General features: G+C 35.7%; 2 protein-coding genes across 2 annotated transcripts; both read left to right on the top strand.

Annotated features, from left to right (window-relative positions):
• The first annotated feature begins 24,426 nt into the window (after positions 1-24,426).
• LOC104649277 (uncharacterized) lies at positions 24,427-67,494 on the top strand. The gene is made up of 6 exons (XM_010328159.1): positions 24,427-24,675; positions 24,757-25,002; positions 35,560-35,660; positions 38,483-38,762; positions 38,912-39,020; positions 67,397-67,494. The coding sequence occupies exons 1-6, from the start codon at positions 24,427-24,429 to the stop codon at positions 67,492-67,494; spliced, it is 1,083 nt and encodes a 360-aa protein (XP_010326461.1).
• A 25-nt stretch (positions 67,495-67,519) lies between these two features.
• On the top strand, positions 67,520-68,896 carry LOC138338506 (uncharacterized). Its single transcript, XM_069289472.1, has 2 exons — positions 67,520-68,038; positions 68,474-68,896. The coding sequence occupies exons 1-2, from the start codon at positions 67,520-67,522 to the stop codon at positions 68,894-68,896; spliced, it is 942 nt and encodes a 313-aa protein (XP_069145573.1).
• The last annotated feature ends 3,193 nt before the right edge of the window (positions 68,897-72,089 follow it).

Here is a 72,089-nt window from a genome sequence, read left to right as displayed (position 1 = left end):
TTTTCAACTTTTAATTACCTCTTACTTGGCCGAGGGGTTGTGGAATCAAACCCCCACAACCTCTTTTATTTTTTATATCTATTTCTCCTTGTCTATTTTTATTTGACTATGAGGTTGTCGGATCAAACCCCCACAGCCTCGCTTTATTTTTGTTTTATTTTACTCCTTAAATTTCCCTCATAGTTTGTGGGTTCGATTCCCTCACACATCCACATTTATTTTTCTTTTATTCTCCTGCTTATATCTTCCTAAGAGGTCGTGGGTTCGATTCCCACATGCCTCCCCCTTTATTTTTCTTTTATTCACCTCCTTATTATGCCTAAGAGATCAAGGGTTCGAACGCCTCCCCCTTTAGTTTTCTTTTATTGTCCTCCTTAATCTGCCTAAGAGGTCGTGGGTTCGATTTCCACACGCCTCCCCCTTTATTTTTTTTATTCTCCTCCTTAAATTTTATTGAGAGGTGGTGTGTTCGAATCCCACTCCTATCATTTCTTTTTTTTCCTTTAATGTTACATATTCCATCAAATACCATGATTTATTTCCTTCACCACATTTCTTGTTACTTCTTTATTTTCATGTTTTTTAAAATGGTGAGGTCACGGGTTGAATGCTCCATGACCTCACTTGTTTTGATTCATTTTTTTGAACATTTTGAACCCTCTTTGCTGACCGAAATTCATCACTAGAAACTGGAAAATTTCTTTTAATTATTTAGCATCCTTTCATCAAGTTACACCTTAGATCTTAGGGAGTGCATTTAGAATGTTTTAGGTTTGTTTTTATGGATTCGTTTAGACAAGAGATTATCCCTGAAATCATCCAAATTTGAACTCATATGAACATCACATTTACATCAAAATGTGTACATCAAATATAAAGAATTATCATGCTATTTCAAGTCTTAAAACATGAACAATAGCCATGGGACCACACACATACACACATATTTACATTTTTCGGAAACATCAACATAAGTCACATAATTCCAAACATACATAAAAACACATTATCATCACGAAACAATGTTTCATCACTAGTTTTTTACAAGTAAACATAACAAACCTATGATTCAACGGAAGCTAGTGACAAGGACATGCAACGAGGAACAATACCAGTTTTTGGAATAGATTCGTCTGAACCGTAGGGGGTATCTTGGGATAGCGACCAAGAGAGAAGAGAACCCATACCTTTTTGACGTTCAAAACTCGACTTTCTACCCAAAGAAATCCTCCAAACACACGTCCAACACAAAAAGTTCAACACCAAACTCGAGGAAAAACCTTCTCTTTGCCTACGTGATTGATTAAAGTTTGTTTTTCTTATATTTTCACACATGAAGAACTGTTGTTTACCTAATTTTTTTGGTGTTATTTTGGCAGAGAAAACATGAGTGAGAGTGATAGAGACATGAGAGAGAGAGATGAGCATGGTAGAGAAGAGTTTTCTTAGGCTTAGGAGTCTAGTTTAGGACATAGTCAAATAAGGTTTTATTTAATTATTTAAAATATGATTTTATTTATAATCTAATAACTAATAAATATAAATTAGTTAAATTAATTTACAACATAAACTAAAAAAAACATAGTTCATTACTTCCTCCTAGGTTCAAACAGGGTGGAGCAAGACTTCACTTCAAGAGACTTATTTTGTCCCTCTCTCCCCAAAATTCCCCTCCACCTTATTAATTAATTAATTAATAATATATTTATAGTTAATACAGTACTACCCTTATCTTTGAAAAATACCATCTTACCCCTACACCGTCCAAACCTAACATTTCCTCTTTTTAAGTCCGGTAAAGACTCCTACGAGTAAATCTTCGTATTCGAGACCCATACATAGTTCTACCCAACCTTTCCTTTGCTCAACTAACTCCCCAAGTCAGTTTTATTTGATGTATAAATGGTTCTGAGGTCTGGTTCTACACGCATTAATATGTTTGAACTCGGTCTAATAGTTGGGATTCTAGACACAATAAGCTTTACTTAGCATATCCATTTGTAGGGTTGTTACAGTTTAGGATTTTTTTAGGTTTTAGGGTTTCTGGTTTAGTATATCATGTTTAAAATATATGGTTTAGTTATTAATGTCTGGGTTTTTATATTTTGGACTTAGTGTTTAAGGTTAGGTTGTAAGTTTTTCTTAATATGGTTAAGAATTTAGCATTTAAGGTTTAAAGTCTATTCTCTACTATTTAATGATTGGGTTTTTGTATTTGTGGCATTAGGTTTCCTATTTATGGTTTAGTGTTGGGATAAGGTTTAAGGTTAGGTTTAGAGTTTTGTCTTCTTTTTTAAATTTTTTGGATTTAGGGGTGTAAAATATTATGTTTAATATCAATGGTTTAGTGTTTATTTTTTGGGTTTTAATATTTTCTGTTTGGGGTCTAAGGTTTATGGTATGCTTAGGGTAAGGGATAATATTAGGGTTAGGGATAGGGTATAGGCTATTTTAGGTCTTAAGCTGTGGGGTTAAGGATTTGAGTTGTAATATCCATGGTTTATTGTTTAACATTTGGGTTTTTTATTTTTACCTTTGACTTTAGGATATAGGGTTTAGGGTTAGGGTTAAGGATAGGGTTAGGATTAGGGTTCGTATTAGGCATAGGGTTTCTGGAATCGATTTCAAAATATTTTCTTTAATTTAAGTGTTATTTCTGCAGTTTTTTCAAAGATGTGAATGTAAGTACATGAATTCTTGTTCAATAACTATGAATTGTATATTTATAAGCATGGTTAACTAAATATACAACTAGGGTTGTGAGAACCATGGGTAATTAACGAGGTAAAACTAGCTAAATGACAATTCTTGAATAGTTTCTAGCATTTATAGATAATTCTTTCATTTAGAAGTCTTTTTAACGAGTGGACACATTAGAACTTGCCCTATTTCAACTTGCTAGACCAAGAGTTTGTTAATAGGAATAGATTTATCAAGATAGATTTAGTATACAGTATCTAATAGGCTAGTTTCAATTGGTGCGAAGTACTAACTAAGCAATACATTGAATATGATTCTTAATATATGGTAAAAGGTAAGGGTAAGTAATTTATACACACATAGTTGGACCAAGGTACAGAGTGAAATTCTCTAATTGTTGGACCAAGGAATTAGAGATACATAACTTACCATTTTTCATGCAAGACACTAGGAAAGAATTGTTATAGCTAGGATTACCACGTTATGAACCTATGAGGAACATTTACATCTTAGTTTCTCTCATCACTCTATAAACACCAAGTTATAAACTTGCTAATTATCTTACTTAGAAATAATTAAACACTTTTGTTACACACAAAAAAGGCCCACTTTAGTTAACTGTTTCGGAAAGGACTTGACTAAATAGAAGTAATTGTAGAATAAATTAAAGTATAAACCATTTTCCACGTGGGATCGACCCCAACCTAACAATTGGGTTCTTTACTTGATACGATTGCTTATACTTCTTTAGGGAACTATAATTTGAGTGTATAAATGTTCAAAACAAGCCTAAGTTTAAGAAGAGGTTTTCATATAGAGTTCCTTCTAATTTCTCCAAGAATCACAACGATAGAGGTTCTAGTCCTAAAACTCAAAAGGGGATAAGTGTGGATCCACTAAAAGAGAGACCAACTTGTGGTAAGTGTGGTAAGAAACTTGCGGTTGAATGTCTTGTTAGGACTTATAGTTGCTATGGTTATGGCAAGGGTGGCAATATGGTGAAAGGTTGTCCGAATGTAAGAAGCCAAGGAAAGGGGAATGTTCAAGCTCAACCAAGTAGTCTTAGGTATGAAGCTCCGAATAGGAACCATTTCCACGCACTCAGGGCTAGGGGTGAACAAGAAAGCGCTACTGACGTTGTGACAGGTATGTTACTAGTTTTCTCTGTTAATATCTATGCAATGCTTGATCCAGGTGCTACTCATTATTTTGTTAAAACATTGGTAGCTAGGAAGTTTTATGCACTTGTTGATGTTTTGAGTGAACCCTTTTCAATTTGTACCCCAATAGAGATACTCTTGGTGATTTGGTAGAATTTTACTTGTTTGATTTGGATATCATCTTATGTAAGGATTGTCATCATGATTCTTTTGCTTCCATACATTTTAAAACAAGGGTAGTTTAATTTCAAATCCCTAATGAACCTATTCTAGAGTGGAAAGGGGAAATTCTATGTCAAGGGGTAAAATCATTGCTTGTTTGAAGGCTTGCAAGATTATAGCCAAGGGTTATTTATATCATGTGGTTGGAGTTAGGGACCTAAAATGTGAAATTCTTTCTATTGAGTCAGTCCCTGTAGTTAGAGAATTCCCAAAGGTTTTTCCTATTGACCTTTCAAGAGTTCCTCCCGAACGGGAAATTGACTTTTGTATTGATTTTTGTATAGGATACAAATCCCATTTAAATTCCTCTATATAGGATGGCTCTGGTGTAATTGAAAGAGTTGAAGCTGAAACTCAATGATTTACTTCACAAGGGTTTCATTCTCCGTAGGATAGATGATCTATTTTATCAACTCCAAGGTGCTAGTTACCTTTCAAACATTGACTTAATGTTGGGATATTACAAAACATAGGGTAAGAGGTGAAGATGTTTCCAAGACAGCTTTCCGAACTAGATATGGCCACTATGAATTCCTAGTTATGTATTTAGGGTTAATGAATGCCCTGGCGGTGTTCATGGACCTAATGAATAGAGTCTTCCAAGATTACCTTGACTCTTTTGAGATTGTATTCATTGATTATATTATGATATATACTTCAAGAATGAAGATGAGCATGATAGTCACTTGAGGTTTGCCTTGCAAGTCCTGAAAGAACAGAAACTTTATGCCAAATTTAGCAATTGTGAATTTTGTGTAAGTTTGGTTGATTTTCTTGGCCTTGTAATCTCTTGTAATGGTGTAGAGGTTTATCCAAAGAATATGGATGCGGTCCGAAATTTGCCTAGACCTTTTAATCCCACAGACATATTGAATTTCTTCGGTCTAGCCGGCTATTATAGAAGATTTGTTGATGGATTTTCTTCCATTGCTTCTCCTTTGAAAGCATTGACCCAAATGAAGTTGAAGTTTGAGTGGTAGGAAGCTTGTGAGAAGGATTTTCAAGCATTAAAATATAAGCTTACCTCCACAATTGGTTTTGACCTTACCGGAGGGCAATGAACGCTTTGTAGTGTATTGTGATGCTTCTCGAGTGAGCTTAAAATATGTCCTCATGCAACATGGTAAGGTCATTGTCTATGCTTCTAGGAAACTCACAGTTCATGAGAAGAATTACCCAACTCATGATTTTGAGGTAGCCGATGTAGTTTTTGCCTTGAAAATATGGAGACATTACTTGTATGGTGTGCCTGTTAATGTGCTTACAAACCATAAAAGTCTTCAATATGATAAATGGAGTTGAATCTCCAATAGAGAAGATGGTTAGACTTGTTGAAGGATTATGACAAGAGTGTCCTTTACCACCCTGACAAAGCCAATATGGTTGCGGATGGTTTGAGGCGTATAACTATAGGTAGTGTGTCTCAATTAGAGGAAGAGAAGAAAGAACTTGTGAAAGATGTTTATAGGTAGGCTTGCTTAGGTGTGCAGTTAGAAAATACTCCAAATGGTGGTTTAAATTGTCCATCATAACTCTGACTCATCATTAGTGGTGGAGGTGAAATATAAGTAACACCTTGATCCTCTATTGATGGAGTTGAAGGAATCAGTACTTGGTAAGATCAATGAGTCATTCTCCCAAGGGGGGATGGTCTTCTTAGGTACCAAGGGAGATTATGTATACCCGATGTTGAGGATTTGAGAAAACAAATTTTTTAAGAAGCCCACGGGTCTCCCTATTTTATACATCCAAGTGCCACATAAATGTATCATGATCTTAGGGAGGTCTATTGGTGGGATAGGTTAAAAAGGGATATAGCAGATTTTGCTCCTAAGTGTCCCAACTGCCAACAAGTTAAAGCTGAGCATCTCAAACCGGGTAGTTTAACCCTAATCATGAATGTTTCTACATGGAAGGGGGAAGCAATCAATATGGACTTTGTTGTTGGGTTGCCTCGAACCCAAAAGCAAAACAATTCCGTATGGGCTATTGTGGATAGGTTGACCAAATTTGCCCATTTTATTCCTGTTAAGTCTACATATACAGATGAAGATTATGCAATGATCTGTATTAATGAGATTGTTAGTATTCATGGGATTTCTTTGACCATCATTTTGGATAAATGTGCCCAATTCACTTGTCATTTTTGGAAGGCTTTTCAAAAGAGTTTAGGTAAGCAAGTGAAAATTAGTGCCGCTTTTCATCCTTAGACGGAAGGTTAATTGGAACGTACCATTAAGACCCTTGAGAACATGTTAAGATCCTGTTTCATTGATTTCAAGGGAAGTTGGGATGAACACTTTCCTTTGATCGAGTTCTCTTACAACAATAGCTATCATTCGAGCATCTCTATTGTACCTTTTTTGAAGCTCTTTATGGTAGAAGGTGTAGATCTCCGATTGGATGGTTTGAGGTTTGTGAGTCCTCACTCCTTGGACCAGAGATTATATATGAGGCTATAGAGAAGGTTGGAATCACAAGAGAGATATTGAAGACAACCTATAGTCGACAAAAGTCTTATGTCGATAATAGAAGAAGAGATCTTGAGTTTTAAATAGCTGATCATGTCTACCTGAAGATTTCACCTAACAAAGGGATTATGAGGTTTGGTAAGAAGGGGAAGTTAATTCCCCGGTATGTTGGTCCCTATTAGGTTTTGAAACGAATTAGAAAAGTTGCCTATGAGTTGAAACTCCCTAAGTTCATCCGGTGTTTCATATGTCTATGCTCAAGAAATGCATATGTTACCTAGTTTTTATTCTATCTGTTGAAGGTTTAAAGGTTTATTAGAATCTCTCATATGAAGAGGTTACGATTGAGATCCTGGATCGCCATGTAAAGAAGTTATGAAACATCGAGGTTGCCTCTGTGAAAATTATAAGGAGGAACCATCTTGTTGAGGGTGCAACATGGAAGGCTGAAGCCGACATGAATTCCCGATACCCTCATCTCCTTACTTTTTAAGGTAAGATATTCATCTCAATTGAGAAAGTAATACAGGATCATGAAATTAACTTGTTTCTAAATAGGTGCACGTTCGGTAAAAAGTTGTACAAACTAGAGTTTTAAGAGCATGTCTTCATACTCTATTCTTGAACTTATGTGAAACCTGTATGCATATGTTTTCTTTATATTTTGTTGTTTTGTTTCCATTTTGAGAAGAAAGATAGCATGACGACTGTTTGATTCATTTTGAGCTTATGATATGCTTGAGAAGGAAATTCCTCACTATGTGTTATGAATATGGAGCTTTTATATGTTGTGTATCAAGAATTGAGTGTTATTTGTAATGTTATGCTATGTGTTGTAAGGATTTCGGATATACTCCTATGGGTTGTGACTAGCTATGATTTTTATGTTGTTTATTGATTGTGTTGTTAGTATCGAGTCTATTCCTACCTCCAAAATATTTTAGTGTCATTCGGGGATGAATATTCCTAAGGGGAGATAATGTAAAACTCCGGAAATGCCATGACTTAGAGTAGAGATTAATCCATAAACTAATGTTTAAAATGATATTTCCAAACCTATATTAATGTAATAAACTCAATTGGAAAAGGTTAGATCCAAAACGACTAAGAAAGACCTTGACGTCCAGAAACTAGCTAATTTAAACTAGTTGACGTCCCTATGTTATGCGAATGTAAAAAGGTGTCAAATGAAGTCCAAATTTTGTAAAGTGACATTGATTAGGTAGTATGTAGTACAAAGATTCGAAACGTCTTGTAATGACACCCCAAGGACCACCCGAAGGGTCCTTTGGGAGGACCCAAACATGCGTGGGCAGCCTACCTGGTAGCCTACGAGCAGGCAAGATGTGGAGGTGTGGTGCGCGAAGCGAGCTGGACACGATGTGTTCTGCCTCAATATTTGAAAGGCAACCTCGTGATGCGAGAATTACACGCACCTCACTACCTCAACTCAAAATTCAATAAAAATGATGGGTTTTGGCCCCGCGACGCTCATCTACTTCCCAAAATCGTTAAAGTAGTATTTTTGGTAATTTAACTTATTAAAAAGAACCATTTAAGTGGAGGGTATTTTGGGTAATTCATAGGAAGACTATATATTTATATTAGGTAAGTTTTATACCACTTTTAGACGTCCAAAACAAGATCAAACTATATTTCTCTCATTCTCTCAAAAACACTCTCTTCTTCAAACTCCATTGAAAAACAAGATGAGCTTAACGAAAAAGACTATGACCACAAGTTTTTCATCCAATTTTCATTGATTCTTCAACCATAAGGTATGGGTGGTTCACTCTTGTAATTTCTTTCCCCAATACGTTCTTTCAAGATAAGTTTGCCAAAACTTCAATTCTAGGGTTTTTACTCTACAAAACAAATTCAACCTAACCCTAGATTGATGATTTTTACTGAAAAGTAAGTGTTTTCTATAGTCTATTTCAAACAATTTTCGATGTTTATATGCTTATTATGTTTTAATTTCTTGTGAAGTATGTTCTTATTTACATGATGGTTTTGTATGTTCTTATTTACATGATGGTTTTGTATGATTTTTTCTACTACTGGATAATATGAAAACGTAGGGATTGAAACTAAGAGTAGAATGAACTCTTAAATTACCCTTATCCTTTACCCTACATTATGAATTGATCTTGTATAGAATTTGAAAAGTTGTTCTTGATTATGATATTCGAATTATTTCACTATGTTATGGTTATAAATGTTGTAAATTGAACTAAGTTCTTGAAAAAAGGTCCGTGAAAGCAAAAGGTAAGTCTTCTAAAGTTGTGATTACTCTTCCAAGTTTATAGTAGCCTACAAATCTTGATATTTATTAATAAATTATGTATAATGTTTTTATGTGTAAATGTTGGGCTACAAACATGTTATTTGTGAGATCATAAAAGGAACACGATAAAAGCAAGTTATGATATTTTGTTTTGTGCTTTACACAAGATGATTATGTTATGTTAATCTCACATACGAAGGGTTATAATTAGAGGAAATCTCAGCTAATCACAAAGATCTCATGATCATGTTTATACAAGGAGTTAATCTCCTATTACTTATGATAATTTTATGATAAAAGACAACTGAAAGGTTATTTCAAGAAAGGGATTTAAGCTAAAAATCAATAAACTAGATATGAGTGGTGTCCCTTCACTAGTGGAAAGGTAGGTTCACAATGACCCTCATGAGATTGAGGTTTCAATATAATGTGGAACTATGGGTCTCTAATACATCTCCTAGTTCTTGATTTATTTTTCCAGCAAGGATACTATCTAGTGGATCCACCTAGAAATCTATGTCATGTTAGGTTCTCCTTTTGCCGGTAGACCACCTTTTTTCGGTGTGGGGTTTTATGACATGGAATTTCACGTTTAGCTCACCTGGTCTATGTCGGTTAAGGAGTATGTCATGTCATGTAAAATGAAAGACAAGTAAATGAACGTTGACTTGGGTGACTTGAGGAGTCTACTTAGTAGAGGTAGGGGTATGGGACCCTACCTAGATATTGCTCAAGTTTCTTCTAAGTGTAGTCCTAGGAGATTGTTCGTATGAAATATGACAACATGAAAAGTATATGTTTATTATACATGATGATAATCGTATATGCTATTGGTCATTATGATGAATATGTTATTGGGTTATATTGCTATATAAAGTGATGACTAATTATGGTACATATTATATGCAGTAATGCTTTACCTATGGTCTTCTATCTTATCTACTTGGTTTTATGGGGTTATGGGGCTTCACATGACCATTGCACTTGTAGGTTGGGGATGAGATCATTGGTAAGTGTCTTTGTATTCTATGTTATACAATCCATGAATATGAGAAGTAACATGACTCTATGATAATATGTCATTAATTATAATCATGATTTATGTTGATGGAATCCTTGACTTGCATATGTTCTATGGTATATGCATTGAAGACGTTCACAAGAATTTGCATGTTTTCTAATGAAACGATAAGTGATCCTTTTTTATGCATATCCTTATATGTTATGTGCATATACCCATACTTAGTACATGTGGCGTACTAACCCCATTACTTTATATTACTTCAGCTATAGGTTCCGCCCATTTAAATTAAGGAGGTCGATTTGAAAAAGCTTGGAACTCTTTCTCAAAGTGTTGGTAGTTCCTCATGTTCGGGACGCTATCATTTAATTACCGGTTTATGATGACTTTAGTAGATATTAGGAATATCCTATGTCCATTATGTTTCTTTGGATTCTTTTGTATTAAGGCATGTATGGCATATTGTATATGTATTTGCTAAGTCCATATTTGCAATCTTCAAATGGTTTTATATATGTGAGACTATTTCAAAAAATATCCTATGGTCTATGAATAATAAGTATGAAGTGTAGTATACTTCAGTAGAATGTAAAAACTTTAAATTTTTGCAAATTTTAACTGATGACATGTTATGAAGAATGCAAAGAGGCTTGTCTGAGTCCTCCGAGCAGGCGACGACGCCGGGTGTAAAAACTATTTTGTGGATGGTACGGAGTGGCCTTATTGTTGCGAACCCCATATTTATCCAATATCCCTTTGAACAAATTATTGCAAAATTTACATCCCCCGTAACTATAATGGCCCTAGGTGTGCCAAATCTGGAGAAAATGTTCTTTTTCAAGAACGCGGTGACACTCTTTTTTTCATTGTTTGAAAGATTTATGGATTACACTCATTTGGACACGTTGTCCACTACCAAAAGTATAGATTTCATCCAAGAGATCTCACAAACGGGCCCATAAAATCAATGCCAAATATATCAAACAACTCAATTACTAGAATGGGATTCAAAAGGGATCTCTTTCATCATCGAAATTCGTCCATCTCTTTTGCACCTATCACATGACCTGGAAAATTCGTGAGCATCTTCGTGAATGGTTGTCCACAAGTACCCACACTTCAAACTCTGGCGGGCAGTCTGGATATCTGTATATCAATGTGATGTCGACCCATAAGTGAGGAGTTTCATGCCTCAACTACACATAACATATCCATTTCCAGAACATAACGATGAATAATCCCATCAGCACAACTTCAGAATAAGTAAGGATCATTCCAAAAGAACTTTTTCAGATCATGCATTAACTTATTCCTCTGATGGAAGGAAAAGTACGACGGAACTATATCCCTACCTTGATAATTTGCAAAGTTGTCGAACCATGGAATTAAATCAAGAGAAGCGGATAATGCATGATCATCAAGGAAAGTATCGTCAATTTAAGACTTTTCACCCAACTCTCGCATAACATTTATCCTCTAATCTGGACAAGTTATTGGCAACTTGATTGTCAATTCTTCTATCTTTCACCTCAAAATTAAATACTTGCAATAGTAGCATCCATCTAATTAACCTTGGTTTTGCATCCTTCTTTTCTATCAAATACCTCAAAGCGGAGTTGTCACTCTACACTTTGACTCTCTTGCAAAGCAAAAAGGACCGAATTTTTTTGAAAGCAAATACCACCGTAAGGATCTATTGTTCAGTAACAGTGTAGTTCTTTTGTGCTTCATTTATGGACATACTTGCATAATAGAAGGGTTGAAGGATTTTATCCCTTGTTTGTCCCAATACACAAACATCACCTCAAATGGCTTATTCAAATCTAGGAAAATAATTATGGGTGCAAACACAAACTTCTCCTTCAACTCGCCAAACTCCTTCAGATAGGATTATCAACATAGAGTTTACATTCCTTCTCGAATAATTTGCACAAAGGATGTGAAATTTTTGAGAAATCATTAACAAAACTCTTGTAGAAGCCCGTATGTCACAAAAAATTCTCACAACTTTTAAAAAGATTGGGGGAGGAAGTCTCTCAATAACATGAACTTTTTCTCGAGAAACGTCTATCCCCTTCTCTGATATGCGATGGCCTAATACTATACCTTCTTTAACCATAAAATGACATTTTCCCCAATTTAGAACAAGATTGCAATCTTCACATCTTTTGACAACCACGGCAAGTTACTCAAACACCGATCAAAGGAGTCGCCAACCACTAAAAAGTCACCCATAAACACTTCAATAATTTCCTCGACCATATCGGAGAATATCAACATAACACATCTCTGAGAGGGGCTGGTGCATTACTTAATCCAAAAGGCATCCTGTTGAATTTGAACGTCCCATAAGGGCAAGAATGGTGGTATTATCTTGATCCTCCGAGGAACTAAAATTTAATTATAACCTGAATAGGCATCAAGAAAATAATACCATCCTTTTCCTGCGAGTCTATCTAACATATGGTCCATGAAGGGCATCGGGAGATGGTCCTTCTCACGTCCATGTATTCAATTTCTAGTAATCCATACAAAATCTTTATCGAGTCACTGGCCTTATTAATACAAGCTCGTTTCTCTCATTGGGAACTACTATCATTTCGCCCATTTTGGGCACACACTAATCAGGGCACACCCAACTACTATATGCAATAAGATATATTACTCTGACAACAAACCACTTAATGATCCCCTTCTTCACTAATTGTTGCATAGGTGGATTCAACCGTCTCAGGTGCTCAATACTTGGCTTGTGATCGGGCATGATTTTGATATTGTTCGAACAAATACCGGGAGAATTCCCAATAATGTCTACAACAGTCAAACCAATGGCTCGTTTGAACCTCTTTAACACTTCTACCAAACACTCTACATGTTGCAGACTGAAATCTGGTGCAACGATTACCGTCAAAGTGTCGTCTCTTTCCATGAACACATACACTAGATGAGGTGGTAGAGCATTAAGATCTAATTTTGGAGCATCATCAATAGATGGTATCGCGGGTTGAGACTTTCGATGCTTCATATCTAACTTTGATTTCGTTGGTTTTTACCGATATTCACCTTGTTCAATCGCAGCAACCAAAGACCTATTCTTTTCAATACCATAACTCTCAAAATTCTTGATCACTGCCGCTAGTGCCTCAACACTAAGGCGCTCTTCGATTTGTACCTTAGACGTACTATCAACCCCATAGGATATAGCAGATACCGTTTGGAGCTTACCACTCTTCTTGGGGACCTCTAAATGTTGAAAGTTTCTTCTTTATTATTCACCCTAAACTTCATATTCCCTTTTTCCATATCAACCGAGCGCGACCAGTTGCAAGGAACAGCCTCCCACGAATAATCGGAACCTAAAACTGCACCTCACAATGAAGAACCACAAAATCAGCTAGAAGAAATCACTCATCCTTCACGAGCACGTCATAGAGTATTCCAATGGGCATTTTCACTGTTTGATCGGCCATCAGTAAACCGTATTGCAGTGGGTATTGGGTAACCCAAACCCTAATTCTTATAAATCGACAGAGGCATGAGAATTATGCTTGCACCTAGATCACATAGTTCTTTATAAATGTGTAATAAGATGATGGTATATGGAATAGTTAAAGCTCTTGGATCTTCTTTCTTCTACATAAGAGACCTTTTATTAATAGCACTCCAATGTTGAAATCGGTCATAATCCTCAAAACTTACTGATCTTTTCTTTTGTAACCATATCCTTCATGAACATGGCATAACCGAGTATTTGCTCCAAAGCTTCTATCAAAGTGATATTTATGGAAAGTTATTTCAACATAGTAATAAAATGTTGGTATTTACCATCCTCAGTCTTCTTCACCAATCTCTGAAGGAATGGTGGTTGTGGTTTTGGAACAGGGATCACTTTTTGGGGTACCTCTGCTTCTTTCACTGTTTTCTCCACCATTCACCACTAGTTCAACTATTTTTTCATCTTTTCTCATCTCATATTCTACCACAGACGTATAGGTGGATCATTACTTTTCTTACATCATCGATTAGTGACTTCCATGCAATGTCCATCATTTTAGGATTTTGAATTGTATTGCTAGGAACAGTGCCCGGTTGTTGTGGGTTCACAGTAATGGTTAATTGGGACATTTCTAACTGAAGATGCTTAATGGAGATCGCTTGTGCATCAATAATTTTCAAAATATTAGCAAAATCACCTCTTAATTCCTTGGCATGCGCATCACTAATATCAAACCTTGACATCATTATCTACAACAATTCTTCAACTCGCACCATACTACCTCCACCACCCCTAGGAGCAACTTCCCAGTTTTGAGGTGGAACATAGGGTCCACTTCGATCAGTTATGTTACCATATTTACCATGATTGAGGTTGTTGTCACGGTTGTAGTTTCCATCTCGAACATAATGGCCCTCTCTTTTGTAATTCATATAGTTTTTACCTAGATTTCCTTGATCTTAACGCGAATTCTCCTGATCAGATCCTTGGGCGTTCGGTCGAAACCCCCCATATGATCATTCACTAAATAAGTATCCTCTTTATAATAGAAGTCATCCGTTGGCTCTAGTTGTTCAATTATGTAATTTACCGCATTTACCTTTTATGAACCTCTACTGACATTTTTCAATACAAACCCAAGCTCAGTTCTCATTTGAGCCATCTCTCCTTGAATCTCATCTGTGACTGGATTGTGAGTAGCACTAAAAAGGTGTTTCTCCAGGTATCCGACTTTCTAGTACTCCATGCCTTATTGTTACAAATATTTTTTCCAACTTCTCTACAATCTCTACATATGTGCACTCATTATAAAAACAACTCAAAATAATATCAAGAACTACCTTATTATTATCATCTTGTCTCTGATTGAAATAAGGTTTCAATGATTCATCATCAAGTGGTGGTTTCGGAAACCTTTCACGTAAGCACTAAAATTTCGCCCAAGAGCTACATACCGACTCCCCAGGTAGTGCCACAAAGTTTTTCACTCTATCTTTATGGTTGAGCTTTTTGGAAACCATGTAGTACTATGCTAGGAACACATCCCTCAACTGATCCAATGTATAGATAGAATTTTAGGACAAATCCGTAAATCATATTGAAGTCTCTCCCATCGATGAAAGAGGGAATACTTTCAACCCGATGACGTTTATATCTTAATGTGGCCTCCCCACACAACTCTTTCACACCGACCTCAGTTTAACTATGTGAGCATGGGGATCCTCAGATAGTAGCCCTAAAAACAAACTGCTCGGTGGGAGCAACTGCATCAGACTCCTAGATACCACACACGTGTGCCCCTGTAGTAGAGGAGGTAGGAAAATAGGCCCATCAAAATCAGTCATATTGACATTGCCCCTATAGAACTATTGAGGGTGTTGGATGGGAGGTTTATTTCTCAAAGCATCATCATTCAAATTTTCTGCAACCATTTCATTCTAAGCATCAATTGGTGGTGGGAGCTGGAGATTGATCCCATCACTTAGATTAGCAATGTTCAGCGGATTATTCATTCTTCAAAGTGTATGGTCCAGTTCTGGATCGAACAAAATTATTGGTTCTTCGGATACGTAAATTTGACATACACTAGAGCTAGACCTGAGAGAAACAAAAACAAAACAAAAGAGTAAAATTAGGAAATTCTTGACTAATATTCAGTAATGCTATTAAAGTTAATCTAAAATCCACTTTCCCTGGCAGCTACCCCAAAATTTGATAAGCTCAAATTATACATCCCTAAAGAAGTACAAGTGGTCGTATCATATAATGAACCCAACTATTAGGTTGGTGTAGATCCCACAAGGAAAATGGCTTCGACTTAACTTCAATGTACGATAACTTCTAATTTGCTAAGTCCTTTCTGAAAAAAGGAAAATTAAAAGGGGGGATCTTGTGAAACAAAAGTCTTTTAATATTGATATGTAAAATAAGTAACATGATTAATTCTTTGGTGTTTATCAAGTCGTGTGATAAGCTAGGGTGCAAGTGTTCCCCATAGGTTCATAATTTCCTATCCTTAACAATAACAATTCTTCCCTAGTGTTTTGTATGCAAAGTGATAAGTTACGTACCTCTAAATCCTTTGTCAGGCATTTAGAGAATTTCATTCCGTACATTCGTCTAGCTACGTGTGTCTAAGTTACTAACCCTTACCTTTAGTTCATATTAAAGTTCGTATTTGATGTATCGCTAAGTTATTTATTCGCAACAATCAAGACTATCCTATTAGATAGTTTCCTAATATATCTATGTTAATAATTCTTTTCCTATTAAGTACCTCCTTGGTGTGTCAAGTAGCAATAAGGTGAATTCTAATGTGTGCACTCGTTAAAGAGAATTCTAAGATAAAGAATTATGAATGCATGCAATAACCTATTTGAGAATTTTTAGTAAGCTAGGTTTACTTTGTTAATCACCCATGGTTCCCACAATCCTAGTTGTAGATTTTGTTGCCTATGGGTAGAAGAACACAATTCATATTGGACAAACAATAAATCATGAACTTACTATGACAAATTTGAAGAAAATTAATAAATTGAACTTGAAACAATAAGAATTTACTTGAAAACCAAATATCGAAATTTGAATTAATTTTAAAGTTGCAAAAACCCAATATCCGAAAAAAAACTATGAAAAGTGGTAATAGAACCCAACCAAAGAAATGAGGTTTTTACACCCTATTTGTAACAAATATTGTCCTAAATTAAAAAAATTCAAATAAGTAATGTTGTAAAAAAATGCTTCTTTAATCGACGACCCTGACAAACGGTCCATCGATTCCCTCTGTAAGTGCAGACTTAGTATCTTTTTTTATCCATTCCACTAGCATCTTCTTTGATCCAATCGATGGACAAACAAAACTGTAAAAACCCTAAAAAGTGATATACTAAGTAATGCTTAATGTGTCTAGAATGCCTACGATTAGACCAGGTTCACACGAATTGAGGCGTGTAGAACCAGAACTCTGAACCCATGGGACATCCAAGCCAACTAACTTGGGGAGTTAGTTGATCTAAGAAAGGTTGTGTCCATCCATGTAGGGCTCCCGAATATGAAGAAAATCTAAAGTTTGGAGGGTTTAGGGGTAAAATGGTCTTTTTCAAGGTTAAGGTTAGTATCGTAATTATCGTAAATATGTAATTTATTATTTAATTAATAAGTTAGAGGGGCAATTTTGGGAGAGAGGGCTGAAATTTGGCTTTTTTAGTGAAGTCTTGCTCCACCCTGGTTTGAACCTAGGTGGAAGCAATGATTTAAATTTATTTTATTCAAATTGGTAAATTAACTTAATTAATTAAAATTATTAGCTGATTTATTAAAAAGGAAAATCAGATTTTTTTTAAAAGTTAAGGAGAGTCCTAGTTTGAATAAGCCATACCTAAGCCTAAACTACTTTCATGTTTCACTCACTCAACTCTATCTCACTTCATGATCATTCTCTCTTCACTCAATTATGTTTTCTCTACCAAAATAACTACAAGAACAGAAAATTTAACCAATATTCTTCACACTTGATGAACTCACAACGAAGGTTAAAAAAAAACTAATCAATAGCGTTAGGCAAAGAGAGGGTTGTCCGTCGAATTGGTGTTGATATTTTCGGTGTTTAATGTGAATTTGGAGAAGAAACTTTGGGCAGCAGGTCAAGGTTAGAACGTCAAAAAAGTATGAGTTCTCTTCTCTCTTTTTCCGTTTCCCAAGAGACCCATTAAGGTTTCAGTATATTCAAATCTGAAAACAAGGGTTATTCCCCTTTACATGTTCCCTATCACTAGCTCCCATAAATTTGGAGGTTGGTTATGTTTGCTGGTAGAAATTAGGGGTGTAATATGTTTTCGCGTTGATTATGTTCATCTTTGTATGTTTAGAGTTATGTGAATGGTATCCATGCTGTCCGAAATTATGTGTTTATGTGTGTGCAATGTGTAGCCGAGACATATACTCTTGGTTTGAATTTCGAAAATGACATGTTATGGTTGTATTCGTATATGCACAACCTTGTATAAATCCTTATGTTCATATGAAGAATATTGTGGAAGAGTTGAACGGAAATTATTAGATAAATGAATCCATGAATTACCCTCAAAACTAACATGTAAACGTTATTGCAAATGAGCTAAAAACATATAATATTTCAAGAATCTTCTTGATGAGTTCAGAAAAAATAGGTGATGTAAAAATATTGATTTGAGTTCAAACACTTTATAGAATGTGATCTTGAAAATGCACCTAAATAACTCACTAAAAACTACTCCAAACATATATACATTTTAATATGAAAGAGGTGCGAAAATAGGCTGCAAAAATGTGGTCAAAATTCCAGCACATTGATGTTAGTTTCGGTCAAGTTAAGTTAATTAACATATTATGGAAAAATGAATAAAAATAAGTGAGGTCACTAAGGATTGAATACGTGACCTCACCTTGTTAAAAGTCATAGAATAATGTAAGTTAAAAGAATGTGGTAAGGGGGATTCGAACCTGGACCTTGACTCGAAAATGGATATATAAAAATAAAAATGAGATGAGTTGGATTCGAACCCACAACCTCTTGTTTAGACTTTAGGAATTAAAAGAAAATAAAGGTTGAGGCGTGTGGGAATCTAACTTAGACCTATATTCTGATCAAGGGAATTAAAGAGAAAAATAAAGTGAGGCTATGTTTATTCAATACTATACCCAAAAGGTCAACTAGGAAAAGTCAAGGAAAAAGAAAATAAAAGAAATGATGTTGTGGGGGATCGATCGCACTACCCCTCAGTCCCAGGACAAGCGAATAAGAAAGAAAGAATAATATGGAAAAAAATGAAACGAAGGCGTTGGGGCTCCTTCTCATGTCCCCAAAACGTATGGATTAAAATAGACTAAATAAAAAAAAGGTAGTAAATGTTAACCAAGGGTTCTGAAATTGGGTTCCCTTAACCAAACTCCATGTTGATACATAAGTCATACGTGAATAAATGTTCAAAGTAATGCTTCACACATAGATCAAAAATGAGATATTGGCATACATATAAGATGCATAAGTCTTGTACCATATAATCTTAGGAAGTTATGAATCACCTAAATGAACTATGAATGAAGTCTCATGGCTTGTATGTATAGTCCGATAAATCTAGCATAGGTTTAAAAGTAAGTGAACCTAAGATGTATGCAATGAAATGACGAAACCCTACAAGAGTTAAGTAAGAGTGTGAAATACACTAAATGTCCAAGTGCATTGGCATATGATGAAATGAACATTCACGTAATTAGGGGTAAGTAATTATGAAGAGTAAATGTGCTAAAGTTAATGAATGTGGTTGCAATATAATAAGAGGATAATGTAAAAGATGAGAGAAATCTCAAATGGGACTAAGTAAATGTTACCAAAACGTACTCACCTATGAGAGTGTAAAGTTAATGAAGAGACAAGTCTCTATGGACACTCTAATGAAAGTATTGAAGTTAGTGCATAGTTAATACTAATGATGAGATGAGAAATCATCTATTGAGCTGTGATATTCTCATACTAGAAGCCAACTTCCGTGACGCATGAGTATCATGCAATGGAACTTTATACTATGCACTGATAGACTAGCTATCAGCGGTGATGCCTTCATTCAGGAAGGGTGGAGGTTCACGTAACTCTCATGAGATGAGACTGTGTGGAATGCCAGGCATGGGTCTCCTTATATCTCCTGGTTTTCGAACCTATATTGCCAATAAAGGGATCTGGCACGGTTCAATTCCCATGTACAGTAGCATGTTTTGGGTCACTTTGGCCAGTGATTCCACCTCTTTTAAGTGTGGGGGAGACAATGGATTTTATGATGCTCACATGATCTATGTCGGCTACAGTTAAAGTTCCCAATAAATGAATGCGGCCAGCCTCAAATAATTCACATACTGAAATGATTGATACCAAAAGTGGTAGGAAAGCATGATAAAGAGGTAAGGTAGACTTATGTAATGACACTAGGTCATTCTTGATCATTGCACAATGAACCCGATGAAAGTCTTAAAATGTATCCTAGTTATAGCTGGTGTTGTCACTAGCCTATGATCGAAATTAAATGAGGTACATATGAATGAATGAAGAAGACTCTGTCTTTGCTAATGAAGGCTCCCTAGTTGACGCCCATATGTTGAGCCATCATTTTGGGATGTCTTAATGCCATCTTCATGATTCCAAGGTCTCATGGTATATGAATAAATGCTATGAAAGTTGTTATATCGTATATGCAAAATGATATGTGCCATGTGTAAGATGTTATGTGTTGTGTGCAATATGATAATTATGATGATGCATGTTATTTTCATGGAATTACTTTCCTTATCCAAATTTAGAAAGCTCATTAACTTTCCTGATCAAATTTATGCAAGCCCACTAACTTGACTTTCCATAATCATGTTGTCAGGAAAGAGCTATTCTTACTCATGCCTCTCCTTGGTGTGTGGTTGCATATACCCATACTTAGTACAAGTGTGTACTAATCCCACGTAATTCGACAATTTAAGGTGCAGGCATAGGTGGACGCTAGAGCTTACATGTTGATGTTGTAGCTATCCAGACGTGGATCTTTCATTCGGAATAGGTAGGTCCTCATGCTTTAAAGGATGTTTATCGTTATTATCTAGATTAGATGTAGGCTATAGTTAGTTCCACTAGTGTGTATTTAAACTTTTGTTCAGACATTGTACTAGTGCCATTTTGGCAAAAATACGTTTAGTAAAATTATGAACTGATTATTTCATTTCATCATCTCTTTATTAGATGCTTGATTTGTGAACACCTATGATGTTATGTATATTCCATTTCAGATGAAATAAGAAAATAAAATTTTCAAATTTTCCTCTAAAATTAACTCAGATGACATAAGTATGACGCATGTAGGCTTGTTTTCAACCTCTGAGAGGTCAACGACGCCGGTCTCATCTGAGGTCTATATTTCGGTCGTGATAAAGGTAGTGTCAGAGCACTAAGTTAAATTCCAAATATAATAAGTTCACATCAACCACATTGAGTAGTTTCAAAGTCATGGTAGTAAAGTGCACCACAATCCTGAATTAGAGACAACACAATGCTTAAGAAATTTTCCCTTCTTCTGATCATATCGTGCCTTTCCTAATGTCTGATTTTCATGGTATTATGAACGTGTCTAACATTAATCCTTTTTGTTTTCATAGAACGAATACTGGGAGAATAATTGGTCAAAGATGAGGAGGAGCAGCTGCTAGGGCCAATCCAGTTCAACCCCAGGTTCCAGCTGAAGTAGTGGCTATGCCGGTTAACCCTGGTGGGTTTATTGATGCTGAGGTGTGGGAATATCTTGCCCAGATGGCACAGGACATCACAATGTAGGCCGAGTCCATGACCGACCAGGTCAACCGGCAAAATGTTTAGAGGGAGAACCTACCGGTTCGCAGTATGGCTGATAGTCGAAGAGACTTTACGAGTATGAATCCTCCTATGTTAATATTGTCTAAGACTTTGGAGGATCCTCAGGAGTTTGTGGATGAGGTGCATAAGATTATGATGTCTATATTGGCCACAAATATTAAGAAAGAAGAGTTGGCTTCCTATCAACTCAAGGATGTTTAACAGACTTGATGCAAGATGTGGCAGGATAGCCGAGTTTCGGCGAAGTTCTGATCACTTAGGATCTATTTAAGACAACCTTCCTGGAGACATTCTTTCCAAGGGAGATGATAGAGGTCAAGGTAGAGGATTTCATCAACCTTAAACAGGGATCCATGACAGTTAGGGAGTATTTCTTGAAGTTTGTTAAGCTGTTGAGGTATGCTACTTCCCTTGTCACTAACAACAGGTATAAGATTAGTAGGTTCCTCAAAGGAATAAACGGATATCTAGAGGAGGAGTGTCGATCTACGATGCTCCATGAAAACATGGACCTCTCCAGGTTTATGGTGCATGTCCAGCAAATAGAGAACATCCGAAAGAATAGAGGCGTTTGTTATGCTAAGAGGCCTAGGCCTCAAGATCACGCTGGTCAAAGTAATGGAGGCAACAAAAACTATTTTGGCATCCGTGAACAGCTCAGATTAAAAAAAGGGCAGCAGAGTTCTGGAACTCTAACTTTTAGAGGAGGAAAAAACCTAGAGAGGGCAGACCTGAGCCCAAGAAGGGAAATGGAGGTGAGATGCAGCGTCCTTGAAAGGACTGCACTAACAGGGCAGTAATGCCTGCTTTGTTGGTGGGAAAAGAGGGCACATGGTTAAGGACTGCCCACAGAAAAAAGGTCAAGCTTGAGGGAATGTTCATCCTAGGCCTAATCCACACGATGCAGCAGCAGCTGAGCCTCCTAAGAGGAACAGGTTTTACGCCCTTAAGGTCAGGGAGGAGAAGGAGAAGTCCAATGATTTGGTCAGAGTTATGCTGCAAGTATTCTCAATTTCTACTTATGCCTTAATTGATCCAGGGTCTATGTTTTCCTTTGTTACTCCTTTGCTTTCTCTCACTTTTATGATATTTTCTAATGTTTTGCATGATCCTATAGTGGTTAATACACATTTAGGATAAAATATAATACCCGATAGAGTATACAAGGATGACCTAATAGTTGTGTGTGGTAAGACTATGTGTGCATACTTGGTTGAGTTATCCATGCATGATTTGATGTTATTCTGTGCATGGACTTGCTTCATAATTATTATGCTTGTATGGATTATCATAGTAGGGTTGTAAGATTTAGTTTCCTAATGAAGAAGAGTTAGTTTGGGAGAGGTACAACTTGAGTCGTCCTAATCAATTAATTTCGAAACTTAAGGCCAATAAAATGATGTCCAAGGGGTTATTGTGTTATCTAGTGAGTATTCATGATTAAGGTCATGACGTTCCTTCCATAGACTCAGTGCCTATCGTGAATGAGTTCAAAGATGTATTTCCTACTGATTTTCCTTGTGTTGCTCCCCCTTGAGAGATTGACTTTGGTATCAACTTAGAATAGGATACTAAACCAATTTCATTCTTGCTTACAGAATGGCTCCACCTGAACTCAAAGAGTTGAAGTTGCAGCTAGAAGATCTCACTGATAAGGGTTTTATTCAGCCGAGCATATCCCCTTGTGTCGCTCCAGTGTTGTTTGTGAAAAAGAGACATAGAACCCTTAGAATATGTATCAATTATTGGAAGCTCAACAAAGTCATTATCAAGAATAGGTATCCACTTCCCAGAATATATTACTTGTTCGACCAACTCCAAGGGTCTAGCTTCTTCGTTCAGGGTAACATCAGGTCAGGGTTGGGGATGGAGATATTTCAAAGACAGCCTTTCGTACTCGTTATGCTCATTATGAGTTCCTAGTTATGTCATTTAGTGTAACAATTTCACCTGCTGCATTTATGGATCTCATGAACATGGTCTTCCGTGAATACCTTGACTCCTTCATCATAGTATTCATTGATGACATACTCATCTACTCTAAGACCAAGGAAAAGAATCAACAACATTTGAGACTTACCTGGCAGGTACTTAGACAACATCTGTTGTATGCCAAATTCAGCAAGTGTGAATTATCCCTTTGATTAGTGACCTTCTTGGGTCATGTTGTGTCCGACAAAGGTGTAGAGGTAGATCCCAAGAAGACTAAATCTATTAAGAACTTGACAAAACCTATTACTCCCACTTATATTTGTATCTTCTTGGGACTGACTAGTAACTGATGAAGGTTCATGGATTGTTTTCCTGCCATTGCTCCCTCACTGACATCTTTGAATAAGAAGAAGGCCAAGATTGAATGGACAGAGGCTTGTGAGAAGAGTTTTCATGAGATCAAGGATAGAGTCACTTAGCCCCGGTGCTTACTTTACCTAAGTGTGGTGAGAACTACGCTGTGTATTGTGATGCATCTAGGGTTGGTTTGGGTTGTGTTCTTATGCAGGGTGGTACGGTGATAGATTATGTATCCAGACAAATCAAGGTCCATGAAAAGAATTATCCCACTCATAACTGGAGTTGGCAGCTGTGTTGTCTGCATTTAAGCTGTGGAGGCACTACTTTTATGGGGTGCACGTTGATGTGTTCACAGACCATAAGAGTCTTTAGTACGTGTTCACATAGAAAGAGTTGAATCTACGTCATCGGAGATGTTTGGATCTATTAAAAGACTACGACATGAATGTCCACTACAATCCAGGTAAGGATAATGTTGTAGTTGATGCTTTGAATATGATGATCATGGTAAGTACAACCCACGTTGCGGATGAGAAGGAGTTGGTGAAAGATATACATAGACATTCCAGACAGGATGTGCGGTTAGTTCACTCTACTAGTGCGGGCGTTTCAAATCATCCTAGTTCTGAATCATCCTTAGTAGTTGAAGTCAAGGAGGGTCAGCATCTTAATCCGGTGTTGAAGGAGATGAAGGACTTAGTGTTGGTTAAGATGAATGAGTCTTTTGCTTTGGGAGATGACGACATACTTCGGTACCAGGACAGGCAGTGTGTTACCAGATGTGGATGCTTTGTGGACCAAGATCATTGAAGAGGCTCATGGTTCCACATATTCCATACATCCAAGTTCAACCAAGATGTATCATGATATTAAACAGATCTATTGGTAGGATGGCATGAAGAAAGATACTGCGGAATATGTGGCAGAACAACATAAATGTGGCGGTCTTACTCAAATTATTAAGGTTACAACTTGGAACCGAGAGGCCATTAATATGGACTTTGTGGTTTGTCTTACGAAGACTAGGAGACAGCATGACTCCATATGGGTAATTGTGGAAAAGATGACAAAGTCTGCCCACTTTATGTCAGGGATGTGTACTTACAGAGCCAAGGATTATGTGAGATTCTACATTGATGAGATTGTGAGATGGCATAGGATTCCATTGTCTATCATTTTAGATAGATGAGCTCAATTCACTTAAAATTTCTTGATATCCTTCCAGAAGAGCTTAGGCACCCAAGTAAAGCTTAGTACTGCCTTTCATCCTCAGACTGATGGGAAGGAAAAGCGCACAATTCAGACATTCAAGGATATTTTGAGAGCGTGTGTGATTGACTTCAGAGGTAGATGGGACGACCATCTCCCTTTGATAGAGTCATATAATAATAGCTATTACCCTAGCATTGGGATGGCACCGTTTGAGGCGTTGTATGGTAGAAGGTGTCGGTCTCTAGTTTGGTGGTTTGAGGTTGGGGATTCATCTATTTTTGAACTAGAGATCATTCATAAAGAATTGTAGAAGGTTAGTGTTAGACATGTTGGTCACTGCCTACAGTTGGCAGAAGTATTATGTAAACAACAGAAAACGACCCTTAGAGTTTTATGTGTGTGACAAGGAATATTTAAAGATATCACCTGTGAAGGGGGTGATAAGGTTCGGCAGGAAAGGGAAGTTGAGTTAGAGCTATGTTGGTCCATATGAGATCCCACAGCGTGTGGGTGAGGTGGCGTATGAATTGGTTTTCCCTATGGTAGCTTATTTCCATCCAGTCTTTTATGTCTCTATGTTAAAGAATTGCCTTGGGGATCCACCATCGATTCTACCTGTTGAAGGCTTGGGGGTCGAGAAAGACTTTTCCTATGAGGAAGTACCTGTTGAGATTTTAGATCGACAGATCAAACGGCTAAGAAACTAGGAGTTTGACACAGTAAAGGTATTGTGGAGGAATCATATTGTAGGGGGTGCTAAGTGGGAGGCCGAGGCTGATATGAGATTCGGATACCCTCATCTTTTCAGCCCTTGAGGTTAGACTTTCTACTCTTAAGTCTATGTTTTCTTATCTCTCCATTCTTTAATGTTATTGCTTTATTGTGTATAGTAACTATGTTATGATAGTTAGTTGTGTCATTCGGGGATGAATGTTCTTAAGGGGGGATAATGTAACAACCCTAATATTGATATGTTAAGTAATGGTTAATATCTCTAGAATGCATTCATATAGACAGGGCTCACACGGATTGATGCGCGAAGAACCAGACCTCTGAACCCTTGAGACAGCCATGCCAACTAACTTGGGGAGTTATTTGATATAAAAAAGTTTGGCTCCAGCCATGTAGGGAACCCAAATATGAAGATTTACCCGGATGAGTCTTTACCGGAATTAAAAAGGGGAAATCATAAGTTTTGAGGATTTAGGAGTAAAATAGTATTTTTCCAGGATAAGGGTAGTATAATAATTACCCTAAATATGTAATTAATTTTTTAATTAATAAGGTGGAGGGGCAATTTGGGGAGAGAGGGCAAAAAATCAGCTTCTTGAGTGATGTTTTGCTCCACCCGTGTTCGAACCTAGGTGGAAGCAATTATTTAAATTATTTTTATTTAAACTGGTAAATCAAGTTAATTATTTAATATTTATTATCTGATTTAATAAAAAGGAAAATCAGATATTTTTAAAAGTTAAGGAGAGTCCTAGTTTGACTAAGTCCTTACCTAAGCCTAAACTACTTTCACGTTTCAGTCTCTCACGTCTATCTCACTTCAGAATCATTTTCTCTTCACTCATTCACATTCTCTTTTCTAAAATAACTTCAAGAAAGTAAAAAATGACAAAAGTACTTCTCACTTGTAGAACTCACAATGACAGATAAAAACAAACAACTAATCAATCACGTTAGGCAAAGAGAGGGATGTCCGTCGAATCGGGGTTGATGTTTCGGTGTTGGAAGTGAATTTGGAGGAGAAACATTGGGCATCAGTTAAAGATTTGAACGTAAAAAACCTATTGGTTCTCTTCTCTCTTGGTCCCTTTCCAAAGAGACCCCTTAAAGTTCAGTATATTCAAATCCGAAAACTAGGGTTGTTCCCCTTTACATTTCCCTATTGCTAGCTCCCATCGATTTTTAGGTAGGGTATGTTTGATTTTAGAAATTAGGGGTGTAATGTGTTTTTGTGTTGATTATGTTCATGTATGTACGTTTGTATTTATGTGAATGTTAAGTATGATTTACGAAATTATGTGTTTATGTGTGTACAATTTGTAGCAGGGACATATAGTCATGGTTTGAAGTTCGAAAATGACATGTTATGGTTGTATTATTACATGCACAAACTTGTATAAATTGTGATGTTCATATAAAGTATAATTTGGCTGATATAATTGGAAATTATTAGCAAAATAAATCCATTAATTATCCTCAAAACTAAAATGTAAACGTTCATGAAAATGAACTTAAAATGTATTAAATTTCCAGCATCTTATTGATGAGTTTCGGCCTAGATAAGTGATATAAAATACTGATTTGAGTACAAATTTTTTATAGAATGTGATCTTGAAAATGCACCTGAAGAATTCACTAAAAACTACTCCAAACGCATATATATTTAACGTCAAAGGTATGAGAAAATAGTCTGCAAAAATGTAATCAAAATTCAAGCACTTTGATGTTAGTTTCGGTCAAGTTATATCAATTAACATGTTATGAAAAAATGATGAAAAATAAGTGAGGTCACTTAGGATCGAACATGTGACCTCACCTTGTTAAAACTCATAAAATAATGTAAAATAAAAGAATGTGGTAAGGGGGATCTGAACATGGACTTTGACTGGAAAATGAATCTGTGAAAATATAAATGAGAGGAGTGGGATTCGAACCCACAACCTCTTGGTCAAACATAAGGAATTAAAAGAAAATAAAGGTTGAGGCGTGTGGGAATCGAACCTACGACCTCTAGGTTGATCAAGGGAATTAAAGAGAAAAATAAAGTGAGGCTGTGGGGATTTGATCCCATACACTCAAGGTCAACTCGGAAAAGTCAAGGAGAAAGAAAATAAAAGAAATGAGGATTTGTCGGATCGATCCCACAACCCCTCGGTCCCAAGATAAGCGAATAAAAAAGAAAAAAAATAAAGAAAAAAATTAAACGAAGGTGTTGGGGCTCGATCTCGGGTCCCCAAGCCATATGGATCAAAATAGAATAAATAAAAAAAGAGATGTAAGTGTTAACCAAGGAATTCGAAACCGGGTTCCCTTGACCAAACTCCGTATTGATACATAAGTCATCATGAAGAAATGTTTAGAGTAATGCTGCCCACATAGATCGAAATCGAGATCTTGGCATACATATAAGATGCATAAGTCTTGTACCATATAATCTTAGGAAGTTATGAATAACCTAAACGAACTATGAATGAAGCCTCATGGCTTGTATATATAGACCCATAAGTCTAGCATACATTTAAAAGTAAGTGACCTATGATGTATTAAATGAAATTATGATGAAATGAACATTTACATAATAAGAGGGAGTAATTACGAAGAGAAAATGCGCTAATGCTAATGAATGTGGTGGCTACATGAAAAGAGGCTTATGCAAAAGATCATACCAATTTCAAATGAGACTAAATAAATGTTACTAGAACGTACTCACCTATGAGAGTGTATACTTATTGAAGAGACCAGTTTCTATGAACACTCTAATAAAGTATTGAAGTTAATGCATAGTTAATACTAATGATGAGATGAGAAATTATCTATTGAGCTATGATGGTTTCATACTAGAAGCTAAATTTCGTGACGCAAGAGTCGAATGCAATGGAACTTTTATTGAACACCAATATACTTGCTATAAGCGGCGATGCCTTCTTTCATAAATGGGCGTAGGTTCACGTAACTCTCATTAGATGGGTCTTTCTGGCAATTCGGGTATGGGTCTCCTTATATCTCCTAGTCTACGAACCTATACTTCCAATATAGGGATTTGGTGGGGTTCAATTCCCTTGTACGCTAGCATGTTTTGGGTCACTTTGGCATGTGATTTCACCTCTTTTCTGTTAAAAAGAGACACTGGATTTCATGATGCTCACATAATCTATGTCAGTCAAAGTTAATGTACCCAATAATTGAATTAGGGCAGCCTCAAATGATTCATATAATTAAATGAATGATACCAAAAGTGTTAGGATAGGATGATCAAGAGGTAATCTAGACTTAAGTAATGACACTAGATCATTATTGATCATTGCACAATGAACCCGATGAAAGTGATGAAAAATGTTATGTTCTATGTGCAAAATGATATGTCCTACGTCTAAAATGTTATGTGTTGTGTGAAATATGATAAGTATGATAATGGATGTTACTCTCATGGCATCACTTTCCTAATCAAAATTTGGAAAGCTTAGTAACTTTCCTAATCACATTTTTGCAAGCCCACTAACTTGACTTTCCATAATCATGTTGTTAATTAAAATATGTTTCACATGAAATAAGAAAACAAAAAGTTCAAATTTTCTCTAAAATTAACCTAGATGAAGTAAGTATGACACATGTAGGCTTGTCTTCGGCCTTTGAGAGGTCAATGATGTCGGTCTCGTCTGGGGGTCTAGATTTCGATTGTGATAAACTGTCCATTGATACCTTCCTTCGTTCCATACATAGATTTTCTTCAACTTTGGGTATTAGGACATTCTCTGATTAGATCAAGGATTTACCAGGATGGTTTGTCAGTCAATCAATGGATTGCCGATCCTTTCGTTGCCCCACACTTGATCAGATTTCTTCGAGTTTCTCCATAGGGCTGAACTTCCAATCAACGGTCACCATCTACAGTCCATCAATAAGATGACGGTCCATTGATGGCCTTCATGGCTCACTTCTGCACTAAATCTCATCTGCTTTCTGCGTTTTGGTTTTGGAAAGGCTTTTCAAAGATATTTCAAAGCCTTAAAATTCTATTTGAAATTCTAAGCATGGGTTCTTACATGAAAGGCTTTAAACTTATGTTTTATTGATTGATCAATTTTAATTTAATATTCTTAAGATCAAAATCTCTATGAACCCATGTATTCCTTAAATTCCTTATTATGTCTCTAATTTGGATGAATTCATCATGGCTTAATTATATTTAATTAATGTGTAGATTGTATCGGGATATTGAATTATGTATTGAATAATATTAGAATTATTCATGGCTGCCTTATGATGTTTATATCTATATTCAGTATTTATGGATCATTGATTTAGTTTTATTTGGCTTAGTGTTATATATATAATTATGGGTAATATCTCAATTATGTGAATTTGTATTGGAAAGGCTAAATTATTACGATTATGTCAATGGGAAGGTGGTGAGTTTACCTAATCACTCCATTTAAGCATTGAATTGATGTTGAATATTTGTTGTTTAGTACGGTCCAGTAATGATATAATTGTTGATCTCGATATTTGTTGATATAATCGTTGTGAACATGGCCTTGTCGGCATTATTTTGTGAATTATGGTATGATCTCGATATAGTATATGTGAATGTATAAAGTGAACGAATTCATGAGATGTCTATATGATGTTGTGTGAGTCAATAATACAATGGTTTGATATGTTTCCTTCCTAGTTGATGATATATGATGTGAAGGACTAGGGAGAGCCTTTAGATAATGATGTGGTAAATTGTGTGGTAGATTAGTTGTCCTTACTTGGTACTTGAATATCATTGAATGAATTTAAGAATGAAAGTCTATGATTGGTAGACCTAACTTGGTGCAATTCCTTAAATGGTTAAATGAGGTATTCAAGATAATGTCTTGAATGATCGGTAGACCTAACTTGGTGCAGTTCCTTGAATGATTAAATAAGGTATTCAAGAGAATGTCTTGAATCGGATGACCTAAGTATGGTTCACCTCCTTGATGAGTCTAGAACCCTTAGTAAAATTAAAGCCTTGAATAAGAAAATAAGGTTAAGAATGTAGAATCTTGAACATTGAAAAAGAAGGTCAAGAATGCGAAACATTGAATATGATAAGAAGGTCAATAAGAAGCCATGAAGTGAAAGACTGTAATGGTGTCCTTCTTGAGTGGAATTATGGACTTAGGGGTATCTTGGATTGAATGCTGTGAAACTATATCTACGAAAGTCATAAGATCTATCCAAATAGTTCTTGGTTGGCAGCCCTAGTGGACCCATCCTTGGAAGAAAAGGGTATTGTGAGTTTGTAGGGCATAGTGATGGTACCTTCTCTAATACACCTAGGGAATGATTACTCTATGATAAGAAATGCAAAGCACCGTGTGAATATGCTCTACTTTAGATTAGACCAGAGTGCAAAGAAGCCCTTTATATTCCTTACTATGTGCCAACATGGGATGATTACTAGTTCTACTTTTGGCAAGTGGAACACCTTCCACGGTGTAGGGTTTTATGACACCGGATTCTATACCTATATATTGTGGTATATGTCAGTTAATTCCTTCTCTCATCATATGGGATGTGCATTCCAGTATTGGAGAAGTTCTACAACGTCTAGTTAATTTAATATGATGCTATCTAGACATGGCACGAGTAGGCTTTCAAAGTTGCTAGGATAAGTTCCCTAGGTCCTCCAAGACAATTATGTGAAGTTCTCTAAATTCTTAAATAGATTCATTAATAATTATGACTTAAGTAAATTAATGTTTAATAAAAAAGTTCTTATCTAGGGTAGCATTGGGGACTGCTTAGGCAGGCTTGAAAGGGCTTATGGGCGGTCTCTTCGTGTCTTACTTAGGTGAGTCTTAGAGTAACCTTAGGTAGAGTGTTTTAATGATGAAATGTGAATAATGTTAGTTTGGGAAGTCTTGAGGATCACTTAGGTGTGTGTGAAGAGGTTTTATGGGCGGCCGCTTCATATCTTACTAACGTGGGTTTTAGGACGACCTTTGGTAGGACGTCTATATGTTTATATGGTTTCTAAGTGATGATAGTTTTATATTGTAGATTATATGTGTATTTATTTTATGTGAATATTGATTTGAAAATAGTTTATATACTTGTTTATGAGGTTTCTATCAAAAGAGCATGAAAAGTACATTTTAAAGTTAATGTCCGTTTTTGCATGGTTTTATTGCATGCCACAATACTTAGTGCATTCAATGTGCTAATTTTATATGTTATTCTATTTATAAGAGTTTAGGTGGCAAGTGAGGTTTTTTTAGAAGTTGATGTTAGGGAATAACATTCTCTCAAGATTAGTATGTCCTCATATAATCGAGAAAATGTTTATTTTTAGTTTCCATTTTCAATGACTTTGTAATAGACTATAGTTCCTTTAAAAAATTGGTTTAAGTGTTTTGAGAATATTATATTATGTGAGATTAAGACTTCTATGAGGAGACATATTCCTTCCTTATTATTTTATAAAAGAGTTTGACTATATGATGAAAAGTTTCAATTCCGCACTACTTTTCATATATATACGATGAATGATGTCTAAGGACTTGTATAAGATCTCCAGGAGGTCGAATACTCCATATGATGACTTGAGGGTGCTCCAGGTTCGTTACATATGAGTACATAGTACCCCTTTAGGTAGGAGGTGATACCCTTTGTGTTGTTTATGCTTTGTCTCGATATTTTTGATTGTTTTTGTTTGCCTTTTCAGGTTTTTGTTTATTGTATGGATTTGTCATTTTTATTATAGTTTTGTGTTTGTTATATTTGATTCTTTTTGAAATAATAAATCATGGTGATAGTGTTTCATTCTTGTATGCGTTCAACAGTGGAACTCTAAGTACTCGTTGCTTGTGAAATTCAAAGCGCGTGTAAATGCTCGATGAAGAGGCTTGAATTTGTCAAATGATAGATTGGGTGACTTTAATTTTAAAGGAAAATAATAATTTCTTTGTGGATTTATGGGGCCTGGGTATGAGATTGTGACTTGTTTGGTACAACTAGCCTTAGTTATGCCTTGCAAATCATAAATGAGCACCCCTTTGAAATTTTTATTAAAGGAAAATGGTGGAAGTGAATGACTTGGTAAAAATGTTTTGACTCTTTTAGTGACTCTAATTTTCTAGGTGGTGAAATTAAAATTAAATCCTCTCTTCTTTACTACGTAGGGAAACTGATACATCTTGACTAGTTTACAAGTCATGTGTGGTGAGTGTTAAAAACAATTTAATGTGTTAACTTGTGTTAACTAGAACTTGACCCGTTGATCTTGAAATAGTTGTCTTGATTAAATTATGTTGGAGAAATGATCTTTTGAACTCTTTATTAGATCGAGAAGTTCCATTTGGTCTTGAAATCCCAACTTTGCACTAAATGTATCGTTACTTGTCCCTTTTGAGCCTAAACCCTTTTTATTGACAACCACATTACAAGTGTTATCCTTTTTTTAAAAAGTAACCCTCCTTTGAAATCTCCCTTCCTTGAACTTGAAGTTTTAAAATTTGAGGCTAAAAACCTAAGTTAGGGGTATTACTGAATAGTTATAGAAAGGATGTTTTCTATATCAGGGCTTCATAAAAAAGTGAGATAAGAATGGAGGAAAAATCTTAAACAATTAAAAACATTTGAAATACGAGAGAACTTTTGAGTGAAGGATAAATTAGTTAGATAATTTAGTGGTTAAGGCTCCATTTTAGGCTATTTTAAGAAATGTTGTATGATAAGTGAGGGATTTTGAATAATTTAGTGCTTAATAATTATAATTTTAGTGTCCTCAATGCCTATATTATGCTCTAAATTGATGCTTATGTGTTAATTTACAACTATGAAGGCAAAAGAGCAAGACAAGAACATTAGTGAGCAAACGGGAGCATAAAAGTTGAATCAGATGAAGAAAAACGAGGTTGAGGATCACCAAGACCACACGACGATTCGTAGAGTGGTACTTCAACTCGCCTAAAGTAACAGTGTCCTAGCCCTGGTAAAAAGCATCATAATGGTGGAACAAAGCCTTCAGACACGTGCCGATTGTATTGTCAAAGGAGTTTCATCCCACCTAAAGTTACAGAGTTGTTAGTGAAGGTACAGGAAGATATGACAAAAGGAAAGGACAATTGTTGCATCGTCAACTAGGTCGACGGCCTGACGCCAATAACATAAAATCACAACACATAAACGGTGAGTACTCAAGATAAAAAGGTGATGGATAGGAGGACTTAGCATGTCACCGAACGACGCCAACCTGGTCGTCGAACGTTTATTTATTTTACCGAATGACCCTATAGGCAAAAATTTGTGAACTTATAAATTGTATTATAAAAAAAGAGTCATTCCTATACATTCTAAATTTTTGTTTTTGATTAAAACACCATTTTTAGTAGTTTTGAGGAGAATATTAAGTTGGTTTTTGATTTTAAGTTAACTTCAAGCATTGTAAAGGCTCAAATCTCATTACCCAACTGATGGAGAACATAGTTGGTAATATTTTGTGACCCCATTATTGGGGGAGTAATTGCGATTAATTTGTTAAATTAGATTGTGGGTGTTATTATTTACTAATTTAATCATTTTTAGGAGTGGGATTGATTTATAACCGTGTTTTAACTCATGAATTGTAGTTGTGAATACTTTTCAAGCCTAGTTTTCTATGCTAGCTTGAGAAAGAGGTTTTCGAATTAATGTTATCATTTGACGATTGTAGTGATTGGTTTGATGTGGGTTCATCTTTAAAAACTAAATCTTAATTTGATCCTACCAATCTAGATCGTGAGAGTAGATTAATTGAGGTTTTGGGTTGTTAATTTAGAAATCTTATCCCCATCCTCTTGGACTATCGTTGGATCGAGAGAGTCCATTTGAATTCGAGAATATCACACAAGAGTATGTCTGACTTTGTTTGTTTCAATTTTCTTTAATAGGCAAAGCAACGAATTGGTAGGTCAAGTTACTAAGAGAATAATAACTTCTTTGGAGGAACTCACTTTGCTATTCTATGTAAATTTTTCCCTTTCTAGAAGATGTTGAAGTTGAGTGATCATATTCAGAACTTTAAGTGAATAGATGGGGAACTGATTTATGAAACATGGTTGAGGTTCCAAAACCTACTGCTCAATTTCCCACTCATGGACTTTTGAGCAATGTGTTGCTACAATATTTCTATCGGAATCTAAACTCTGTAAGCAAAGGCTTGCTGACAACTTTTTTGAGGAAGAATCATGCAACAACTTTTTGCTATAGCATGAACTCTCCTCGACGAAATGAAAAAGTTCAATTGTAATTGGTACACTAAGGAAGATCAAGTCTCTTCCTTAAATTTTTATGCAGACAACAGAGTAAGTACAAAAAAAAACTAAGAATGAGATGACAAAATTGTCAAGATTATGGCTTGACTGGTTGATTAAACACCCCATTTGAATACTTTATGATATCTTAGTGAAGGTGGATAGATTCATCTTTCCAGATAAATTTGTTATTTTAGGTTGTGATATTGATGCGGGGTTTCCTATTATTTGGGATAGAACATTCCTGGAAACTTCAACAACTCTAGTGGATTTTTGAGAGTGGTGAGTTGAAGTTTCGATTAAATGATAAAAAGTTTACTTTGAAGGTGTGCAAATGGATGAAGAAACCTATTGACATTCATGTGGTTTAATAGTTGATGTGATTGAATGAGCAATGACTATTTTAAGTGAAATGATCTGCATGGATGAACCCTTGTTGTTGTAAGTTTTTGATACTCTACTGGGACTAGATGTTTCTAAAACCAACCCATTGAAGCATAATATTGTTCTGAAAAATCAAAAGAACCCCCCTATTAAACTATCTATGGTAGAACCTTCAAGACTTGATTTGAAAGGGCTCCCATCTCTTCCTTGATATGTATTTTTTGGAGCAAAAAATACCTTATATGTCAAGATTGCAGCAAACTTGCTTGACTGGAAATTTAAATTGCTTGTTGTGGTATTCAAGTGATATATCAAGGTCATAAGATTGAGAATTGCTGATACTGTAGGTAATCTCTCGAGATTTGCACTCATCAAATCCAATTTGATAGTAATTATAATGTTTTTAGTTGTTGGTGTGGTTTACCTTATTGCAGATAGATAATGGCAAGTCTCATGCAATGTATACTAAAGAAAAGAGACATCACAGTGGTTCCAAACGAAAAAGGTTAACTCGTACCTATTCAGCCGGTCACTGGTTAGTGTATATTCATGGACCACTTTAAATGAAATGTATGGACCAAGAAAGATCATTTCTTAGTGTCATTTCTGTAATAAATGCTAGGCCTACGGGGGTGTGTATTGTGCTATTTTTGGATGGTTATTACGTATACAACTAGATTTTCATTGCACCGAAACATTAAAAGATTACTACTTTCATATGCCCCTATTGGACCTTTTCTTTTAATAGGATTTTCTTTGGATTGTGTAATGCTCTTGCAATATTCCAACGATGTATTCTTTATTTTTTTAATGATATGGTGAAAGACTCAATGAAAGTATTTATATATGATTTGTCATAATGAGGCTTGTTTTAAACACATTGTGGATGTATTAAAAAGGTGTGTGGAAACCAATCTACTTCTAAATTGGTAGAAGTGAGAATGGTAAATGAAGGCATTATTTTGGTTTATAAAATTTAAGGAGAAGGAATGCAAGTGGATAAAGCTAAAAATGAATTCATTGCCAAGTTCTCTCCTCCTATTTCTGTAAAAGGTATCCGTAGTTTCCTAGTGTAACATTTTGAAAGTTCCATGGCTTAGTATAGGGCCTCACTTTATGAAATAAGACTTAAAAGAGTGTTTCTAAGTTTAAAAAAAGGTAATAAACTCAATTTGGAAATGTTATGCTCGAAATATCAAGAAACGGACAGGAAGTCTGGAGACTAGTGAAATTGAACTAGTGTGTTTAAAGGGGTTTCAAGAGTTGTAATTAAGTTTGAACTAGTGTTTATAAAGTGGTTTTAAGAGTTATAATTAAGTAAAATTACGTGGAAATGATTGTAGTCTGTAGTAGAGAGTGTTTAGTATTGAAACGTTTAGCTACGATTCCCAAGGACCACTCTAAGGTTCCTTATAGAGGACCCTTGTATTTGACCCAAAAATTTGTCATTTGATAGTGGTAGTCAACGAACCAAACAATTAGTCGTCAATGGTTGTAGAAGGTGGGAACTTATACAAATACCAAGAATTCTCCAAAAAGGAGTATTTGACCAAATTCACAGACTGCCAGTACGGTCTGTGGTCTGGTCGACGAAGCATGAACGAAAAGTCTCCGTTGAAGCTCCAGTTCATTGTTTTTGTTTTAGGTTTAGTTGGCATTATTATTTAATTAGTTAGTGTTTTAATTAGAGGTAAAGGGATTGTTAAATTAGTTAGTTGGGGACTATAAAAGGGTTACAATTTATTAAACTAACCTAACTCTACTCAAATTCCCAAAACCCACTTAGCTTCAACTTCTCTCTAATTTCTCTCTCCCGAAATCTCAAACCTCCACCGAAGGAACACTAGAGCATCAAGGAGAGGGAAATTTCAACGAGGAATATATCCTAAATTCATTGTAAAAATCATCCCTAAGTTTTTGTTTCTTTGACTCCTGGGATTCCATTCACCAAGAGGTCTTTTCAAAAACAATTTCAAACTCCCCCAAGATTAGGGTTCCAAACTATAAAGGGGTTCTCTTTTAAAGACGAAATTTTTATTTAAATGTGATGAATTACGATCTTTTAATGTTGATTAACTATGTAATTATTGCTAATTGTTTGTAATTACATTAGATATTCCCTTGAACCCTTGTTCTTTCCTAAGTTTATTATATCTTGAAATTATATGGAAATTGTGGAATATGATAAGTATATGTATTATGTAGTATGATAATTCATATGCATTAATTATTGAATTAACCTTGTTTATGTATTGGTTATGCATTATTTGTTAATGGAAGTTTGACGGTAATGAAAGGGCAAGAAGGTATGTTGGTAGGTTTTTTCTTGAATTCAACTATGATAGACAAGTTACTTAGATTCTGATGCTTTTTTGTCTAAACTAAACTTTTTTATGCATTGGTTATGCATTATTTAGTAATGGAAGTTTGAAGGTCATGAAAGGGCAAGATGGTATCTTGGTCGGCTTTTTCTTGAATTCAACTATGATAGATGAGTTATTTAGATAGTAATGCCTCTATGTCTAATGTGTGGCTATGACGTCGATGATAAGCATTTACACTTCAATTTGTTATGAAGTATGTATGCATGTTATTATATGATTATTATATGATTGAAAGTAGTTCATATGATTATCATTAAGTGTTAAGTGAAAGGTTTACTCACTTGTGTGGTGTTTCTAAAGTGAAAGGGTAGTTCTCACTTACGGTTACCTATGAGCTATTATGATAATATGTTTACATAGTAGTCTGGTAGAGACTAATATGAACTTGTATGATGAGTAAAGATGATTACTAATGGGAATAAATGTTAAGCACTGAAAGGTCATGTAAATGAGATGGGCGTCTCACGTTTAGTAAGTTCGTCTCCCCAAATGGATTTCCTCATGTTTAGCAAGTCACGTATTGAACCTAGAATAAATGTTGTGGAGAGTACTATGACATCTAGATTGAGAGACTTTGTGAGGATGAATCGTCCTATCTTTCTTGGCTCTAAGGTGGGAGAATATCCCCGAAAAGTTTCTTTATGGTGTATATAAGTTTTTGAGTGCAATGGAGGTGACTTCTAGGGAGAAGTTGAAGTTATCTTCATACATATTGAGGGAGGTTTCTCAAGTGCGGTACACACAATGGAAAGATAAAAGGTCGGTTGAGTCGAGTCCTATAGAGTTGGAAGAGTTTAAGGAGGATTTCTTAGGAAAGTACTTTCCCCATAATAGGATGGAGGTGAATGTTGAGGCTTTTATTAATCTTAAGAAAGGGAATATTAGTGTTGAGGAGTATTCCTTTAAGTTTACTATGTTGTATAGGTAATATTAGTGTTGAGGAGTATTCCTTTAAGTTTACTATGTTGTATAGGTATGATCCATCCTTCGTTTCTAATCTTAGGGATGAGATGAGTAGGTTTCTGACCGGTGTTGCCGACCTTGTAAAAGAAGAGTGTCGTACGGCCATTATCAACAATTACATGAAATTGTCCACACTCATGGTGTGTGCTCAATCCATAGAGGAGTCTAAGCTTAGTAGGATTTGTAGAAACTTGAAGAAGTGTAGACAATGTGATCAAAACAAACTTAGGTTCAAGAAGAGGGCTCAAATTCAAGAAGAGCCTAGAGATCCTAAGGTCAAACTTGAGAAGGTTAGTGAATCTCAAGGTGGTAAGCCTACTTGTGCTACTTGTGGGAAGAAACACTATGGGAAAGGTCTAGTTTGTATTGTGAATTGTTTTCGTTGTGGTAGTGATAGACATAAAGTGATGGATTGTTCTACTATTGAGCTACATTAAAGGAAGGTAAGAAAGTTCATCCAAGTATTTCGAGTGATGATGTTCCAAGGAAGAATCACTTATATGCACTACGGGCTAAAGGATCAAAGTTGATTGATAAAGATGATGTTGGTAAGTTATAGATTCTTCTTTAGTTGTTATGGGTTAATTCTAAGTGATGGAGTATGGTGAGTAGTTGAGTTTTAATTGATTGCCGCATATCTTCTATTCAATTCAATCTCGAGAGTTAGAAAGTTATAGTAGCATGTTACATTGTTGCATTGTGTTTAGGAGTCTTGTGCGAATTGAATTTCATTGATTCGTTGCATTGTGCATTTCATGAAGTTATGATTATGTTTTAAATTAAGTTTATATGGATATATATATATATATATATATATATATATATATCTTATATTATCATGCTTTCATCATTAATTGGTTAAGAGTGAATTTTTGAAATTTTGAAGCATGCTCACTATAATGCCTACTGGTTTACTGTTAGGTTTTTGAAAATTTGACTAAATTTTTATTTTGTTAAAAATTGTAGTAATGTGTCTATAATTGATTTATTTGAACATGATAATGTTTGGAGAAGATGTTCCTCCTTGTTGAGATGAAGCATGTTAGTCTTATTGCATAATAAGTCGTGGATTAGTTTCTACCTTCTAATTGTGTTTTGAGTCTCTAAATGTAAGTGAAATGGTTTTTTCTCTTAAAAATTTGTATTGTGTATGGTGTGGTATGGTTATGTTTTGATATTCTTGAGTTTATTATCTCTTGAAAGTGTTTTAAAAGAAGAAACTGTCATTCGAGGATGAATGTTGTCTATGTGTGGGAGATTGTAACGCATCTTAAAACGACCTACGTGAAACTAGGGACTAACATATGTTTAATGATGTATTGAAGTCCATAATTGTTAATAATATTGTATATAGGCAGTATATATAGTTTGGAAGTGTTTGGAGATTTGATGTCCAAGACTTCCGGAAACTAGTCGAAGTTAAACTAGTGTGTCGTACTGTTTTGTAGTGGACTTCTGGAGGATGGTTTGCAAGTGAAATTGAGTATCGATGGTTCCTACACATATCGTGACATATAAAGGGTTGAACATCCAACAACAACATCCTGGGGACAAGACTAAGGGTCCCCAAGAGGACCTAAACATGGGACAGTCGTGGTGCCGCACAATCCAAGATGTGGAAGTGGTTGCGCGCTGCGCAGTTGACACTTATTAGGTATAAAAAATCTTGACCTGAGAATCGGGGATGTCACAAACCATTTTGTCTCAAAATTTTCAGGAAACAAGATTTTCAAATGCCTGCGCGACGCGCGGTTAACTCACAAATTTAGACACGTCATTTTTAAGTTAAATTTGAATTGGCTAAATTGTCTATTTAAGTTCAGGGTTATTTTAGGTAATTTGGGGATTAATTAATAAGGGTTATTGATTCCTTCTTTACCCCCAAACTCACTACCAAATCTAAAGCCTCAACTCAAGACAAAACCTCTCCATTCTTCTCTCCAAAACCTCCATTGATGAAGCTATGAAGCTCAAAAGTTAAAGACTGACTTTCTAAAGTTCTCTTCATCTATTTGTAGGATATTCATCAAAATTAAGGTATGACCTTCATCCTCGAATATCTTTTTTTCAAAGAGCCAATCTTCAATATTATTTTAAATGTCTTTCAATGTTGAACTTGTTCAATTTTGTTATCTATCCATGGTATGTTGCGTTAAATGATTTGAATATTTTTATTTTGATTGAGTTTTTAGTTTGATGATTTTAACCTAAAATCTCTATGAACCCATGTAGTTCATGTAACCAAAGATTTGACCACTTTATGGGTGATTTGATTATGTCTTTATGTGATTGAATTCTTATGTAGTTTGATAAGGGCTATTAAATTACGAATGAATCATTCTAGAATTTTTATTTAGCTCCCTAATTTCATGAATTCATGTTGAATTATCATCGATACCTTGTATATTGTTGTTATTGGGTTTAATTGATGATCCTATTCAATAGTAAGGGCCTTTTTATATTTTGTTGGAAGAATTGACTATGGATTGAAGTTGTGAGATTTGATTCATGGTATGTTGATCTAACGTCCTCTAAATTGTGTACTATAGGCTTTAGATAATAATGATGCTTCTTATGGTCCACTTATGGTGGCAGTGCTATACTTGTGATCAATGTGGCCTTATCCACATTACTTTATGAATTTTTTATTATGTGGCCTCGTCGGCATTACTTCAAGTATTATGAATTTATCATGTTATAACTTTATTATGTGCATACTATGAATGTAATGATGACTTATGTGTTCATGTGGAGTTAAGTGGAGTCAAAGCATGTGTTCTTCTAGTAGGTAATGTGTGTCTCTTGTAGGATATTGTGTAGTCATTATGGGGATTACTTGATGTTGAGGTATGATGTTTCTTGATAGATTTTATGATACTTGTGATACATAAATTGATGATATTATAGTAGTGAATCAGTTAACTTATAGATGATGTTGTTTATGCCAATGTGCTATAGAATGATATGTTATATGTGTTATGGTGAAGTATGTTGTGTTTTGTTTTGGTTGACTGCTGTCTCTTACTTGATACATGTTCAATGTGAATATGTGTTCTTAACTTAATATGATAAATCTTATTGGTCTTCTATGTGTAATTGGCATGTGACATTGAGCATTATTAAGAAGGTCCTTTATGTGGAATATTCAACCTAGTTGGGGGGTTATGATGTTGTTGAAGTTTAATGTCGTAATGGTACCATTCTTGTGTGAATGCTGGACTTAGGGTTGACTGGCTGGAATGACATGAAATAATCCTTAGGAAAGTCGTTGAGATATCCCCTTTTCCATTGTAGGTAGCGTTTGAGGACCCTCTTTTGTATGGTGTAATGCGATTGGGTTGTGAACTCGATATGGAACCTCTTCATGTACTCCATTATTGAAATAACCTATGAGAACAAAGGCTAGAACCAAGAAAGTATTGTTTGGGAAGTAGCTTAAGTACAAAAAAACCTTTCACATTTCTTTACCCAGCGCCTACATAGGATGCGTCCTAGTTCTACCATTGGCCCAAAGAACAAACCTCGATTGGAGTAGGTTCATGACTCCAAATTCCATGCATAGCTAGTATTGTCTATATCGGTTATTGCCAATTATCAAAATGTGGGATACCTACTAGTATTGGAGAAGTTCTATCAAGTTTTGGTAGTTGTATGGGAAGCTATCTAGACATTGCAAGATTAGGTTTTGAAGATGATAGTGAGTGAGTCACTAGTTCTTCTCCAAGACAATTACTTGAATGTACTTATATGTTTAATGTATCTAGGTTAATTATGAGGGATAATAGCTTAAGTTAGTAAAGAATTTTAATGAATAAGTACTTACCATGAGTTGTTTAAGTTTTGCTTAATGAAGGTTTGAAGGGGGCATAGGAATGGTAACTTCATGTCTTACCTAGGAAAGTCTTTAGAATGACTCTAGATAGGGAAAGTAAGTTGAATAAGTAGACATGATCTAAACATACTTATTCTTAAGGATTATTTTGGTAAGCCTGGAGAGGGTGTATGGGAGGTCTCTTCTTTTATTAGTTAAGTAAGTCTTTTGATAACCGTTAGGAAGAGAATGTCATATTATATATATACTATTGTATTTATTGAGAATGATGTTATCTTAGGTAGTCTAAAGGAACTCTTAGGTGTATGTGAAAGGATCGTATGGGAGGTCGCTTGAAAACTCACTTAAGTGAGACTTAGAATCACCTTTCGGAAGAGGATATCAAGTCTATATGTTTTGATATATGCTTAATGCTATTTGTGATTTGTGAATTCTTTATGAAGTTACAGTGAAATTAATGGAAGGCTTACTGTAAGGTTATGGTATGCTCACTTAATGTTATCTAAAATGTTATAAATTGACTATGACTTGTATTGTGTTTTAAATGTGATGTTTGGTGCTTAAATGTAGTTCTTATACATTTAATGTCATGTTCTAATAGAAAAGAGCATATTTCTCATAAACGTTCGTTTCTCATGATTTTATGCATTATGCCATACTTAGTACATATGTTTGTACTAATTGCATGCATTTTGTCATATCTAAATGGGAAGGTGGAAGGTGAGAAGTGTGTTGAAGTAAATCTTTGAAGCTTGAATTCTTTCAAGCAAGTTAAAGTATGTCCTCATTTGACTCGAGGGCATAACTATATTTTTATTTTTCTTATTAAATTTATTGTAATAAACTACGAATTTCTATTTTCGTATTCTATGGGTCGTGTCCCAAGTATTCTTGACTATAAGATTGGCATATGTTGAGACTTCGTGTTTTTTATGGTTTTTAATATGAAAGATTTTTTAAGATATTTCATGTGAAAAGTTTATTTCTAAATACGATTCATACATGTACGCAATGAATGATGTCAATGGGATCCAAGAGTCAAGTACACTGTGTTTCGATTCGAAAATTCTAGGGGGTACTTTGGGTAGTTACAACTCTTACGACAACTAAAGCAATTTCCTGCGCCAACTATACACTTGCCTTCATCCTTCGTACCACACTTAGCATAACTAGGTTTCTCAACATAGGGACAACTACCTTTCCCTTGTTGAGGTTTGGGTGTAGACCCTTTACCTTTGTTCATCCTTGGGGTGTTAAAAAGGTCTTTTATTGGGAAAACACTTCTTGAACCTTGGCTTATCTTGCACCTTATAGCTAGCCATACAAGAATTTCCATATTCGGAACTTTTCCTCTACAATTCCTTACCATCTTGCTTAAGATTTTGCTTCTCAATTTGTTCGGCATGAACCATAAGATGAGAGATATCCATGCTAGGAACAAATACTCTCCACCTACATTCACTATACACAAGATCAGATATCCCCATACAAATTTGTGCATCTTCGCTCTACAATCCACCACCATAGTAGGAGCATACTTGGATTGTTGAATGAATTTGAGACTATACTCCTTCACACTCGTACCTTCTTGGCGAAGGTTGATGACTTCTTGCATTTTCCTCTCCCTTAGATGCAAGGGCACGAAAATATCATGGAAATCCACCTTGAAATCCCCTCCCCCAAGTAATCTGACCTTTTCTAACCATCCTCTCATCCTTCAATTATTGATATCAAACATTAGCCACATCATTGAGTTGATAGGCGACTAGTTCCGCCTTTTCTTGAGAGGAAACTCATATAGAGTCTAGAACCTTGAACTTTTCATCAATGAACCCTTGGAGGTCCTCCTCCAATTTTGAGCAAAAGGAAGTAGGGGGATCCATCCATGTGAAATCCTTTATCCTTGATGCATAATTCTTACATTAAGTTTCACTTGCACCGTAGTTTCCTTAGTAACATGAGTAGCTAACACTTTATTCAAGCTATGAATGGCCGCCTTTAAGTCAATATCAGACATAACCCTTTATTAAATAAGAACTTGAGGATTTCTAGGTTCTTGAGAGGGAACTACCTCATTCACATTCTCAACTTCGACACTTCGAGCATTGTTCATTCTTGTATTCATTTCCTCTAAGCATAAGAAAGAGATTAGTAGAAAAGTGCACATAGAGTTAAGACTCTTTAGGCACAACATAGGAATACAAAAACTTGAGAGTATCCTTAGCATCATATAGGTTCTCATTCCTAAGTGTTGACTCTACATAAACATGGTTATGTGAGACATCAATCCTAATATAACTCCAGCTCATGCTCTGATAAAAAGTTTGTCATGACCGGGGAGCACCCCTAGATGTAACTTGCATATTCATTCCCGTATAGGAATGAAACAACCTTTATCATACATAATGGAATATCACACGTAAAAAAATACAGAAAACTTAAAACTTTTGCTTAGTGAAGTATACTTGGACTTCTTGTTTATCGTATATAGAAAGTTTACATAGACTTCTCGTTTATACAATATAACCATTTCATATAAGTTGTCTAATAATTTTTTCCTATATAAACCAACTATAAGAATCATAAGAATTCGGGCATAGCCCGTATACTAGTAGTATATGCCACATATAGGCATACAACAAAGTCTCTAAAAGATGAGGATAGAAACAATTACATTAGACATATCCAATAAATATAAAGATAGATAAGTGTAACCATCCACGGACTTGAGGACTCACCAACAACTTGCGGAAAGGTCAAAGTACTACTTGAAAATTGCATAGAAGCTCTTCAATGGCTGGAACCTACAATTTAGGGGAAAAGGGAAGAATATGGGTTAGTACCAACCACATGTGCTAAGCGTGGCTCCTACGCATAAAAATCGTCAATGCATGATAAAAGGGTCAATTAAGTCAAAACCATGCTTAGTATCAAATGCAGAGACAATAGAACATCATAAGTCAACCCAACATGATATTAACGTGACGTATAAGTAACCCAACAAATACTTGTGCAATATTAAGAATAGAACCCCATAACCCTACCCAAAGTTAAATATCACATTAAGTCACCTACTTCATGCATAAAACATAACCTCATATTTCGTCATGACATGCTTTATTTATAAGATCATATAAAACTTAACATACATATCGTGTAATCAACTTAATCATAAAAGAACACTAATAGAACATATGTTAGGATCCAACATGTGAAATGCGTAAGAGAAGTCCCATACGGTCCCTCACACTATATAGAAACCTTTAAGAAAAGCCCTAATAAGATTTACATACTTAACTAGTTCATTTACTTTTATATTAGGGACAAAAGTGCAATAAGCGAGAGCATGTGAACGTCGCGGAATCCCGTATTCTACTCCACACAAAAAAGATAGGGTTAAGACTAGCCTAAGGTAAAACCTTTCATACATAGCTATCTAGGTGGATCCACTAAGTTAGAGTTTTATGTTGGCACATAGAAATTCACACGAAATATCTTAAAACATCTTTCATATGAAAAATCATAAAAAATTTTGTGTCTCAACATATGTCAATCTTAGACTCAAGCAAACTTGGGAAACTTCCCATACAAGACAAATATAGAAATACTTAGTCAATCACAATACTTTGAATAAGAGAAATCTGAAGATAGTTATTCCTTCTAGTCAAGTGAGGACATACTTCAACTTTCTCGAAAGAATCCTAGTTTCCATGTTTTGCTTCAAGAAGATTCTCACCTTCCACCTACATTTTAAAATATGAAAAAATGTATGCAATCAGTATAAACACATGTACTAAGCTTGACATAATGCATTATATCATGATAAATACACATTTATGGGAAATATGCTCTTTTTTATTAAAGCATCAAACTAAAAGTATAAAAACGACATTTAAGCACCTAAAAACACATTTAGGACACAATACAAGTGATACTGAATTTATAACATTTTAGGTAACATTACAGAGAACTTACAACAACCTTATAGTAAGCCTTTCATTAACTTAACTGTAACTTCATATAGAACTCACACATCACAAATAGCATCAATAATAAAACAAAACAATATAGACTTGATATCCTCCTACCATAGGTGATTCTAAGTCTCACATAAGTGCATTATGAAGCGACCGCCCATACAATCCTTTCATACACACCTAAGAGATCCTTTAAACTGCCTAAGATAAGATCATTCTCAGTACACACAATAGTATACAAATAATATGACATTTTTTGCGCAACGTATATCAAAAGGACTCTCTTAGGTAATGAAGTCAGAGACCTCCCATACACCCTCTCCAAGCTTACCGAATTAATCATTAATACTACCTAAGTTTAGATCATTTCTACTCACTCAATTTACTTTCCCTATCTAGAGTCATTCTTAAGATTTCCCTAGGTAAGACACGCAGTGAACATTCCTATTCCCCCTTCATACCTTAACTAATCAACTCCTAAACTACTCTAAGTAAGTACTTATTCATTGAAATACTTTTCTAACGTAAGCCATTATCTTTATTAGTTCACTTAAGAGACATTCAACATATAAGGACATTCAAGTAATTGTCTTGGAGAGAAGACCTAGGGACTCACTCACTAACATATTCAAAGCCTTATCGTGCAGTTTTTAGATAGCGTCCATACCACTACCTAAATTTCATAGAACTTCTCCAATACTAGTAAGCATCCCATATGATAAGAATAGAGTAATAACCAACAGAGAGTATGCTGGATATGCATGGAATCCAGAGTCATGAACCTATGATGTTGGAGGTTTGATCTATGGGCCCATGGAAGAACTAGGACACGTCCCATGTATGCACATGGTTAAGGAATATGAAGGATTTCTTTGTACTTTAACCTTATCCTTTACTATAACTACTGCCCAAATCATACTCACTCAAAGCTACCCTTTGTTATCATAAAGTATTTCGATAAAGGAGTATCTGTAGAGGTTTCATATCGACCCAATCACATTACACCTTACAAAAGAGGGTCCAATAAGGCTACCTACAACGGGTAAGAGGATATCTCAATTACTTTCCTAAATATAGTTTCATGCCATTCCATATAATCAACCCTAAGTCCACCATTCACACAAGATGGATACCATGACAACTTTTAACTTCAAGGATATCATAACCTTCCAACGTGGTTGAAGGTTCCACATAAAGTACATTCTTAACAATGCTCAAGGTCTCATGTCAATCACACATACAAGACTAAGATGCTTTATCATACTAAGTCAAGAAATCAAATTCACATTGTGCATGCATTATGTAAGATACACAAGCCTACCAAAACAACACACACACATACTTCACCATATCACATATAACATATCATTCTAGAGATTATAGGCATGAGCAACATCATCTATATGTCACCCTATTCACTACTATAATATCATCGATTTAAGTATCACAAGTTTCATATAATCTGTCAATAAATATCATACTTCAACATCATGTAATCCATCTAATGATTACACTATAGTCTACTAGAGACACACAACACTAACTAGAAGAACTCATGCCTTGACTCCACAAAAACGCATAAGTCGTCATGACATTCATAATATGAAACATAATAAAGTTATAACATGATAAAACCATAATACATGAAGTGATTGTTGACGAGGCCACATCATTCACAATTCAAAAAGTAATGCCGACAAAGACACATTAATCACAAGCATAACACATTATCACTGCCACTATAAGTGGATCATACCAATCATCATTACTATCTAAGGCCTATACTTCACAGTTTGGAGGAAGTTAGATCAACATATCATGAATTTAAGCTCATAACATCAATCCATAGCCAATTCATCCAACATATTATACAAAGATCCCTACCAATGGCCATGATATTCAATTTAACCCAATAATTAAAATATACAATGAACAAAAGATAATTCAACATAAATTATGAAATTAGGGCAGCCAACAAAAATTCTAGGATCATTCATTGATAATTCAACAACCCTAATCAAGCTACATAAGAATTCTATAGAATTAAGACATAATCAAAGCACCCATAAAGTAGTCAAATCTAGCGTTACATGAATTACATATTCATAGATATTTTAGGTTTAAATCATAAAATTAACAACAATTCAATCAATATACAATGATTCAAAACATCAAATGCAAGAACCCGTAGATAAATTACAAAATTGACAATTTCATCTTTGAAAGACTTTAGAAATCACTTTGAATATTGGTTACTTGAAGAGAAATGAATCAAGGATGAAGTAGATACCTTAATTGTGATGAAACGCCCACAAAATAGATGGAGAAAACTCGAGAAAATCAATCTTCTTTCTTGGAGCTACAAAGTTTCATTAATGTATGTTTTGGAGAAAAGAATGGAGAGGTTTTGTTTTGAGTTGAAGGGTTAGATATGATTGGTAAGTTTAAGGGTATAAAAATACTCAATAACCGTCAATAATTCATCCTCAAACTACCCAAAATATCGCTGCACGTATTAGACAATTTGACCAATTAAAATTTGACTTAAAAATGACGCGACAAAAGATGGGATTTTACTATGCATCAAGGAGGTATTTTATAATCTTAAAACTGCAAATATTTGAGACATAATGGTTAGTGACAGCCCCACACCACAGGGAAATACTATTGCCCATTCAGTATCAGTTGCGCGATGTGCAACTACTGCCAGATCTTGGCTCGCGTGGCAGCTTGGATTTCCCATGTTTGGATACTCTTTGGGGAGCCTTATGTAGGTACCAGTGGCGTCGTTATTTGACTTTTAAACCCTCTACCTGTAATTGTATGTTTAATAACAATTGGTACTCAATTCCACCTTCAATTCATCCACAAAAACTCCACTACAAAACACTACGACACACTAGTTTCACTTCGACTAGTTTCGGGACTTTTTGGACGTTCGATCTTCAAACACTTCAAAACTGTATATTCTGCCTATAAACACTATTGCCAAAAAAATTTGGACATTAAAATAACATTAAACACATGTTAGTCCCTAGTTTCACATAGGTCATTTTTAGAGGTGTTAAAAGAGTAGGCACATGAAGAGGGATTGTACTTTGATGAAGGCTCTAGGAAGGGAAAATTATCAAGCACAATAAAGTTCTAACAATTATGATGCTCCTAAGAAGAATAAATTTTATTCTCTCCATTATAGAGGTGATTAAGAGGAGTCTCCCAATTTTTTCACATGTATGTTACAAGTGTTTTCCATTAATGTAATGCTTTACAAGATCCCGGTGCAATCTTATATTTTGTAACATCTTTATTTTCCATGAATTTTAATGTGTGACCCAGTCTTTTAGCTGAAAGAGTCTATAAGAGTTGATATGTTGATTATATGCTTGTTTTTATTCTGTTTATTGTAGATTAAGGGTAGTTAAGTTCTAATTTCCTAATGAACCCATCTTAGCATGGAATGGTGTAACTGAATCCCTAGAAGTCAAGTTATTTCGTATCAAAATGCTTGTAAGATGATTGTTAAGGATGCATTTACCATATATTGAGAATCAAGGACCTTGACTCGAGGTTCCTCCGTTAGATTCGGTACTCGTAGTGACGGATTTTCTGAAAGTCTTCCATGATGACTTTCTCTGAATTCCTCCCGAACGGGAAATAGACTTTTTCATTGACTTGTGGCCTGATACGAAACCTATTTCATCCCTTCTTACGGACGGCTCCAGAAGAGTTGAAGAAACTAAAGCTTCAACTCAAAGACTTACTAGAAAAAGGTTTTGATAAAACCTACTATTTCTCCTTGGGGCACTCCGATGTTCTTTGTCAAGAAGAAGGATGGATACTTTAGGATGTGAGATGATTACCATAACTAAAAAAGGTTATCATAAGATATAAATATCCTCTCCCTAGGAGCAAGAATTTGTTTTATCGAATCCCATGGGCAAACTACTTTTTGAAAATTGCCTTGAAGTCGCAGTATCAACAACTTAGGGTAAGAGGTGATGACATACGTAAAACCTCTTTCTAAACTAGGTATGGTCATTATCAAATCCCAAATATGTTTTTGGTCTCACTAATAGCCGACCTCATTTATCAACCTTATGAATAGGGTCTTTTGAAATCACCTTGACTCCTTTGTAATCGTATTTATTAATGATATCTTGGTAAATTCTAAGAGTAAGGATGAGCATATGAACAATTTGACAGTAGTATTGATAGTCCTCAAGGAACACCAACTCTTTTCTAAATGTAGTAAGTGTGACTCGGTTGATATAAGTTGCTTTTCTTTGTTACTTATTTCACGTGAGAGTATAGGGGCCGATCCGAAGAATACGGAAGTGGTTAAGAATTGGCCTAAGCCTTTGACTCCAACCGATATTCAAATTTTCTTGGGTTTAGCCCGGTATTGTAGGACATATGTTGATTGGTTTGAATCTATTGCTTCTCCTTTGACAACCTTAACCAAAAAGAACGTTAGGTTTGAGTGGTCGTAATCATATGAAAGAAGTTTCCATGAATTGAAAGATAAGCTTACCTCTTCTCTTGTGTTGAGCTTACCGGAGGGTACTCAAGGGTTTGTAGTATCTTGTGAAGCTTCTCGAGTAAGTTTGGGTTTTTTCCTCATGCAACTTTGTAAGCTGAAAGCTTATGCCTCTAGATATCTCAAGGGGAGAGAAGAAGAACTATCAAACTTATGACCTTGTATTAGAGGCCGTAGTGGTTCCCTTGAAAATATGGAGGCATTATTTGTATGGGGTCCATGTGGATGTATTTAACAACCACAAAAGTCTTGAATATGTTTTCACTCAAAAGGAGTTGAATCTCTGATAAAGAAGATGGTTGGAACTCTTGAAGGATTACAACATGAGAATCTATAACCTCGGCAAGGCCAATGTTATTGCAAAACTATAAGTTGAATGTCAATGGGTAGTGTATCCTATGTTACCGATGATAATAAAGAGTTTGTGAAATAGGTGAATAGATTTTCCCGGTTGTTTGTTCGGTTAGAAGATTCTCCAAAATGAAGTTCTATGGTTCATCATAGCTCCTAATCATCTTTACTGGTTGAGGTAAAGTCTAAGCAACAACTTCATCCTCTATTTATTGAATTGAAGGAATCAGTCCTTATCAAGCTCAACGAGCCATTCTCCCAAAGAGGGACGGTATACAAAGGTACCAAGGTAGATGGTGTGTGCCGAACGTTGATGACCTAAGAAGAAAATTTTTGGAATAATCTCATTATTCCAAATACTCCATTCATCCGGGTACCACCAAAATGTATTGTGATCTTCGAGAGGTATATTGGTGGGACGGTTTAAAGTGGGATATAGTGAAGTTTGTAGCTAAGAATCCTAATTGTAAGCAAGTCAAAGCCGAGCATTAAAGACCGGGAGTTTTGACTCAAGTGTTTAATGTTCCTACTTGGAAGTGGGAAGATATGAATTGGGATTTGGTAGTGGGTTTACCTAGGACCCATAAGCAAAATGATTCAATATGGGTGACTGTTGATAGATTGATGAAATTTTCCCACTTTATTCCTTTCAAATACACTAATTCGGTGGAGTAATATGCTAGATTGTACCTCGATGAGATTGTGAGTGTGCATGGGATCCCTTTGTCCATCATTTCAGATAAAGATGCCAAAATCACTTCTTGTTTTTGGAGGTCTTTTCAATGGGGCTAGGTACTAAAGTGAAACTTAGTACTCTTTTCATCCTTAAATGGATAGTCAAGACTAGCATACCATCCAAACCTTAGAATGTATGTTGAGATCTTGTATTATTTACTTGAATAGTAATTGGGACGATTACCTACCATTGATTGAGTTCTCCTACAATAGTATCAACCATTAGATTAATTCTATGGCACCCTTTGAATCACTCTATGGTAGGATATGTAAGTGTCCTATTTGATGGTTTGAGGTTGGTGATTCTCCTGAGTATCGAGATAATCTATGAGTCTATAGAGAAGGTTGAGACAATAAGGGATAGGCTGAAAAAAGCCTATAGTCAGCAAATATTTAATGCCGACAATTAAAGAATAAACCTTGAGTTTGAAATATGTGATTGGGTCTACTTGATTATTAGACTCCTGAAAGGGGTGATGAGATTTGGTAAAAAGGTGAAGATTAGTTCATGGTATGTCGGCCCTTATGAGATTTTGCAATAGGCCGTGAAAGTTTCTTATGAGTTGAAATTATCAAGTGAACTAGCCCGATACATTCGATATTTTATGTATATATGCTTAAGAAATCCATTGGTGATCTGTTGTCTATTCTACCAATAGAGGGCTTAAGAGTGAATGAGTACCTTTATTAGGAAGAGGTTTCGGTTAATATCCTAGAACATCAAGTCAAGAAGTTGAGGAACAAAGAGGTTTCCTCTATAAAAGTCCTATGGAGAAACCATCTTATTGAGGTAGCAACATAGGAGGCCGAGGCCAACATGATTCCTGCTACCCTTATCTCTTTCCTCTTACTCCTAGTCAAAGTTGAGGTTTGTAGTTCCTCTTTAAATAAATCATGAATAATATTAAATTGACAATATTTTTCTACATATGTGCATATCTTGGTAAAGGTTCATGCTAAAATGAGTTTTGATTAAAATTACTCTTTTGTCAACCTGCACTTATATGTATGTGTATAGTTGTCTTTATGAGATTTGTAGTGAGCATGTTGATTGCATGGTGACTCTTTCTTTTCATGTTCAGCTCATGTTGACATTGAGAAGGTGGTTCCTCATTATGTGATATGATGTGTTGAGCTCATATATATAGGGTAATTGTGAATTTAGTTGCTATGTATAATTTCATGATTTTGTCGAATATAGTTGTGAAATACTCCGATGAGCTATGAATCATGTTGATTTTTATGTTTTTGTTGTTGGTTTGTTGGGCATTTAGTATTTAGTATCTTCTTCACCCCAAAAAAGGTTATAGGTGTCATTCGGTGACGAATGTTCCTAAGGGGGGACAATGTAAAATTCTGGAAGTTCCATGACTTAGTCCAGGCGTCACTTGATGAAAGAAGCCTTAAAACAGTTTTTATAAGTTTTGAAAAGGAAATAGTCTCAATTCGGAAGTGTTGGAGTCAAAATGTCAAGAAACAACCACGACATTCGGAGACTAGTGAAATTGAACTAGTGTGCCTTAGAATGTATCAAGATGTTTTAAGAGTAGAAATTATGTCAAATTTGGTGGAAAGGCGTGGAACCTATGGTGGAGATTTTTTAGGATCGAAACGTGAAGGTACAACTCCATAAGGACCACCATAATGGTCCTTCAAGAGGACCATTTCATTTGACCCAAAAAGTTGTCATTTGATAGTGGCACTCGACGAGTCGTCGATGGTTCAACAGCCTATCGATGGTGATCGTAGTTGGGGACTTATTGAAATGCCAATAAGGAACCGTAAAGGAGTCTCTACCAAAACCTCGGATTCCATGTACGGTCCATGGTCTGATCAACGGAGCGTGGATGGGCAGTCGCCAATTCAGGCTCGAGTTCACTGTTAAATTTTGGGTTAAGTTAGAATAAATAGTTAATTAGTTAGTAAATTAATTACGGGTTAAAGGGTGATTAAATTAGTTAGTAGGGGACTATAAAAGAGTTCCAATTCATTAAACTAACCTAACTCCACTCAGGTTCCCAAAACCCACATAGCTCCAACTTCTCTCTAGTTTCTCTCTCCCAAAACTCAAACCTACATAAAAGGTACACTAGAGCTTCAAGGAAAGGACGAATTCACTAAGGAATCCATATCAAATTCGTGGAAAAACTATCCCTTAGGTATGGTTTCTTCAACTATTAGAACTTCTTTCCCCAAGAGGTCCTTTCAAGGAGATTTTCAAGACCCCCAACACTAGGGTTCCAATATATACATGGGTTCACTTTTCAAAACGAAATTGTTATTCAAATTTGATGAATAATGATCTATTATTGTTTATTAACTATGTAATTATGGACAATTGTTGGTAATCACATGAGATCTTTCCTTGAACCCTTGCTCTTCCCTAAACTAATTATATCTTTAAATCATATGGAAATTGTTGAAGACGATGCGTATATGGATTATGTAAAATGATAGTTGCTTTGTATTACTTCTTAAATTTACCTTTTTATGTATTCATTATGTGTTATTTTGTAATGGATGTAAGACGGTAATGAAAGGGCAAGAAGGTATGTTGGTTGGCTCTTTCTTTAATTCAACTATGGTAGATGAGCTACTTAGATAGTAATGCTCCTATGTCTAATGTGTGGTTGTGATGTTGATGATAACAATTTCTCATCCTTAATCTAGACACTTGAACTTGTTAATAAGTATGTATTCATGTTATGATATGATTATTATATGATTAAAAGTACTTATCATGATTATAATAAAGTGTTTAGTGAAAGGTTTACTCACTTATTTTGATTTTCTAAAGTGAAAGGGTAGTTTTCACTTATGCGTTACCTATGAGCTACTATGTTAAGATGTTTACATAGGGGTCTAGTAGAGAGTAATGTGAACTTCTATCATCATTAAAGATGATTACTAAAGGCAATAATTTCTTAGAATCGAAAGGGCATGTAATGAGAAAGGGTCCTCAAGTTTACCAAGTCCGACTCCCTACATGGTTTTCCTCACTTTATCAAGTCTTCATTCCCAATTTATGTATTTTTTCATGATATGAAAACCTCCACGTCTAGAAAGTCAAGGTTTATAGTAACAATCTCCTTGACCCTTAATTATGAGCCCCCATAGGACTCTAGATTGGTGGATCCATCTAAATAGATATGTACAAAAGGTTACACCTTAGGCAAGTCTTAACCGTCTCTTTTCGGTGTGGGAGTAGATTATCGGATTCCATGTATCTCACATGGTTTAATATCGGTTATTACACTTCTTTACCTAATGTAAAAGAAAATGAACAAGTTAAGTATGTGAATTCTTATTAGGGCTTTTAATAAAGGTTTCTACATAGTGTGAGGGAGGGTATGAAACTTCTCTTACACATTGCACATGTGGCATCCTAAGGGATGATTCTAGTAGTATTTTTTGTATGATTAAGTTGATTACATGCTATGTTTGTCATGTTTTATATGATCTTATGAATAAAGCATGTCATGAATAAATATGATGTTATGTTGCATAACTGAAGTTGGTGACTTAATGTGATACTTAGCTTGGATAGGTTCATGGGATTCTATTTTTGGCATTGCATAAGTATTATTTGGGTTACTCATATGTAGGGTTAATATCATGTTGGGTTGACTTATGATGTTCTATTGTATGTGCATTTGATACTAAGCATGGATTTGACAAAATTGACCCTTTTTCTCATGCATTGATGATTTTTATGCATAGGAGCCATACTTAGAACATGTGGTTGGGACTAACCCATATTTCTTTCCTTTTCCCCAACATTGTAGGTTTCGTCTATTGAAGAACTTCTATGCAATTTTCAAGGAATACTTTGACATTTTCCCAAGTTATTGGTGAGTCCTCAAGTCCGACGATGATGCAACTTATCTTGATTTATAATAATTGGATATGTCTAATGTAATTGTTTGTTTCCTCATATTTTAGAGACTTTATTGTAAGCCTCTATGTGGCATATTGTACTAGTATACGGGCTATTCCCAAATTCTTATGCTTCTATGATAGATTGTTTATATGTGAGAAAATTATTAGACTACTTCATATGAATTGGTTATAATGCATAAAGGAGAAGTCTATGTAAACTTCGTATATACGATAAACAAGAAGTCTAAGTATACTTCACTATGCAAAAGTTTTAAATTTTCTGTGTTTTTTTACCTATGATATGCCATGATGTATAATAAGGGTTGTTTAAGTCCTCTTTGGGAATAAAGATGCAAGTTACGTCTAGGGGGTGCTCCCCGGTCATGACAAACTTTTTATCAAAGAATGAGGTTGAGTAATCTTAGGATTGACGTCTCACATAACCACGTCAATGTAGAGTCTTGTTCATAACTGTGAAGCGCTCCACACTTATGAATGAGAGGCTATGTGATAATTAAGAAACTTTAAATTTTTTTGTATTCCTATGTTGTGCCTCAACACTTTTAACTCTATGTTCCCTTTTCTTCTAATCTCTTTCTTTTGCTTATAGGTAATGAATATAACAAGGAACAACGCTAAAAGAGATGAAGAGGAGAAAGTGAATGATACGGTTCCCCTCAAGTTCCACAAAGCCTCAAGTTCTTATTGAAGAAGGGTCTATGTATAATGTTGAGTTAAGGGCATCCATTCATAGATTTAATAAATTGCTACCCACTCAAGTTGATATGGATACTACGGCTCAAGTGAAATCCAATGCAAACACCACCGGATCAAGGATAAGGGGTTTCACAATGATGAATCTTCCTACTTTGTTTGGCTCTTAAGTTATGGAGGACCTATTAGGGTTCATTGATTTAGTGTTGAAGGTGATAGATGTTATGGAGTGTCTCATCAAGAACAGGAGGAACTAACCTCCTATTAACGAAAAGATGTGGCTCAAGTTTTGTATGAGCAATGAAAGGATAAGAGGCCAGTTAGTTAAGTCTAGAAAATTGGGGGGGGGGGCTTTCAAGATGGCTTTCCTTGATAGGTTCTTTCTGTTGGATCTAAGGGCGAGGAAAATAAATGAACTAATCAATATTTGTCAAGGGTGTATGAGTGTGAAGGAGTATGACCTCAAATTCACTCAATTATCAAAGTATATTGTTACTATGTTGGCGGATTCTAGGGCTAAGATAAACAAATTTATCATGGGGATATCCGATAAAGTGGTTAATGTATGTAGGTTGGTTATGATAATTCCTATCATAGACATCTCTCGTCTTATGGTTAATGAAATATAAATTGAGGATCAAATCATTAAGCAACTGGGTAAGGAATGAGGAAACGGTCCGAAGAAGGAAATTTTTATAATTCTTAATTTGAGGTGCAAGATAAGCCAAGGTTCAATAAGAGTATCCCCAATGAAAGACCATCGAACATCCAAATGATCAAAAAAGGTAAAGGGTCTACACCCAAAACTCAAGAAGGGAAAATTAGTGGTTCCTATGATGGGAAGCCTAGTTGTGCTAAGTGTGGTGGGAAGAATGAAGGAAAATGTCTACCCGATACGGGAAATTGCGATAGTTTTGGTAAGAGTGGACACATGGGGAGGTATTTTACTTAGATAAAGGATCAAGGATGGGAAAAATTCTCAAGACCAAGAAAGTTCTCCCAATCCCGATGATCCTAAGAAGAATTGTTTCTATGCTCTCCGCTCTAGGGGTGATCAAGAGGAGCCTCCCAATGTTGGCACTAGTATGTTACAACTGTTTTCCATTAATCCATATGCTTTACTATATCACAGTTCAACCTTATCTGACATAACTCTTTTAGTGGCCATGAAGTTTAATAGGTTACCCAATGTTTTAATTGAACCTTTTTTTGGTTATTACGTCAGGAGGTGACTCCTATCACGCCCCGAGGTACCCCCGAGACGTGGACACAAAACCTAGGACCATAAGTGATCACAAAATAACCCTACTGGCATGATAATGAGCATACTAAACATAATAAACTGTTGCGGAAGCAAAATCATACTTAAAATGAAAAGATGGGGAATACCCATATTCTATAACTGAGATATTTGAAAACAATGAGTTTAATACAAAAGAAATATTAACTCAATACTAAGCTCAATCAAACTATGTCTGAAAATAGCCTCTAAACTAGACTACAAATACTGGTACAAGCCCCAGCTAAATATAGCAAAAACTGAAACTAAATGACTAAAGACTGAAATGAAACTCATGACTGTTGTCCTCGGAGAAATAGGACTCACCACTGAATCTGCTTAACTGGAGATCAGGAAATTGATCCATGCATGATATGGATGTTGAGAACCTGAACCTACATCACGAGAAGATGTAGCGCACGTATGCGTTAGTACTTGAAAGGTATTGAGCATGTAGGATAGAGTACAACTGAAATAAAACATAACTGAACAAGCACAAAAACAAGTATAATAATCTGAATGTGATGTGCTGATTTCTATGCTAATTGGATGCACTGACCAATTTATAACATGCTGAAACTGAATACTGAATATACTGATAAATGTCAATGCAGAGAGTCAGAATGAACTATGGGAGATACTAATAACCAATAATAAAATCACATGAGCTAAATGTGGAGTCCGATGTATACTCCCCATCGAGAGGACCCATTATACCCTACCAAAGGTAAAAAGGCATGTTGGCATGATAACTAAACTAATGGACCAAAAAGAAGACTTACAACCTACTTGGTTAGGTGTTCAGGGACTATTGGGTACACTAAACCTTGTTCAACTCAGTATTATCATACTCCAATGAATTTTGTAAATGAACTTATTATATCTGAGTTTCTGTATATACTGGATAGCTCGAAACTTAACATGCAACAAGAGAATGCAATAATTAATCTGGTAATTATGCATTTATGACTAAGGCATATATATCTGAAGTGTCTGAAATATATGACCTAGCATGTGTAATTCAAGAACTAAAGAAATACATAACTAGGGTTTTGAAATTCATGTGATAATCAGAGTAATAACATTATAATCTTATTTGGAACATATATTTAATAAATTCATGAAGTTATATCAAAGTTCTAGAAACCCTAGGTTTAATCAAGATAAGAGAATCAAAAAGTGACTTAAACAAAGGACCCAATGGGTGAAAGGAACCCACTAAGAAAACCCCACATACCTGGTGATGAAATCCACGGAAAAATAATGATGTTTCAGGGCTGGAACTGCTGGAGCTTGTGACATTCTTGAACTAGGGTTCTTGAGCTTTCTTTTCCTCTCTTTCTTCTAATTTTCTATGTTTTGATTTAATGATTTGACTTGGATATGTCTTAATTATGTTTTTAGGCTTAAACTAACAAAAATCCTATGATTTAGGATCAAAACGATGTAACATAGTGTTTAATCGGAGTGGGAAAGGTCAAAAAGACCCCTGGGAAGGTTGCTGTAGGGACTCACGACGGACAGGACTGACGGTCCGTCGTGCACCCGACGCCCCATTGTTGGGTCCGTCGTGAGAGTTTGTTCGACAGGCCATTACTAAAATGGCCATAACATTTTACTCGGAGGTCTGATTTTAGCAAAGTCGGTGGCTATGGAGATATAATTCAATTATCTATTTGTAGGTGGGTCGTGTGAGATCTAATTCATTCAGTTCCAAGAGTTATGATCATTTTAAGTAGACCCAACTGCATTTCCCCTAAACAGGCTGAAAATTTTCCATCAACGGACCATAGGTCCACCTACGAACCATGCTGGTCATCCATAGCTCTTGTCATAGATTGGTTGAAGGAGTCTTGATCGTCGGTCACGGACTACGGACCATTTTTTGACCTACGGACCATAATTCTTTCCGTCATCCAAGACTTAACCAATTTTTCTAGGCTGAAAATTTTGGGAGTTTCTAATCCCATCGACGGTTGTGCAGTATAGATCGTGGTTCATGCTACGGTCTTTCGATTCTACCGTTGGTAGCACCTGTAGATTTTTCTGAAAAAACTAATTTTTGGTATGTTTTGTCTGAGAGGTGTTACAACTTTGTTATTGCTAAAAGAGTCCATAGGAGTTTTCCCATAATATTTCCCTATAGAATTACATTGGTAGATTCGGTCGACATTTATATGTTGGATGTTGATGTCATATTGGGGATGGATCAGTTACATGCTTTTTTTCTTCTTCTGATTGTGAAACAATGGTAGTTAGGTTCCAATTTTGTAATGCATTCGTCCTAGAATTGGAGGGGGTGACTCAATCCCTAGAGGTCAAATTATTTTATGACTAAAAACTTCTCAGATGATCTCTAAGTGGTGTCTTTACCATATTGTGAGGGTGAAGGACCTTGACTCTGACGTTTCTTCATTAGAGTTGGTAATCGTATGGAAAGATTTATGGAAGTCATTCCCGATGACTTGCCCAAAATTCCTTCCGAATGTGAAATAGACTTCGATATAGACTTGTTACGGAATACGAAGCCATTATTAATCCCTCCTTTCCAGATGGCTCTGGCCTAGTTGAAGGAGATAAAACTTCAACTCAAAGACTTACTAGACAAAGGTTTCATATAAACTAGTATTTCACAATGGGGAGATCAAGTTTTGTTGTAAATAATAAGGTTGGATCCCTTTATGATGTGAATTGATTATCATCAACTAAAAAAAGGTCATCATAAAGAACAACTATCCTCCACTTAGTACCGACAATTTTTTTATCGATAATTTTTTTGATCAACTTGAATGGGCAAGCTACTTTTCAAAAATTAATTTGAGGTCAGGTATCACAAACTTAGGGTGAACTATGAAGACATACCAAAATGAGTTTCTGAACTAGGTATGGTCATGATGAGTTCCTACTGAAGTCCTTTAGTCTAACTTATGCCCCGGTGGCTTTTCTTGACTTTATGAATAGAGCATTCCAGGATTACCTTAATTCCTTATTAATTGTCTTCATTGATTATATCTTGGTATATTCTAAGAGTGAGAATGAGCATATGGGTCACTTAAGAGTTCTACTTCAAGTCCTCAATGTACATACTCCTTACCAAGTATAGTATATGTGAATTTTAGTTGAGAAGGGTTTCATTTATTAGTCACATTATCTCAACTAAGAGTATTGAGGTAGATTCGAAGAATACGAAAGCGGATAAGAATTTCCTAGACCTTTGAAACCCAACTGATATACAAACTTTCTTAGAATTAGTTGGGTATTATAAGAGGTTCTTTTTGATGGTTTTACATCCATTGACTACCTTAACCCAAAATTATACTAAATTTGAGTGATAGGAAGCTTGTCAAATGGCTTTCTAAGAGTTGAAAGACAAGCATACCTCAGCTCTTGTGTTAACCTTACCGGAGGGTACTCAAGGGTTTATAGTATATTTTTATGTTCCTCAAGTTTTCTTAGTTGGTGTCGTCATGCAACATTGTAAGGTTATAGCATATGCCTCTATGAAATTCAAGGTGCATGAGAAGAATTACCCAACTCAAGATCTTGAATTGGTGGCCGTACTGTTTGATTTAAAAATATGGAGGCATTACTTGTAATGTGTCCACGTGTATGTATTTACAGACCACAAGAGAATTCAATATATATTCACTCAAAAGGATTTGAATCTTTCACAAATAAGATAGTTGGAAATCTTCAAGTACTATGACATGAGTATTCTCTACCAGCCCAACAAGGCCAATGTGTTTGCGGATGCTCTAAGTCGAATGTCAATTAAAAGTGTAGCACACGCCCCAATTATAAGAAAAGGTAGGTGAAGAAGGTCTATAGATTGGCTCCATCGGGTTTTCGGTTAGATGATTCTTCAAATGGAGTGTTATGTCAAAGCAAAACCTTGATACTCTATGATAGAGTAGAAGGAATCGATCCTTAGCAAGTTCAATGAGGCCTTATTCCAAGGAGGAGATGAGGTACTTAGGTACCAAGGTTGATTATGTGTACCGGATGTGTATGGTCTAAGGGGTAAAATTTTTTAATAAGCTCATTTCCAGATATTTCATTCATCCCAGTGCCACAAAAATCTATGGTGATCTTTGAGACATATATTTTTCGGATGGTTTGAAAAGGGACATAGTAGAGTTCTTGGCTAAATGTCCTAATTGTCAACAAGTTAAGGTCAAACATCGAAGCACTGGTGGTCTAACTCAAATAATGGATGTTCCTACTTTGAAGTGGAAATAAATTAATGTGGACTTCATTTTGGGGTTGCCTCAAACCCAAGCGAAAAATGACTCAATATGGGTTATTGTTGACAGATTGACAAAATACACTCACTTTATCCCCGTTAAGTCTACCTATTCTGCAGAAGAGTATGCAAAAAAATATATTAATGAGATTGTGAGTTTATATGGTATTCCTTTGTCCATCATCTCGTATAGAGGTTCTCAAATCACTTCAATTTTTTGGAGGTCTTTTCAAAAAGGGTTAGGTAGTTAAGTGAAACTAAGCGCCGCTTTTCATCCTCGTACAGATGGTGAAGTGGAACATAGAATTCAAAACTTAGGAGATATGCTACGACCTTGTGTAATAGATTTCAACGGTAATTGGGACAATCACCTTCCCTTGATTGAGTTCTCCTATAATAATAGCTACGATTTGAGTATTTCCATTGAACCATTTGAAGCATTCTATAATAGGAGATGTATGTCTCTAGTTGGGTGGTTTGAGGTAGGATATTCTTTACTTGTTAGTCCCGAGATAATCTATGAATCTTTCAAGAAGGTTCATGATAAGGGATAGGTTGAAAACAATTTATAGTCAGCAAAAGTGGTATGCAGACAATACTATAAGAGACCTTGAATTTGAAGTGAGTTATATGATATACTTAAAAATTTAACCCATGAAAGGGTGATGGGATGTGGTAGGAAAATAAAGTTTAGTCCCCCGTATGTGGGTCCTTATAAGATAGTGAAACAGGTTTTGTAGTTTCTTATGAGTTAAAGTTACCAAGTTAACTAGCCCTGGTTTATACCGTATTTCATGTCTCTATGCTTAAAAATGTTTATTGGCGACCCCGTATTTATTCTTCTGATTGAAAGGTTAGGTGTGAATAAACCATTCTTATGAAGAGGTTCCGGTTAAAATTCTAGATTGCCAAGTCAAGAAGTTGAGGAACAAAGAGGTCATCTTCGTAAAATTCCTATGGAGAAACCACCCAATCGAGGGAGCAACATGGGAGGCCTAGGCCGTTATGAAGTTCCACTATCCTCATCTTTTTCCTCAACATTCCAACACATGTTCAGGTTAGTAATCCTCTTAAAATAAAAGAATGAATAATTTCAATTTAATTTTCTTTTCTACTATGTGCATACTATTGGTAAGGTTCATGTTAAAAATGAGTTTTCATGAGAAAGGTTTGTTTCGCTTTACTTGCACTTATTCATGTTATATGTATATTTGCCTTTATGAAATTGTAATACCTCTAAAATGACTTAGGTTAATCTAGAGTCTAACCTTTTTTCATGATGGTATAAAGTTATAAAATGGTCTATAATGTGCTATTGAGGCAGTGTCTAGAGTTTTAGGTGATTTAAAAGTGTAACATTGAGGGATGACCAAGAAGTTCAATGACTAAGTCAACTATGTGACTATCTGTGTTTCATGAGATAATGAAGTCATTATATGAGTTAATATAGTGTTTATAGTCTGTGTGTCATGTTTCATGATGTTTGGAGGCGAACGTCCAAGAACCTCCATGATATTTGGAAGGTTTGCCTTCAAACGACCTTGTGTGTCTATGCATGTCTCGTCAAGTTTTACATGTTTATTTCTGATGACATTCATATGAGAGGTCCTAAACTCATATATTAACATATTTGAGTTTGAAACGTTTGGGCAAACATCCCCAAGGACGATCTAAAGGTCCTTGAGGAAAGGACCCTTCAAGACTTCTCAAGCTGTCAAAAACCAAATCGACACCCAATGGCTCAATAGTTTAGGGGGCGTAGGTGGAATCATAGGAATGAGAAATTCCAATCCAAATACAATCCTCATTGCAATACCATGGACCAACAATACGGTCCGTTGGTTAAGAGACGGGTCATCGATGGCCATCTGTCTGTGAGGACCGCCTCCTTACGCAGTTCACTTATAAGTTAGGGGTGAAGTTGTAAATTCACCCCTCGTCCAAATAAGATAAAGGGCATTTACTTAGGGTCATTTGGGTATTAAAAACATTTTTATATTCCTTTAACACTTAAAAGATTTCATTCTACAAAATCAAAACCCATAATCCCTTGGAAATTCTCTAGAACTCCATTGGAGCAAAAACTCAAGGAAGGGCTTGGATTGGAGACTTGAGTTGAGATTATTCATAAAATTAGAGCATTTTATTTATTGAGGTATGGTTTTTGATCCTAGAAACTCTATTCATGAAGGATCTCAAATTGAAAGAAGTTTTCTAAAGTTTTCAAAGATGAATTGTCCAATTTTATGATCCATCCATGGGTTCTTGCATTAAAGGATTTGAAGCATTGAATATTGATTGAATTATTTTAAATAAGATGATTTTAATAAGTTATCCTATGAACCTATATAATTGATGAACCCTAGTTTCTGACTACTTTATGGGTTAAGTGATTTGGACTTAATGCTTATGAATTTTTGTATAGTTTCTTGTGGTCTATTGATTGATGTAACAATTATATTTAATTTATATCTAGGTTGTCTTAGATTGATGAATATTTATTGAATTGACCTAATCTCATTGAGTATCATACTTTTTATATTGAATTGATATTCATGTCCATGGGTAAGCTCCTTATGGTATTGAATTGGATAATTTAACATTGGATTGAAGTGTTGAGAATGGATTGGTGGTACGCTTCCCTAATTCTATTTATTTTATTTTTCAGTAGAATTCAATTATGTTGTGACTGGCATGGTCCACTTATGATGGCGCTCCTATGTAACAGTCCAGAAAATGTACTTGTCTAGTGAAGAGTCTATTAGGTTTTAAGAATATGTATTGGGGTACATTCCAGAAAATGTACTTGTCCAATGCCCAATATTGAGTAATATTGGGAATGTTAGAGAATATTTGCTTAAGGGTGTTAGACGATTTCTATGAATTAACAAGTAACTTAAGATATACTTTGATGTTCAAATTCTCCAATCCAAGCTTTTTTAGGAATTGTACCTGCAATGAAGACCTTAATTAGCTTAAGTTGAATTAGTAAATATTCATTTCATAAGACATAGACTCACTTTTATCCATAGAAACCCTCGAGTGAAAAAGAAAACAGTAAACAAACGTGAGAAAAATAGAAAAATTACTCTTAATTCTCCTTAGGTGATTTCAAGGCAATTCTTTAAGATTTTCGTGCAAAGTACAGGGTGATCTTTGTAGATTCGATTCTACAATAAGGTATGGGTTTTCTTTCTCGAATTCCTTTGCCAGGAGGCTTTTCAAAACTTTTTGAACTCAAGAAAAACCGAAACTAGGGTTGTTCCCAATGAAATTGTCGAATGTTCATCTCCCTATTTTCGATTCTAGTAATGTGTATAATGCAAATATCGACTATGTTATTGGTATATGGTGCTAACTTATTATAATGTGTTGGTTCTTTGATTTTGATAATGTCGAATGAGACCTATAGCTTATATCTGTATTATTAGAGTATCACTTACATGAGATATGAAATATTGTAATGCCAAATTGTGTTTTAGAAGATGAAAATGTTAAAAGTGAGCTTGCTTAAAATAATGAGATTACTATAGTATATACATGAAGTTTATTGACTTGGATAGTGATAATATTATTACAAGTGTTTAGTAAAAGTTTGGGTTATGGCAATAAATTGGCCAATAATATTATTTCCAAAATATGATATAGAATTGGCTAATGACTAAGTTATACCAATCTTACATGGCCAATGTAAATTATTATTTTTTTTCTAGGGCCAAATACATGTTTTTATATTGACTTGACAAAATGTAATTCCAATAACTCATAACCTAGGGTATGCCAATGATTGGTGAAAGTCCCAATATACCCTATCTAAATGAACTTTTGAACATAGTAGCACATTGAATAAGTCCTTATAACTTTCATAAAGAATGTTACAAGACTGCCAAATAGCATTGAACAAGATAAGGTTAGTAATGAAATAACTAAAAGTTTATGAATTATGAATTTGACCTAGAATGGGGGTGTTAAAGGAAGTGAGACAAGTCTCACTTGAACATAAACAATTATATCAAAGATACTCAAATAAGAGGGTTTTAGAAATCGTGAGACAAGTCTCATTCACACCATAATGATAATTTATGGTTTAAGTTCACATTCATCAAATATAGAAAGGGATCAAAAGTCGTCAATTGAGCTTAGAATACCTCATACTATAAGTAAGCTTCCATAATGTATGATTCAACTCTAAAAGTTTTAAAGTATGATAAATTTAGATAAGCACCAATAGACTAGTAATGAGCTTGTGAAAGCACATGTTAGCCTCATGAGATGAGACTACACACCAAGGTTTATAAGGGTCTCCAATACTCCAAGTCTTTGAACTATGTCTCCAGCATAGGTTACTATCTAGTGGATCCACTTATGAAAGCTAGAAAGTATTCAGTTTCTCTTTGGCCAGTGAACCACCTCTTTTTACTGTGGTGAAGACACTGGATTTCATGTTACCTCACATAATCTATCTCAGTTAATGCTAATGTTTTCTTTAAGAAAGTAATTAATTAATAAAGAAACAATGAGTTCAAATGTGGATAAGCCATTTGAAAAATGGCATGTTGCTATGGGAAGAACTTTCCTTGATCATGCATAGTCCTTATGCGTTTATGTGCATACACCCATTATTATTACAAGTGTGTACTAACCTATATAAACCTACTACTTTTGTAGGTGCAGATCCTTGAATAAGTTTGAAGATCAGCTGAAGCAGTATGGACTAGTACCTCCAAACTTTTGTAGGTCCTCTTGAGTTCGAGGAAACCTAGGCTTTGTATTTTAGCTTTAGTAGATTAGACATATCAAGTGCATGTTGTCCCTAGAATTTCCTTTCAAATATTTGTTCAAGCTTTTGTATTAAGGTCAGTTCAGAAACTATTAATTATATTATGAATTCTCCATCTTAATTGTTCAATCTGTTAATAGATGGTGGCTTATTTTGAGCTGTAAGTATATCACTCTTATGCAGAAATTATATGAAGTCTAAGTACACTTTAGTAAAGTTAAAAAGTTTTAAATTTTCCGCTAAATTTAAATGTCTGATTGTGATTAAAGCTAAATGGAGGCTTGTCTGCGTCCTATGAGAGGTTAAGGACGCTGGTATCATCTAATGTCTATGATCCGGGTGTGACAAACTTAATATCATAGCATGAGGTTAAATTAACTATGAACTAGGGCTCAAAATAACCATGTTGCATAGTTTCTAGCTTATGGTTGTGAAGTGCACCAAAACCATGATTTAGAGACTTAGTAATGTTAAGAATCTTCCCTTCTTTACTCTTTATCGTGTTGTGTTGAGTTTTGAATTTTGTGTCATTGTAGTATCTAACTTCCTTCTTGTGTGTGCGCATTGAAAAATGAACACAAGAAGAAATCCAGGCAGGAGGAGTTGGAGAAGCAGCTGCTTGGGTAAACCAAGCTCCTCCTCAAGCTCCAGTTGCTGGAGTCCAAGTTCCTATCAACAGCTGTGTTGACAAATGAAGAAGTGAAACCAGCATTGGTTCAGATGTCCCAATCCATCACTGCTCAAGCACATGCTATCACAGCCCAGGCCACTAGAGAGGCTTCTCCAAGGGAGAACCCACATGCTAGCACAATGGCTAGCAGACTGAAAGATTTCACCAGGATGAATTCTCCAGTGTACTTCGGGTCCAAAACCAATGAGTATCCCCAAAAGTTTGTGGACGAGGTTAGTAAGATTATCTGTGCAATTGGTGTTAATGAAGAGGAGAAGGTTGAGTTGAATGTATACATGCTCAAGGATGTGGCTCAGGTATGGTACAAGATGTGGGTAGATAGCCGAGCACTAGGAGAAGTCCCCATCACTTGGGACATTCTTAAGACTGCATTCATGGAGAGGTTCTTTCACAGAGAGCAGAGAGAGGATAAGGTTGAGGAGTTCATAAACATACGCCAGGGAGATATTTCTGTCAAGGAATACTACTTGAAATTTGTTAAACTTTCCAAATTTGCTTCTTCCCTGGTGTCCAGTAGCAGGGATGAGCTGAGCAGGTTTTTGACTTGTGTATTGGACGATCTAGAGGAGTAATGTTGGGCATCCATATTGCATGATAACATGGACCTTGAAATGTTGATGGTACATGAACAATAGGTGGAGGAGAGTCATTTGAGGAAGAGAGAGTGAGATGCAAAGAAGCCTAGGCCCTCGGATCAGGCTGGTTCTAGCACTGGTAGGACTTAATTTGCATTCCAAGGCAATCCCAAGTTCAAGAAGGGGAACCAGCACTAAGTTGCTAATACTCTTTCAAGGAACACTAATGACAAAGGCGACAAGTCTGACCCCAAGAAGGGCAATGATAGAGATGCCTAGCATGATATAAATTCGTGTAGTAAGTGTGGCCGTTTGCATTGAGGTGAGTACATGGTAGGTTCTAATGCTCGCTATGGGTGTGACAAGAGTGGGCATATGATCAAGGACTGCCCACATGTGAAGAATTAGGTCAAGGAAGATACTCTGCCTCGGCCTAATCCTACTGCTGCAGCCGAGCCTCTCAAGAGGAATAGGTTTTATTCTTTGAAAGGTAGAGAGGAGCAGGAAAAGTCAACTGATGTGGTCATTGTTACCTTGCATGTCCTTTCTTTTCCTGTGTATGCATGGTTAGATCCAGTATCCATTTTGTCTTTTGTTACTCCTTTAGTAGCTAGTAAATTTGACTTGCTTTCTGAGATCTTGCATGAACATTTTCTGGTGAGTACTCCCATAGGAGACAACATTAGAGCTGAAAGAGTATATAGAGATAGCCCAATAACTGTTCTTGATAGATTTACCTATGCTGACCTAATAGAATTAATCATGCTTGACTTTGATATAGTTTTTGGTATGGATTGGCTCCATAAATGGTATGCTGCCATAGATTGTTGAAACAGGGTAGTAAGGTTTCAGTCTCTGAATAAGTCAGAGCTTGAATGGGAAGGGCATAATTCAAATCCAACAAGCTAATTAGTTACCCATCTCAAAGCCAATAAGACATTATCTAAGGGGTATTTATACAACTTAGTAAGAGTCAATGACTTAGAACATAAAGTTCCTTCAATAGACTCTGTTTCCATGGTGACTGACTTTCAAGATGTTTTTCAAGAGGATTTACCAGGAACCCCTTCTGAACGCGAAATTGACTTTGGTGTTGACTTAGATCCCAACACTAAACAAATTTCCATTCCTCCTAATAGAATTTCTCCAGTTGAACTGAAAGAGTTGAGGTTGCAGTTAAAAGATCTACTTGATAAGGGCTTGATCCAGCCGAGCATATCCCCAAGGGTGCTCTAGTGTTGTTCGTTAGGAAAGAGGATGGAACCCTTAGAATGTGTATCGATTATCCGAAACTCAATAAAGTCACTATAAAGAACAAACACCCTCTTCCCAAAATTTATAATCTATTTTATCAGCTCCAAGGTTCAAGTTTCTTTTCTAAAATAGATCTCCGGTCATGGAATCACCAGCTTAGAGTGACACAAGAGGACATTCCTAAGACTACCTTCCATACTAGGTATGGTCAATTACGAGTTCCTTGTCAGGTCATTTGGTCTCACTAACACACCAGCCGCGTTTATGGACCTTATGAATAGGGTCTTTCATGAATACATTGATTCTTTCGTCATAGTATTCATATATGAAATCCTCATACACTCTAAGACTAGAGAAGAGCATGAAAAACATTTGAGAATAACATTGCAAGTACTTAGGGAACATCATTTCTATGCAAAATTCAGCAAATATGAGTTTTGGCTGAGATCAGTGACCTTCCTTTGTCATGTTATGTTCGATCGGGGTGTAGAGGTTGATGCAAAAATGATTGAGTTCATAAAGAACTGGTCGAGACCCCTCACTCCTATATACATCTAGAGTTACTTGGGTTAGGCTAATTACTATCGCCAGTTTGTTAAGGGTTTTTCTTTTATTGAGGCTCTACTGACAGCTTTAACAAAGAATAAGGCAAAGTTTGAGTGGTCTGAAACTTGTAAAAAGAGCTTCAAAGAGCTCAAAGATCGACTCACTTCAGCCCTAGTTCTCACAATGTCGAGGAGTGGTAAAGGGTATGTGGTGTACTGTGATGCTTCTCGAGTAGGTTTAGGATGTGATCTGATGTAGGATGGCAAGGTGATTGCATATGCATCAAGACAGTTGAAAATCCACGAGAAGAATTACCCTACCCATGATCTTCACTTAGTTATTGTGGTATTTGCGTTAAAACTTTTGAAACAGTACTTATATAGTGTATATGTTGATGTATTTACTGACCATAATAGTCTTCAGTATGTTTTTACATAGAGAGAATTGAATCTTCGTCAAAGAAGATGGCTAGAACTACTTAAGGATTATGACATGAGTGTCCAATATCACCCATGTAAAGACAACGTAATGGACGATGTTTTGAGCTGATTGAGTGTGGGAAATGTGTCTCATATTGATGATTAAAAGAAGGAGCAAGTTAAAGAGGTACACCAATTAGCTATGTTAGGTGTGCGGCTTGTAGATACACCAAGTGGGGGGTTTTCAGTTCATTCCAGTTTTGAATCCTCATTTGTTGTATATGTTAAAGATAGGATACATCTCGACACAGTACTCGTGGAGTTGAAAGACTCTTTGTTGAGTAAGCTGAATGAATTATTCTCCCTAGGGGGGATGGTGTGCTTAGATACCAGGGCATATTGATAATCTGAGACCTACAATTATTGTAGAGGCTCATGGCTCCAGATATTCCATTCATCCAGGTTTCACAAAGATGTATCATGATATCAAGGAAATCTATTGGTGGGAAGGTATGAAGCGAGATACTTCTGATCTTGTAAAGGAGTGCCCCAATTGCCAACAGGTTAAGGTGAACATCTTAAGCCTGGAGGTTTTACCTAGTCGATTAAGATCACAACATGGAAGTAGGAAGCAATTAATATGAACATTGTGGTTGGTCTTCCTAGGACAAGGAAACTTCATAATTCCATTTAGGTCAGTGTTAACAGGATTACTAAGTCTACTCACTACAATCCTGTGAAGTCTACATACAGGGGCGAAGATTCTGCCAAGCTGTATAGTAATGAGAGAATGAGGTGTCATGGGATCCTTTTATCTATCATTCCGGATAAGGGAGCCCAAGTCACTTCTCACTTCTGGAGATCGTTCCAAAGAGCTTGGGAACACAAGTGAAGCTTATTGATACTTTTCATTCCACACGGGTGGACAAGCAGAAAGTACCATTCAGACCCTTGAAGACATGCTTAGAGCATGTGTTATTGACTTGAAGGGGAGTTGGGATGATCACTTGCAAATGATTGAGTTCTTTTATAAAAATAGCTACCATTCCAATATTGGAATGGCACCTTTTGAAGCACTGTATGGAAGGAGATGCAGGTCTCGAGTTGTATGGCTTGAGGTAGGAGAGTCTTCTACCCTTGGACCTGAGATCGTACATGAAGCTATGGAAAAGGTGTGAATGATTATGGGTAGATTGGCTACTTCTTATAGTCGTCAAAAATCCTATGTTGATAACAGGAAGAGGGCTCTTGAGTTCGAGGTAGGTGATCAAGTCTACCAGAAAATTTCACCCATGAAAGGGGTTATAATGTTTGGCAACAAAGGAAAGTTGAGTCTGAGGTATATAGGTCCTTATGAGATCTTACAATACGTCGGGAATGTTTCCTCTAAATTGAAGTTACCAAATGACTTGGCTTATGTTCATCTAGTGTATCATGTTTCAATGCGTAAAAAGTGTCTAGGTGATCCATCATCCATCTTGCCTGTTGAGGGGTTAGGAGTCAACGAGAAACTTTCTTATAAAGAGGTTCCAGTTGAAATTTTAGATCGCAAAGTGATGTAGCTGAGGATCAAGGAGGTTGAAACTGTAAAGGTGTTATTGATGAACCACCTCGTTAAGGGAGCAACAGGGGAAGCTCAGGCAGACATGATATCCCGTTACCCACACTTGTTTACTTCTTGAGGTTATATATACTTTTCCTAAGTATGATTCTGTTTTTGAAACTCTTGATTTTTGTGCATTAGTCGGTTTTGGTGTTTTAAGTCCATAATTGTGTGTTTTATACTTGTACTATATGAGTTAATA

This window comes from Solanum lycopersicum, chromosome 9 (genome assembly GCF_036512215.1).
Source record: "Solanum lycopersicum chromosome 9, SLM_r2.1".
Classification (NCBI taxonomy): Eukaryota; Viridiplantae; Streptophyta; class Magnoliopsida; order Solanales; family Solanaceae; genus Solanum; species Solanum lycopersicum.
Note: the sequence above shows the minus strand (reverse complement) of the source record. Positions and strands in the feature narration are given on the sequence as shown.

Excerpts from the sequence above, each read along its gene's own strand:
- LOC104649277 (XM_010328159.1), top strand. The coding sequence starts at position 24,427 with ATGAAGAAAGATACTGCGGAATATGTGGCAGAACAACATAAATGTGGC. Across the intron at positions 25,003-35,559 it reads CTCTAGTTTGGTGGTTTGAG|ATAGATAATGGCAAGTCTCA; the intron begins GTTGGGGATTCA and ends ACCTTATTGCAG. Across the intron at positions 39,021-67,396 it reads GATTGATAAAGATGATGTTG|GAGGAGTTGGAGAAGCAGCT; the intron begins GTAAGTTATAGA and ends AAATCCAGGCAG.
- LOC138338506 (XM_069289472.1), top strand. The coding sequence starts at position 67,520 with ATGTCCCAATCCATCACTGCTCAAGCACATGCTATCACAGCCCAGGCC. Across the intron at positions 68,039-68,473 it reads TGAGCAGGTTTTTGACTTGT|GTCAAGGAAGATACTCTGCC; the intron begins GTATTGGACGAT and ends GTGAAGAATTAG.